The sequence below is a fragment of the Primulina tabacum genome, chromosome 6 (genome assembly GCF_025594145.1).
Source record: "Primulina tabacum isolate GXHZ01 chromosome 6, ASM2559414v2, whole genome shotgun sequence".
NCBI lineage: Eukaryota > Viridiplantae > Streptophyta > Magnoliopsida > Lamiales > Gesneriaceae > Primulina > Primulina tabacum.
In genome coordinates this window covers 8,760,831-8,832,919 of record NC_134555.1, presented here as the reverse complement: position 1 = coordinate 8,832,919, position 72,089 = coordinate 8,760,831, and the positions used below count along the sequence as shown (strand labels likewise).

The window sequence follows — 72,089 nt, the reverse complement described above, 5'->3', positions numbered from 1 at the left end:
GTTTAGAATTATTGCATATGGATTTATTTGGTCCAATCCCTATCATAAGCTTAGGGGGAATGAAGTATACACTTATTGTTGTTGATGACTTTTCTAGACTTACTTGGGTGATATTTCTTGCTGGAAAAGATCAAACCAGTAGCCTCCTGATCAAGCTTCTGAAAAAGATTTAAAATGAAAAATCAGTTTCTATCATCAAAATCAGAAATGATCGGGGTACTGAATTTACTAACAAGATTCTTGAGTTATATTTGGATTAACAGGGTATTCATCATGAATATTCAGCTGCCAGAACGCCTCAACAAAATGGAGTAGCTGAGAGGAGAAACAAAACTCTTAAAGAAGCTGCTAGAACAATGCTATCAGATGCAGACATCTCTCAGCGCTTCTGGGTAGAAGTAATCAATACAGCGTATTTCACACAAAACAGAACCATGATCAACAAGAAACACAATCAGACTCCATTTGAGTTATGGAAAAGGAGCAAGCCGAATGTTTCTTATTTTCATGTCTTTGGTTGCAAATGTTTTGTGCACAATAATGGTAAAAATCATTTGTCTGCAATTGATTCAAAATCAGATGCTTGATTATTTCTTGAATATTCAGCAGTAAGCAAAGCATTCAGAATTTTCAATAATAGAACTCTTAATGTTGAAGAATCTATTCATGTTGTTTTTGATGAAGATAGCAGTGCTCCTGGAATTTCTAACGTGTCAAATCTAAGTAACAAATTAGACACGATTCATCTGGAACTAGATAGTGAAGATGATGCAGAACCAAGTGTCAAAGAATCTCAAAATCAAGAACCAGACATTCCTCTGGTAGAACCAGTTGTTCAGATAGAGGACATACCAGAACCAGAAGTTGACATTCCAGAACCTGCTACTGCTTTAGCTGGGCATGATTCGAATCCATCAAACCAGGAAGAAATTTCTTTAAACCCTTTTGTCTGGAGAAAATCTCACCCTCCATCTTTGGTTATTGGTAATCTAGTAGCTCCACTAAGAACCAGAAGGCAAATGATTAATGAATATATGCATGCTGCTTTTCTCTCTCAGGATGAACCAAAGAAGATTGAAGAAGCTCTTCTGGATCCCAGTTGGATTGAAGCTATGCAAGAAGAGCTGAATCAATTTAAAAGAAATGAAGTTTGGTTTCTTGTACCTAGACCATCTCATCAAGCTGTTATTGGAACCCGGTGGGTATTTAGAAACAAGCTAAATGAAGAAGGTACTGTAGTCAGAAATAAAGCAAGACTGGTGGCTCAAGGTTACAGACAAGAAGAAGGAATAGACTATGATGAGACCTATGCACCAGTAGCAAGGCTTAAACCTATCAGAATATTCTTAGCCTTTGCTACTTATAAAAAATTCAAAGTTTATCATATGGATGTTAAAAGCGCCTTCCTAAATGGTCTATTGCAAGAAGAGGTCTACGTTGAACAACCTCCAGGTTTTATTGATCATTTTTTACCGCATCATTTATTTAAATTACACAAAGCCCTGCATGGTTTAAAACATGTACCTCGAGCTTGGTATGACACGCTCTCACAATTTTTTGTCAATCATGATTTTACTATCGGGAAGTAGACAAGACCTTGTTCACTTTAGTAAGAATAAGCACATTCTTTTAGTACAGATTTATGTTGATGACATTATCTTTGTGTCAACTAACCCCAAATTGTGTGCAAAGTTTTCTAAATTAATGCAGGAACAATTTGAAATGAGCATGATTGGAGAATTGACATTCTTACTAGGAGTGCAGATCAAACAACTTGATACTGGAATCTTCACAAATCAGGCTAAGTACACTAAGGAACTACTGAAAAATTTTGGCATGGAAAAATGCTCTGCTGCTTCCACTCCAATGAGCTCATCTACTAAACTTGATAAGGATGAAAATGAAATTTCAGTATAGGTAACTCAGTATCGTGGTCTAATTGGTTCTTTGTTGTACCTTACTGCCAGTAGACCTGATATTATGTTTGCTGTTTGTATTTGTGCTAGATTTCAATCTAACCCTAAGCAATCACATTATATTGCTGTTAAACGTATTCTGAAATAATTAAAGGGTACTCAAAATGTCGGCCTATGGTATCATAATGATTCTTCTTTCAATCTTATTGGATATTCAGATGCTGACTATGCAGGTTGCAAATCGGATAGAAAAAGCACAAGTGATTTTTGTCAATTTCTTGGTGAAAGGTTGATCTCCTGGTTCAGTAAAAAGCAGACTTCCATAGCTACATCTAGTGCAGAAGCAGAATACCTTGCTGCTGGAATCTGCTGCTCTCAAATACCGTGGATGCAATAACAACTCAAGGACTATAGGAGTTCAAACTTCTGAATCACCTATATTCTGTGACAATACCAGTGCTATAACAATTAAGCACAATCCAGTACTTCATTCCAGAATGAAGCACATTGACATCAGACATCATTTTATTAGAGATCATGTGCAGAAGAAGGACATTTGTCTGGAATATGTTTCTACTGATCAACAAGCAGCATATATCTTTACTAAGCCTTTGCCAGAAAATAAGTTTTTTTATTTTCGTAATGTTCTTGGTTTAATTGATTTGTCTTAATTACTGTTTACTATCTTCCGTTTTTCTTTTATGCAGTAAGTAAAAGCAGTAGATAAACAAAAGATATGACTAAATAGAATATTTCATTCATAAAACCAGATGCGTTACATTTCCTAAGCTATTACAATTGTTGATATCAGCAATACTGAGACTCTCAGCATGAACCTAACTAGAAGCTATTGGAATCACCCCCTTCTCTTTTTGTGGTCATGGTCAAGGAATTTCTTCCAAGTCTTCATCTCTTGGAAAAGGATATCTTCAAACATCATCTTACAAGAAGCTAGAAGTTGCCTTTGAAAATCATCTGCTGAATCTGTCTCTGGAGAAGACTCCGAGAGAATGCTTGCACGATCCATTTGATTTGATTTGATAAATGTGTTAATGACTTAGTTTGTGCGTGTGTGCAGGTATTTATATTAAGCCTCGGGGAAGCTAAAGAGCCACTTGAATGTTCATCTCATGTACGAATATCCAGATTCATCTGTCTTTCCTTCGGATCTCGAATCTTCGCTTTTAAAATTTATTTATTATTTGCATTTATTCAGGGGAAATAATTTTTATTGTGATTGATATTTCCGTGACATGTCATAAGCAGAAGAAGATTTGTCTTTTCGATAAAATAATGTGTTTACTGGTCTTTATAAAGGTGTTGGATATATTTCAGAACTTTATGACCTCCAGTAGATATTATCATAAGACGACAAATCTACTTCTGATTTTCTTTAATAACCACTTGGAAAGCCCGCCTCTTTCATTATATTTTAAAATTTTGGCGTACCTGACACTCAACTTTTAACTTTTCAAAAATTCAACCGCAAACATACTGACACGTGTCCTTATGTTTTCACTGACGGCTGTACATTTTGTATATTAACCGCCTCTTCCTTCTCATTTCATCTTTTACGATTTTAGACTATTGCATACTAGCTACTGCTTTCTCTCGCATTCATCTCTACTACAGAATCTACTTCGAATTCATTTTATTTGCAGAAATGGCTGGAGCTTATACACTAAATGCTTACCAAATCAACTTTGCATCAGTTCTGACAATCAAAGATGTTCAAGACCATTGAAAAATCTGGTCTTAGAAGATTTCTGTAAGTACCTGCTATCATATAAGAGACTACCCTCCTGGACTTCTATGTGAAAGCAACCGTCGAGGATGGGAAAATCATTTATTCCCAGGGAGGTGCATCCATCTCCATCGATGCTGCACTTTTGGGATCGACTTTCTTTCTCCATTCTCAGGTACCTCTGACTTTTCTGATATTTCTAAGGAGCAGATGTCTACTGCCCTTACCTCCTTCTCAGATTCTGGAGATGAACTCTCTCCCTCTTGCTTCAAGAAGTTTCTTAAGATGGAATATCAAGTGCCTGCCGACATCGTGGCAAAGGCACTTTTGGTCAAAGCTGGTACTTTGATAAGATGACAAAAGAAAAAGTTCATGTGATGGTAGCTATCACTTCTGATATTAAAATAGACTGGAGTCGATTTTTGTTCAGAATCATGAAGGACATGATTGTAAGGAATGGTACTGGTTTTACTGTTCAGATCAGCATGATGTTGAAGGATGCTGGTTTTCCTCTTATTTCTGAACAGGATGGTTCATCTGTTACTATGGCCGATGCTGATAATGTACTTGCTCTAAGGCCTAAGCCAACTGTGACTGAATTTTTTGCCCTGAAAAAGGAGATTGGCGACACTCAGACTGAGGCTCAAGGACCTCAAAAGAAAATTAACAGGAAAAGAGTGGTTGTTTCTACTGATTCAGATAAAACAGTATCTGAGGAATCTGCTGCTCCAACCAAAGCCTCACTCCCAGCCACCCCAAGCAAGAAGAAAGCCCGCACAACCCTCCGCCTCAAGAAAACAGAAGATGTAAACATTGTCCCTCTGAGACAAGTGTTTCCTGAAGCTATATCAACCAAACAAGAATCTCTCCCCATCTCCAAACCAGTAGCCATCTCTACTGCAACCACCTCAACTTCTGTTCCGACTTTCAGACCCACGTCTGGAGTCGTTATTAGAGAATCCACTGCAGGGTCTTCTGCCTTTATAACCGTGCTGACTGCCTCTCTTTCAGATAAAGGCAATGGAAAAATTGTTGTAGAACCGCAAAATCATGGCGCCAAGTCATCTGTTCTCACTATTATTGATATTCATATGGAGGAAATTGAAAATTTTGCCAGTTAAGGCATGACTTTCTTTGATGATTGGCTGAAAGTCAGAATTTTCCACTCAATCCTCATTTGAAAACACCAGGTGTTTATGCGAAAATGGTGAAGAATGAAAAGATGGTCTTTGACTCTGCCAAGACCGAAAATGTGATCGAGGCAATGAACAGAAGAAGCTATATTCTCGAGCAGCTGAAATGCCAGAAGTTGGAATCTGTTTTAAAGACTCTTAAGTCTAATTTTGACTTTATGATTCTCACTGCTGCTCAAGATCAGAATGTGATCCAAATTTTGACTGATCAACTGACATTGATGAATGAGCAACTTCTTGCTCAAGAAAAGGCCTTTGGAGAGCCTGTGCAGTACCAAGTAGGCTTCATTCCAGACTTTCTTCAGAATAAGCCAGTTGAGGAAAGGACCACAGCTCCATCAGAAGCTAAGGTCCTACTCAATCCTCATCTTTGGTTTCTGTTCGTGAATTGGATTCATTTGATGAAGTCATTCAATCTATTGTTCTTGCTGCTTCTACTGCACCAGAAATAGCTCAGGCTAATGATGTGGTCCAACCAAAAGCTCAACCAGCAGACCAACCAATGGCAGAATCAGATGCTGCTCCATCTCAATCACTGCCAAATCTGGAGATATTTTCTGCTGAACATCAAGCGGAAATGGAAGCTATTTTGAATATTCCATCTGAATCCGTTCCAGCCGCTGAGCAATTGGAAACCACTGAAGCTGCTCAACTAGAAGAGAGTGCAGCTCCAGAACAATCAACTGCTGTTGGAAGAACTTCTGAAGAATAGACTACTGCTCTATCTACTGCTCCACCAGAAGATGCCCCTTCTACTGTTTTGGTTATCCCTCCTTCAAGATCACCTGCTCATATTGCTCAACTTGAAGAGATCAGACAGCGTATGCTCGAAAGAACACCGTCCCCAGCAGAAGTAATGTTTGATCTTGAATTCGATATAGATATTCTGAGAAGAAATCTTGATAATCTGTAAGAGATTGTTAAGCAGTTGTCTTTTGAACATGGTGGTGAAGTTAGTGCCACCAGATTCTTCCAAGACCGCATCTCAAAAGAAGTCTCTCGCATGGCAGAATCATTGGCCAAACTGCATGTAGAAACCAGCCTTTTCAAACAAAATGTTGTCTCAAGTCATGCCAACATCTTGCTTGGACAGACCGACATCATTAAAACTGTCTCTGATCCTGATTCAGCTATTCAATCAGTCTCCACCAAAGTTGAAGCTATGGACTCGAAACTTGAAACTATTGATGCCAAGATTGAGTCTCAATCTCAATCTATTCATGATCTAAATGAATGAGTTTCGAATCAAGCACCATTTCTGAAGATGCTGAATAATGGCATTCTTACTCATACTGGCCGAGTGGATGACTTACTCACTCGAGTTCAAGCCAATGATGCCAAAAAGGGGGAAGCAGAGGGCAGGTCAGAAGAAGGCAGGTCAGAAGAAGGCAGATCTGGAGGTCATCATGCAGAATCTTCCTACAAGAATCAAGATCCTCAAGATGACGAAACGATGTTCAGAGACATCGGCACTGATGATTAAACTCTTTTGAATTATGTTTTACTACTTATTTTCTTATCGATTATTTTTCTATTAATTGCTATCTGCTTATTATTATAATTTATGTTTATTAACTTCTAGGTTTTGGCATCACCACAAAGGGAGAAATTGTTAGACTTAATTTAATTGTGGTGATGAGAATCAAAACCAGTAGATCCTGATAGTTATAATCAGAAGACAATATAAAAGCAGAAGCTCTTGTATCGCATTAACAAAAGCAGTACTCAAAACGCCTTAGAAAATCAGAAGCAACACTTAGCTTTAAAAGCAGAACTTAGCTTAAGCAGAAGTAACTTAACGTCTTTACTTGATCGTTACAATCTTAAATATTACCGTTCCTTTACCTAGTACTAGCATTAATTGCACCATTAATGTTGTACAGAGACATTTAACGCTCCTTACTAGTTTTGGTATGAAACAGAAGCTTTCTGCAGGACCTTTTTTAGGTATTAAAGCTGATCTTACTCAGGAGTCACAGAAGATGTTTTTGATTATAGACGTTGGACTCAAAGTTTTATATATATATAGAGGTCAATCTTTTATATTAAAATAACGTTATTATCATTATCAACGCAACGATTATTCCAACATAAGTTTTGAGCTATCATCAACTACTTATCTTCAAGCTCAACATATAGAAAAGCAGCACACACTTCATTATCTATATCTGATTTTCTGAGATCACTTTGTGCTGACTGTTTCGTAAATATTTTCAAGCTAAACACTTTACTATATTTTTTTGAGAAAAGTTTGTAATCTGGAAAAGAGTCTTTTCCACAACTTTGTTGTATTCGTTTTACCGAGTTGTGTAACTAAGAGTTTCAGTAGGCTAAGGGTAAGTCCTACTGAAGTGGGTGTGTACAAGTGTTGTACTGTAATATCCAAAGTCTTTTAGTGATACATTCTGGAAACAGAAGAATGAGAGACGTAGAAAATTTTATCTTCGAACTTCCAGAAACAACCACTGTTCAACTGCCTACTGTTTTATTATTTCTTATCGTACTCCATTGGACCGTTTTCGCACTTATTATTGTGATCTGCTGGACTTACATTCGAAAAAGAGCAGATACAATCTCTAACAGGATTCTAGCACCTTTTGCAAAAATCATCCAACAAAGGAAAGAGTTTATTCACCCCCTCTAAACTCCATATCGATCCCCAACACTTGACATGATGAGAACTTTCCCCAAATAAATCATTTTTCTCAGGCATGTGTTTTGTAATTGGGGCGGGTAGAACTATCAAAATGTCTAATATTTGTGGTATTTTCTTCATCACCCCATGAATTTAAATTCAATTGTCGTGTTCTATTCAAATCCCATGCAACATCAACTCTTGAGGGAACCGTGATATGATGATCCCAAACCCGTGGATAAAATCCCATTGTCGTGTTCTATTCATCCTCCATGCATAGTCTTCTTCGGTGTGAGCCGTGATATGGTGATCCCAAGGACCACTGTCGATCCTAGAATATGTCTGAGTTGACTGTTCATCGACGTGATACATAGAAGGTCCCCTTGATTTAAACTTACTGTTCCCAAACCTTGCGTTATTACCGGCATAACTGCATCAAAATCGTAATCAGTTACGTTTTCCAACACTGATGATGAATCAACATATAAGTACATGCAATCCAGTGTGGGCAAATCAAACATAAATTGTAGACTATCATCATATGTGATATAAACATGCTCTTCGATGTAACGAGACAACGAGCTATAAGAATATTTCGTTGAAAATTTCATGCAGAATTTTGATAGATCGATCTCCAGCATGCGATGCACATAATTCACCAGTTGGGAAAATGCAATAGACCGTGGGATTTTCATGGGCCTGATCGCGGGGATAATATATCCAACCTTATCATCTTCAATAATGACATAACCACCTACGTAGAGTAACGCTCTCACAGTATCTATGTCTAGAGCGAACACTAAGATATAATGTCATATAATCATAAAAAAATTTAATCATGAGTTTATTACACTTATATTAAAATATATATGTTATACTGGATTAAATCAAGAATCACTTAAAAAATAATTATTATTTAATTAAAATATATATTGTCAAATCAATTTAATTACAAAATATATTTAATAAAACCGATGTTTGTATTTATAATAATAAAAATATGTTATGATTGAAATTAAAAAATTAAGATTTTGAACTTGTGTAATTATAATTTCTAGTGATATTAATTTTTTATATTAATTATTTTAACAATTAAAAATATCAATAAATTTTTAAACAAAATAAAACATAATAAACGGACAAAAAAAATCTAATTTACAATGTAAAGTTATATTTTGTAAATTTGTTTTTTACATAACCACATAATAAAATTTGACTCTAAAATTTAATTTAATTTAATTATTTAAATAAAATTTTATTTAATTTAATTCAAAATTTATCATCGGATAAAATATGTTAATTAGAATTATTAATTCTTATATTACTTTGCATTAACATAAACATAATTAGAATATTATAGATTATATTAACATGACAGAAGTTATAGCGTAACTATACACTATTTAATACTAAACACTTACAATTTTTTTAAACAAACATAATAAAATACTTTATAATTCCATTAGTATTAAGTACACTAATATTAATTCATTCTCATATTTAAATAATATAATTATATTTAAAACACTAATCTTGAAAAATATTTCCAAATATCACAAGTTTATATTTATTAAATTTCTTATTTGTATTTCTATTATTATTTTAATAACGTTATTAATATTAAAAATGTTGAGGATCGGGTTGAGTTTAGAAAGGGGGGTTGAATAAACTCAACGGCAAACTTAATCGATTTTTCGGAATGATGTGCTAGAGTCCTGTTAAAGATACTAGCAGATTCTTGTTCAAGTTTAAAGACCAGCAGATCACAAGATAATGTGCGGAAACGATCTGTTGGTTAGTAGGTAAAAATAGTGAAACAGAAAAACAGTAGATGACACAAGGTTTGTTTCTGGAAGTTCGAAGATGAATCTTCTACGTCTCCCCTTCTTCTGTTTCCAGAAGGTATCACTAAAAGACTTTGGTGAATACAATACAACAGTTGTACACACCCACTTCAACAGGACTTACCCTTCGCCTATCGAAACTCTTAGTTTTACAACTCAACTTCTTGAATGATCTTAAGTTCTGGAAAAGACTCTTTTCCAGTTACAAATTCTTCTATCAATGAAATAGTGAAGTGAATAGCTTGAGAAGATATAACGAAAATAGCTAGCACAATATGATCTCAATGATCAAGAGTATGCAATGAAGCGTGTGCTGCTTTTTCAGTGTTGAGCTTTTGGGATGACTGAAAGTTCTAGCGATGCTCAAATGATATTATATGATTTAGATTCGTTTCACTTCTCTCTCTTGAAAAGTGCTTCGTCTCCATATATATAGACTTTATCCAACGTTAAAATCTGAACGGCTCTTTTTGACTTTTCAGTGGTTCAGCTTTATTGCCGAAAATGGACCCTGCAGAATACATTAAAGCAATCAGTCTCAGTTCATACTAAAAATGGTAAACCGTCTTAAATGTTTTCGTACAACATTTAATGGCATTTAATGAAGCAATAAATGCTAGTATCACGTTAATAGATCAACGGTAATATTCAAAGACTTTGAGATACGCAAAATTCTGTTAGTGTATATTTCGAGTTTTGTATCCCTTCTAGTTATGATTTTAGCTAAGAAACAGTACTTGACAAGTGCTGCTATTGGTCTTTAGCTCGATACAAGTGCTTCTGTTTTTCTGCTATTTTACATCTACTGGTTCTGTACTAAGCCATCATCTACTGGTTTTTACTAGCATCTCCACTTTTACTAGCATCTCCACAACAAATTTAAGTCTAACAATTTCCCCCTTTGTGGTGATGCCAAAACCTATATGTTCCTTAGACGTTAAGATGAATAGATAAATCAGATTACGAAGCAGATAAAAACAATTATTATCCAGAAAAATCACGTAAAGCACAAATTAGTTAAGACAAGAAAATAAAACAATTTTTTTCCAATATCTCTGAAAGTAGCTTCATCTGGATTTTGATCCCTTCCAGAAGAATGAGGTCTGCTGCTACTCGCTCCAGTTCTATCTTCTTCCCCCTTTTTGGCATCATCGGCAATGACCTTAGCAATTAAGTAATCCATTTGCCCAGATAAGTTGTGAATGCCATTAGTCAACTTCTCCAGATATGGAGCCTGATTAGAAACTCGATCATTTAGAGCGGTGAGAGATTGAGATTGAGAATCGATCTTGGCATCCATTAGGTCCATGGTGGTGGAGATTGAGCGAAAAAGGCCATCATGCTCGGTGAGCCGGGTAAGTATGTCAGATTGAGCAATCATGAGCTGACTGGAACTTCTGGATATAGCTTGTCGAAAAACAATGGTTTCAACATTCATTTTATGCACAGATTCCGCCGTTTTATGTATTTCCTTGGACATACGGTCTCGGAAAAACTGAGCACCACTGATTTCTACGGCATTCTCACGAGATAGCCACTTGACTATATCAGAAAGATTTTGTAGCTCCTTTTGTAGATTATCAATCTGAAACTCTAAATCAAATGGTTCCACAACTGGTGAAGGGGTTCTTGCAAGCAATCGTTGCTTAATGTCTTCCATTCTGGCGATGCGCTCAGGAGACTGCAGAGAAGGAATAATAAGAGCAGTAGATTGTGCAACTTCTGCTTGAGTGATAACAGCTGGTTCTGGTTCAGCAGAAGGTCCTTCTGAAGCAGTAGATTGATCTGTTGGCCTTTCTTCTGGTTGCTGCAAATCAGCAGCAGGTTCAGGTATGGCTTGTGGCTCAACAGTAGATGGTGAAGTATGCAACAAAGTTGCCATTTCAGCTTGGTGAGCTTCTGAAAAATGCTCAAGTGCTGGAAGAGACGATGAAGCAGTAGTTATAACAGTAGCACTGGCAGCAGCAGTTGCAGTAGCAGTAGCAGATTCTGGAATGGATTGGACTGGAGGATGATCAGCAGAGGTAGAAGTAACGGGCATTGTGTCATCCTGTGCTGCTTGAGTCTGCACAATCGATTCGATCACCTCATCAACCGATGCCAGATCATGAACAGAAATCAGAGAGGATGATTGAGTAGGAACTTCTTGAGGTGCAGGAGTACTAGAGACCTTGACTTCAGAAGAAGCTTTGGCCGGTTCCTCAACTGACCGAGTCTTCAAAATGGTGGGGACAGTGGTGACACTGAATTTTGGAGGCTGAGAAAAAGCCTTCTCCTTAGTAACAATTTGCTCAGATAGAACTGTCAGCTGCTCCGACAAAATTTGAATGACATTCTGATCATGAAAAGCAGTAGGACCAGTAGAGTCAAAATTTGACTTCAACGTTGTTAGAATAGTGTCTATCTTCTGTTGTTTGATTTTATCCAGAATGTAGCTTCTGCGATTGATGGCTTCTATCACATTTTGTGTGTTGGCAGCAGCAAAAACCTTTTTCTCATTTTTCACAGTTTGAGTATAAACACCAGTAGTTTTCAAAAAAGTGATTGGATGGTAGACTCTTACCTTGAGCCAATAGTCAAAGAATTTTATGTCTTCTCTGATTGAATTATCAATTTCTTCCAGATGAAGATCAATTGCTGTTTGAATGGTTGATGTTGCCACCGGTGACTGGGACAACTCAGTAATATTTTCTTTCCCTTTTTCAGAAGTAGCAGGGACTACTGGTTTAAAAGCAGAAGAACCAGTAGCAGATTCTCTAATGACCAGACCAGAAGTTGGTCTGAAACTTGGAGCAGTTGAAGGCCCTGATTCAACGGCTTTAGCTTTGTTGGATGGGACAACTGGTGGAAAAACTTGTCGAAGAGGAACATTCTCTAATTCAGCAAGAGCTGCTATTTTCTTGATGCAGATGGTGGTGCGAGGCTTCTTCTTGGATGGGGTGGGAGGCAGTGAAGCTTGTTGAGTGGGTGCTGCTGATTCTCCAGATTCCGTTTTGTCAGAATCAGACAAAACCACAGCTCTTTTTCTTTTGATTTTCTTCTGACCCTCAGTCTGAGATTCCCCAATCTCCTTCTTTATGGCCACAAATTCACCAACTGTTGGCTTTGGCCTTAAGGCAAGCACATTATCAGCATAAGTCATGGTGACCGAAGAGCCATCCTCTTCTGTTGTGCCAGGAAAGCCAGCATCTTTCAACATCTTACTGATTTGCACAGCAAATCCAGTACCTTTCCTTAGAATCATATCCTTCATAATTCGAAACAGAAAGCGACTCCAATCCACTTTCTTTTCTGAAGTGATGGCCACCATCACTTGAACCTTTTCTTTGGTCAGTTTGTCGAATGTTCTATCCTTAACCAACAAGGCTTTTGCCACGATATCAGCGAGTACCTGGTACTCAATTTTCAGTAGCTTTTTGAAGCAAGAGGGTGAAAGTTCTTCTCCAGTGGCTGAAAAATTTGTCAAGGCGATGGACATGTCTTCCTTCGAAATGTCCGAGAGCTCGGAAAAAAAGGCCAGAAATCGGTAGGAAGAAAGTGGAACCCAGAAGTGCAGCATCAATAGAGATCGATGCATCTCCCTGTGTATAGGTAATCTTGCCTTCCACAACTTCTGCTTTGGCATAGAAATCCAGAAGAACAGACTTGTAGATAACAGCAGACGATTCCAAGAATATTCGAAGCCCAGACTTTTCCAATGATTTGAATATCTTGACAAGATTCTCATCCTTAATGGTGAGAACAGAAGCAAAATTCACCTGATAAGCATTCAACGTATATGCTGCGGCCATTTCTAAATTTGAAAGAGAATAGAAGTATGTTAGCAGTAGATGCGAAAAAGCAGTAGAGACAAGGAAATAATCTGAGTTCGTAAAGCGTAGTTAAAAAAAATGAACGGTTAAAGCAAAATGTACAGCCGTCAGTGAACATAGGGACACGTGTCGATATGTTAGAAGAGAGAGAGGCAAAAGTGTCAGTTACTCTACTCATTTTAAAATATTTTAAAAATTGGCGGGCTGTCCGAGGCGGTTGCTAAATAAACAGAAGCTGATTTGTCATTTTATGATAATATCTACTGGAAGTGGATAAGATGCTGAAACAAATGCAGCACTTCAACAACTTCTGGTAGGTATACTGTTTTATCGAAAGGACAAATCAGTTTCTAATATAAATGCCATAAAGATGTTCCCCCTCAATTAATGCAGTAGTAATGGTTATTACATACTAAACGACTCTTAGCAATCTTTCAATTTAAACCGTTGAATTTGAACAGTCGCAAGGATCCATATCTCCTTTGAATATCACTATAAATACCTGCAAGGGTTAAACAAGGTTAAGTAAACATAAAAATCAAATGAAAGAAGAGGTAACAACTGATCCGGAAGCAGAAGCAAGAATGTTCAGAAGACAGCTTGTTGCGATTTCTAAGAAGATGTTGAAAAAAGTCGTTCTGCACATAATGATCCTTGGATCATACTCCTGGAGTTGTAATATTAACAATCAAAAAGATTGTTTGCTTTCATTGAGATTGATATGTAGCATCGATCCCTTCCAGAAGCATGCTAATGCAATAAGAGAGTGCTGGTGGATCGATAATGCTAATATCATCTATAATGCCCTGTAAAGTATCTGATTATACATTAGTGCTGACAAGACCCAAGCTTGCTAGATTCTTTGTAAGACCTAAGCTTGCTGAATTCTTTTCGAAAAAGACTCTCCTTCTTCTGCTGAAGTACTTTGCAAAAATACTACAAGCTGCTAATATTACTGAAGACATAAGCTTGATTAGTCCTAGAATTTCAGAAGACGTTTCAATTGTCTTGAGATTTCTGTAACTTTCGCTTTGTTTAATGTATTGGAAAATTTCTAATAAAATTTCAGTTGAAGTACTTGATGTTCCTTTATTTCTTTCTGCAAACAACTCAATGTCAGAAGAATAAAATGAATAAATGATTAAGTTCAGAAGGAAGTAAGTCGTCTTATGATAGCTTCTACTGGAAACTGAAGAAAGCCTTGTTTTGTTAATGAGACAAAATACCTTCTGCATCTGACACAAAATCACAGAAGATCAGAATAAAGTTCTACCTAAATTAGTGCAATTATTAAATGAAAATACTTGGTAACTGAACCGATGATAGCTTGATATGGGATGTTTCATATATATATCTACTGTAGTCAAGACTTTCTCGAGCTTTGGTGCCTGATTTTCATCTATAAATATGAACATGGGGTAAACCAGATAATCGTTCTTTAAGAGAAATGGCAAGAGATAATAGTCCTGATTTGGCTGATGAGTTTATGAGGGAGGTGACCGCTGCAAGAAAGAAAGCAATAGAAGACAAAGTGCTGAAGAAGACACTTGCTACCTGGACTAAAATCCAGGAGCTTAAGTCCTCCTTCGAGAGTGGGCGAGCATCTTCCACCAAGGAGTTGTTAATGATGAAGAAATATTATCGACGTCTCCATAGTGCTGATAGTGCAGACGTCGTCTCTGATGATGGCGTCTACCTTCTCATGCTCTTAAAGGAGCAAAAGACTCTGAAAAAGATTGCTTTTTCAGAGGAGTTTCTACGTACCTCTACTGGAGAGCTAACCACTTGGTTGGCATTCTGGAATGTTTACGTTAAAACAGAAGTGAGAAATGTACGCCCCCGCTTCTATTATTTTTAATGAAATTTTATGTCTACTGATTATCTCTATCGTTCAGCTTTTACCTTCTGCAAAATTAAAAACTGAATAATCACAGAGGAAAAGTTAAGCCATAATATCAGATGATGATAAATAATCAAGTTAATTCTATTAATCCAAGTGTATTTCGAAAGTAAGAAAACTTATTCTCAGGCAGAGATTTTGTAAAAATGTCTGCTGCTTGCTGATCAGTAGGAATGTATTCCAGACGAATGTTTTTCTTTTGCACATGATCTCTGATAAAATGATGTCTGATATCAATGTGCTTAGTTCTGGAATGGAGTACTGGATTATGTGATATAGCAATTGCACTGGTATTATCACAAAATATTGGTGATTCAGAGGCTTGAACTCCATAGTCTTTGAGTTGTAGCTGTATCCAAAGTATTTGAGAACAACAGCTTCCAGCAGCAAGATATTTAGCTTCTGCAGTAGACGTGGCTATGGAAGTATGCTTTTTGCTAAACCAGGAGATCAACCTATCACCAAGAAATTGACAAAAACCACTTGTGCTTTTTCTATCCAGTTTACATCCTGCATAATCAGCATCTGAGTATCCAATAAGATTAAACGACGAGTCCTTGGGATACCAGAGGCCTACATTTTGAGTACCCTTAAGATATTTTAAAATTCTTTTACCAGCTATGTAATGTGATTGTTTAGGGTTTGATTGAAATCTAGCACAAATGCAAACAGCAAACATGATATCTGGTCTACTGGCAGTAAGGTATAACAATGAACCAATCAAACCACGATACTGAGTTACCTCTACTGAAATTCCCCCTTCATCTTTATCAAGTTTAGTAGATGAGCTCATAGGAGTGGAAGCAGCAGAACATGTTTCCATCCCAAACTTTTTCAGTAGTTCCTTTGTATACTTAGTTTGGTTTATGAAGATTCCAATATCAAGTTGCTTGATTTGAAGTCCTAAGAAAAATGTTAATTCTCCCATCATGCTCATCTCGAACTGGTCCTGCATTAACTTAGCAAACTTTGCACATAATTTGGGGTTAGTTGACCCAAATATGATATCATCAACATAAATCTGAACTAACAATATGTGTTTGTTTTTGGCTAAGGTAAACAAAGTCTTATCTACAGTACCAACGGTGAAACCATGATTAATGAGAAATTGTGAAAGTGTGTCGTACCAAGCCCTAGGTGCTTGTTTCAGACCATACAATGCTTTATATAATTTAAAAACATGATTTGGTAACAAATGATTAGAAAAACCTGGAGGCTGTTCAACATAGACTTCCTCTTGTAATAGACCATTAAGAAACGCAATCTTTACATCCATTTGATATACTTTGAAGTTTTTGAAGGCAGCAAAGGCTAAGAATATTCTGATAGCTTCGAGCCTAGCTACTGGTGCAAAGGTTTCATCATAGTCTATTCCTTCTTCTTGTCTGAATCCTTGTGCAACCAGTCTTGCTTTGTTTCTTACAACTGTTCCTTCCTCATTTTGTTTGTTTCTGAATACCCACCGAGTTCCAATGACAGCTTGGTGAGAAGGTCTAGGTAATAGAAACCAAACTTTATTCCTCTCAAATTGATTCAGCTCTTCTTGCATAGCTTTTATCCAACTGGGATCCAGAAGAGCTTCTTCAATCTTCTTTGGTTCATCTTGAGAAATAAAAGCAGCATGCATGTATTCATTTATCATATGTCTTCTAGTCCTTAGTGGAGCTGCTGGATTTCCAATTACCAAAGATGGAGGATGAGATTTTCTCCAAATAAAAAGATTTAGATTGTCTTCATATAAGGCAGTAGATTGTTTTGGAGTATCGACTGCTGGTTCTGGAATGTCAGCTGCTGGTTCTGGAGTATCAGCTGCTGGTTCTGGAGTATCAGCTGCTGGTTCTGGAATGTGAATGTCTGGTTCTGGATTTTGAATATCCTTGACACTTGCTTCTGCGTCATCTTCACTGTCTAATTCCAGATAAACCCTGTCTAATCTTTTACTTAAATTAGATATGTTAGTAATCTCAGGAACACTGCTGTCTTCATCAAAGACAACATGAATAGATTCTTCAACATTAAGAGTTTTATTATTGAAAATTCTAAAAGCCTTACTAACTGCTGAATATCCAAGAAATAAACCAGTGTCAGATTTTGAATCAAAAGCAGCTAAATGATTTTTGCCATTATTGTGCACAAAGCATCTACAACCGAAAACATGAAAGTAAGATACTTTCGGTTTACTTCCTTTCCATATTTCATACGGAGTCTGATTGTTTCTCTTGTTGATCATCGTTCTGTTTTGTGTGTAGCAAGCTGTATTAATAGCTTCTGCCCAGAAGCGCTGAGAGATGTCTGCATCTGCTAGCATTGTTCTAGCAGCTTCTTTAAGTGTTCTATTTCTCCTCTCAGCTACTCCATTTTGTTGAGGCGTCCTGGCAGTTGAATATTCATGATGAATGCCCTGTTCATCTAGATATATCTCAAGAATCTTGTTAGTAAATTCAGTACCTCGATCACTTCTGATTCTAATGACAGAAAATGATTTTTCATTTTGAATCTTTTTCAGAAGTTTAATCAGGAGGTTACTGGTTTGATCTTTTCCAGCAAGAAAAATTACCCAAGTAAATCTAGAGAAATCATCAACAACAACAAGGGTGTATCTCATTCCCCCTAAGATTATGATAGGGATTGGACCAAATAAGTCCATATGTAATAATTCTAAACATCTCGAGGATGATTTGCTGCCTTTATTTTTGAAGCTAGATCTTACTTGCTTACCAAGTTGACATGCAGAACATACATGATTCTTAAGAAATTTTATGTCTGGCAATCCGTCGACTAAGTTCTGCTTTTTGAGATTGTTGATAGACTTGAAATTCAGATGATTCAATCTCTTGTGCCACAGCCAGTGTTTATCACTTAGAGATGCAACTAAACATGTAGGAGCAATGATATGATCAATGTTCCATGAAATTTTCTAGGTGTTGCCTTTTCTAACTCCGGTTAGAACAGTAAAGTCATCAGCATTTTTAACTGTGCAAGTGTGCTTCTGGAATGCTACTGAAAATTCATTATCACATAATTGACTAATACTGATCAAGTTATAACAAAGATTTTCAACTAAGAGCACATCCTTAATAGTGATGTTACCATGGATAATCTTACCCTTACCCATGGTTTTACCTTTTGAGTTATCCCCAAAGGTTATCTCTGGTCCAGCACAACTTACTACTTCTGATAGTAGACTTTTCTGTCCAGTCATATGTCTTGAACATCCACTGTCCAAATACCATGTTGAGCTACTGATCTTGGTTTTCTTCACATGTTCCTGCAAGCACAAATTTTAGTATATGGTACCCAATCTATTTGGGTCCAAGCCTTATTAGTCCCTTTGGAACCCACATTTGTACAATTTTTATACTTCGGGTATCCATGGAGGCGTGTGCAACAGAGGGTCTGTTGTTTCTAACATTGTGCATCTTAGTATGTTGTTCTTCCCTTCTGTTTCTGTTGTCTAGCATGTATCTCTTCTGAACAGGTCTAGAATTGTAGTACTGGTAGTTTTTAACCTTTATAGGAGGTTGTCTTCCTGAGTTGAATCTTCTTCTGATTCTAGAACTCTGGTCAACTTTTTCCTTAGATTCAACATAACCCAGACCATAATGCATCCTTTTGTTCATCTGATTTACATTCCTTTCTACTGAAGCAGTAGGTACTTCTGGTTTCTGTACCACACTGGATTTCACAAAGTGAATATACTTCCCTTTGCACATATCCAGTTTTGGCTTAGTATTCGTTTCAGAAGTGCCTTCATTATTACAAAATCCGAGACCACTCCTGTCTCCAGATTGTTTTTGTAATTCTTGCATCTTTTCCAGTGAAATAGAGGACTTGTTCCAAACATTTACCAGTAGTGATAACTTCTGGTTTTCAGAAAGCATCTTCTGGTATTCTGCTTTTGCTCTTTCATTCTCCGTTTTTAATTTACTCATCTCAACTTGTAAATCATTACAGCTGTCTACTTGCAAGCAAGTTAACTTACTGTTCTGATCTTTTAAGTCCTGATTTTCGATCTTAACTTCCTCGAATGATTGAGAAAGTCTAGAATACTCTTCTACCATGTCGTGTAATGCTTTGACTAACTCAGTGTGTGTAAATTCATCAGAATCAAAGTCAAATACCTCTCCATATATCGAGGTTGAATCAGTATTTGCCATCAGACATTTGATCTCATCTTCATCACTTTCACTTGAATGGCTTTCAGAATCAAAAGATTCAGAACTTGAGTCTGCCCATTTGGACTTGCTTTCTTCTGCAATCATTGCCTTTCTGTCTCTTCTGATCTTTTTATCATTGCGTTTGACACCCTTCTTCTTCTGGTCATCCTTCTTTGGTTTTGGACAATCAGCAATAAAATGTCCAACTTTTCCACAGTTAAAGCATGCCATATCACTAGGTGATGATTCTTTTTGAAATTGCGGTTGGGACTTTGAAATGTTCTATGATTCTTTCTCATGAATCTGGAAAACTTCTTAACAAATAATGACATTGCGTCATTGCTTATTTGTTCAGCACTTCTCTCAGAAGTGTTCTCTAAAGCAGTAGCAGAAGATGAGCTTGAAGCAACTGTAGTAGTAGAGTTAACAGTAGCTGCGAGAGCTTTGGTTGGTGGATTTGCTAAGGGCTCTTCTCCACTTGGAACTTCAAGTTCAAACTCATATGCCTTTAAATCCGAGAACAAGTCGTGTAGTTCTAACTTGTTGAGATCCTTTGAAGCTCTCATTGCCATTGTTTTGACGTCCCATTCTCTGGGTAGGCCTCTCATTACCTTTAATGCAATTTCTCTATTGCCAAAGTCTTTCCCAAGAGCTGAGAGTTCATTGACGAGGCTGCTGAATCGTTCATCAAATTCATTCATAGTTTCTTCAGCCCTCATCTTCATATTCTCAAACTTCTGCATGGCTACAGACAGTTTGTTTTCCTTTGTTTCTTCGTTTCCTTCACAGATCTGAATTAATTTTTCCCAGATTTCCTTGGCAGTATGACACATCTTGATTTTGCTGAAGGTATTTTTGTCGAGTGTCTTGTATAAAATGTCCTTCGCAACGTTGTCAAGATTTGCTTTCTTCTTGTCCTCACTTGTTCATTCATATCTTGGTTTTTCAAGCATCTGAGGTGCACCTTCGGTGATAGCAATAGCTGGATTTGGCTTTAAGATCTTTAATGGACCATCTGTGATGACATACCACATGTCATCATCTTGAGCCGCAAGATGAGCGTGCATTCTGATTTTCCAATCATCGAAATCTTCTTTTGAGAACATTGGAACTTTGCTGAAATGAGCCATGTCTATTAAATATTTTTCAGAACAAGAATAACTCTGCTCTGATACCACTTGTTGAGGATCGGGTTGAGTTTAGAAGGGGGGTTGAATAAACTCAATGGCAAACTTAACCGATTTTTCGGAATGATGTGCTAGAGTCCTATTAAAGATACTAGCAGATTCTTGTTCAAGTTTAAAGACCAGCAGATCACAAGATAATGTGCGGAAACGATCTGTTGGTTAGTAGGTGAACAATAGTGAAACAGAAAAACAGTAGATGGCACAAGGTTTGTTTCTGGAAGTTCGAAGATGAATCTTCTACGTCTCCCCTTCTTCTGTTTCCAGAAGGTATCACTAAAAGACTTTGGTGAATACAATACAACAGTTGTACACACCCACTTCAACAGGACTTACCCTTCGCCTATCGAAACTCTTAGTTTTACAACTCAACTTCTTGAATGATCTTAAGTTCTGGCAAAGACTCTTTTCCAGTTACAAATTCTTCTATCAATGAAATAGTGAAGTGAATAGCTTGAGAAGATATAACGAAAATAGCTAGCACAATATGATCTCAATGATCAAGAGTATGCAATGAAGCGTGTGCTGCTTTTTCAGTGTTGAGCTTTTGGGATGACTGAAAGTTCTAGCGATGCTCAAATGATATTATTTGATTTAGATTCGTTTCACTTCTCTCTCTTGAAAAGTGCTTCGTCTCCATATATATAGACTTTATCCAACGTTAAAATCTGAACGGCTCTTTTTGACTTTTCAGTGGTTCAGCTTTATTGCCGAAAATGGACCCTGCAGAATACATTAAAGCAATCAGTCTCAGTTCATACTAAAAATGGTAAACCGTCTTAAATGTTTTCGTACAACATTTAATGGCATTTAATGAAGCAATAAATGCTAGTATCACGTTAATAGATCAACGGTAATATTTAAAGACTTTGAGATACGCAAAATTCTGTTAGTGTATATTTCGAGTTTTGTATCCCTTCTAGTTATGATTTTAGCTAAGAACAGTACTTGACAAGTGCTGCTACTGGTCTTTAGCTCGATACAAGTGCTTCTGTTTTTCTGCTATTTTACATCTACTGGTTTTGTACTAAGCCAGCATCTACTAGGTTTTTACTAGCATCTCCACTTTTACTAGCATCTCCACAACAAATTTAAGTCTAATAAAAAATATAATATTTAACAAAATTATACTTATTCATATAATGCAAGTGAACAAAATTATAATTATATTAATACAATATAAATAATACAATTAAAATATACAAATTACATAAATTACCTTTTCAAATGTGGTTGTACGAAATTTATAATAAAATCAACGAACAATGTTAATACCTGAAATAAATGACAAAAATTATCTGAAATATTATACAAAACAAAATATTTTCAATACAGAAAGAAAAAAACAAAGTACCTTACACGTAACAATATTATCTCTTAATATATAATTATAATATTATCAACACAATAAAAATATTACCTCTTGAGACCTCTTTGAATAACATTATCAACAATGTTAATACCTGAAATAAAAGACTTCTTATTAACATTACGTGTTAATACATTACGTTTGAACATTCACAACAACGTTATACTTTCGAATTCAGAGTGAGACTCGGCACAATTTATAAGCAAGAAGAGAGTCACGAATTCTTAGAATCCGTGACAAACTGCCACGGACTATGAAATGCGTGACTTTATTTATTTTTGTTAAAAAAATTTGAATCCGAGAATTTGAGTCACGAATTGCACTACTTTTACAACTCTATCGATTTTGCAATATTTAATTTTTTTATTTATATTATTAAAAAAAAAACCCGTACAACTCCAATGTGAAGATACAACTCGAGAAGAGAAACAAATCGCATTAAATATGGGAAAAAAGAAAAAAATAGTGCGCGAGAAACATTTCTGTCACAAAACTAGATTTCCAATATCTTTCAGCTAATTTTATTTCATAAAAAAATTAAAAATAAAAATAAAAATAAAAATAAAATAATAGATGTATCTTAGCAGACAGATTTAATATTATTATTAGAAAATTATATATTAAGGCTCAGTCAACCAAGTAATTAATATAATTAATAAAAACAAACAAAATTCGTCCGTGATTTCTTCGGGACGTATATAATTCCTTTGGCTATGCTTTAGTCAACAAATCTCAACAACCTAGCCCTACTATTATAAATAGTTCAAAATTATATTGTTGTATTTAAAAGTATTTAGATTTTTTAAAAAAACAAAAAAATGATGTTCTCTTTGATTTTTATAATTTAAAAAATAATTAAAATGGTCAACGCAAGGTCAGTGAATGACTTTTAAGGAATCAAAGGCACTACACTGAATTCAATTAATTTAAGAATTCAACCCTCGGATTAATTTGATTTACTACTTAATTCGTGTGTGTGTGTGTGTCTATATATATATATATATATATATATATATATGTATGTATATATATATTCAGAATTCTTGTTTTATACGATTAATTTAATAAAATCTCAATTACAGTTTTAAAAATTACAAATTTTCGTTGAGATAGAACAAATGAATAATGATGCGAATCAGTTTACAGTCAAAGGGTTAAGAGTATTCGATTGAGCTAAAATAAAAATGAGTAGATCTCTTGTGAGACGATCTCACGAATCTTTATTTATGATATGTGTCAACCATATCGATATTCACAATAAAATGTAATACTCTTAGCATAAAAAGTAATACTTTTTTCATGGATGACCCAAATAAGAGACTCGTATCACAAAATACGACCCGTGAGACCGTCTCACACAAGTTTTTGTCAATAAAAATTCACTGATTTGTTTGCAAAAAGGGTCATTTCAAACATGAAATTACATTAGTGATGCTGGTTTTTATACAAGTCAACTGACTACAACATTTGAACTGCTTAATAATCTACAGCAACCATGGTTTGCCGAAACGGGATTGGAACGGCCGTTCCGGAATCGAAACGCTACCTACCTTGACGGAGTTCCGGTGTTTGGAGGTATATGATGTGGGTCGGCGTTCCATGCATGAAGAACGGCAATTTAACGGGAAAACGGAACGGGCCAAGCTTGGAACGGAACCGGAACGCAATTCGCGACGGTTATGTTAAGAACTATCGCTAGTAGCGACGGTTTTATGTATGTAGCGACAGTTTTATTAAACCCGTCGCCGATAAAACCGTCGGCGACGGTTTAATTAAAACCGTCGCTAAATTTAGCGACGGTTTTAAATCCGAATCAGCGACGGATTTAATAATGCACGTATCTTTGCTTTCTAGTACAAATAATGCAATTGTAGGTCCTATTGCACGTCGTCTCTTTGCTTTGTAGTACAAATAATGCAATTTTGAGCACATGCATTGTTTGGATAAAACCGTCGCCAAATTAAATTTCTTATTTACATCAAATAATCTATTTAAATGATATTTATTTTAATTTTTATATTTGTAAATATTTTCCAAAATTTTTAATTTTTATATATTTATAATATTTTTTTAAATACCCGTTCCGCGACAGTTCCGCGAAATTTCATTGTAACTGGAACGGTAGCATCCGTTCCGATCTCCGCGACCGCGACAGCGAACCATGACTGCAACAGAATCATCAAATTTCAGTTCCAACGACTTTGTAAGCATATATAGTCCACAAATCTAACAAGGTCATCAGGACTACAAATATGAGAACCCAAAAAGTCGGAAAGATTAAATCGACCTTTTTCCAGTAAGGTTCGTTTAAGATTATCATTCATGTTACAATGGTCGAATACTGTTTCATAAGTTCCCCCCAGATCATTGCAAAACTCAATAAACATTTGATACTCAATATACGGTTTCCCTAAAATGTAACGGTAGACGTTGATTTTCCCATGTGTCCACCGATTTCATGTTCAAAGCAATTTCTTGGATACTTTTCAGATTGGAAAGAATAGTCTGAGTCATTTGAGATGAATTCCAGTGCATATCTCCACCGTCGCTTGTTATTTGGTGAAGTAAGATCAGATTGGCAAAGGCAAACCGAATCATGAAGATGAAAAATCGTTAAAATCCATTCCTACAAGGAAATACAACTCCATCTAGGATAACTTATCACAGTAAAATCACTGCTAAATATTAAAATTTATTCCAAATTATGACGCACAAACAATTTCAAGAAATTACTACAAACAGAGACCACACTTCTGGAGTCAAATAAGTGGTGCGTTAGAAACACCCAAAAAAAGTAGAAAAATGATGTAGTCAGGTATTGATTGAATTACTACAAATTAAAATGTGTTTGTCGGTGCATGCTTTTTGAATTTTAATGTGTTAATGTGGTATAATTGGTTTTTCTATCAATAATGACGATAAATTGCATGCATGGAATGCAAGCATTTATGGTTGTTGCACTTGTATTCTTATCGTGTGATGTCCTTAATATCTTAAAGATTAGTGCACACAGTGATTGAAACTTTTCAAGAATTGATTCTCATAGGCTGAGAAAAATAAAATGCATACCTGCATTAGCTGCAAGATTTTTCTGGAACAACCCTTCAAAATCATCACATATGTCCTTGATATCTTCAATGTATCACCTAGCCTCGCGATATTCCCTCAAAAGCAAATCCCACTGAAGAGAGGAGATACCATAAGAGCAGTGAATCCTAATGCATTATAATAAAACACTTTAATTTTTGTCTGAATAGTTGTTTCGATAATGTCCATACCACCCAAGACATGTTGTAGGGATTGACCCAATTGTGGTTAATTGATATCTTATCCTCCTCATAATCACAGAGATTGTTGGACATTAGCATCTAGCATACATAATCAGGTATGAATACAAGCTCTCTCAGTTGTATATCTCTATGTTCGGTGGCAGAAAGAAGTACGCAATGAGTTATGAAGTCTTATTAAGTCTTCAGAACATTCACATCAGATCCCATGATGTTGAAATTTACTCAATCACCAAAAACAAGAGCTATGCAATTAAATCCAATAGTAATCATTGCAAGCATCAGCAATGTTGATGGGATCGGTTGGGGCACCTTTGAGGGTGCTTCAAACATGATATTCTCAATGAGCTGCAATAGCTCGTTATCTAAAAATATAAACACAAATGAATTAGATCGAGTTTGATTTTATATCTAGCGGAAAATACTCGAAATAATCCTTCGTCAGTTTTAAAGCTTTTAACTTGTGTAAAGTGATTAACTGATATAAATGGACTAGTTCTTGCATATATCAGTTCAATTATGGTGATAATTGAACTGATAACAGCTCGAACTGATCAAATCAGTTTGAAAACGATAGTTAAACAGTTAAGCACATAAGATATGTTTATGGATGTTCGGAGACTTCAACTGCTCCTACGTCACCTCTTCTACCTCCTCGGGTAGGCTACACTAGAAGACATTGATTTATATAACATCTTGTAGAAACCCACTCAGCTTAGGACTTACTCTACTGTCTAACTGAACTCCTAGTCTAGACTGAAGGCAACACCTTCCAGCCAACACTTGTTTAACGTCTGTGTGTCAAAGACTACATTCAAAAGTTTTACGTCTTTGTGTAAAACTCACTCAACTGATCTTTTAAGCTCTACTATCTGATATATGTGAGTGATAGTGTGTGAGAACTGAACAATGAATACACCGAGAAGGTGTTCTCACGCACTGAGGGAAAAGAGCTTCTATACTAAGCTGATAACACGTTGAAGTGTTCCCTCACAATTGGGCTAATTACTTCTTATAAGCTGATAAGGCTTTTTGATTGCCCTTCTTCTTTACTCACTCTTATTGTTCTATATTTTTCACTAAGCTTCATCTTCTATTTATAGGTGCAAGTTTGATCGTACAGTGAGACTCAATTATTGTATTCGTTCCTTGATATTTGTCTTGTACTTTCCGATAACCATTCTGGAACGTTTTGGCTTTAAACACTGATGCAACGTCTATTATTGTCCTTTGACTTGACAATTGCTTTTGTACCTTTGTGCACAGCTGGATTCTATTGAATAAGCTGCACAGTTGGATTCCATTGAATAAGCTTGTCGTGTTCTGCAACTGATTGGTACTAACCGATGCTCTGAACTGGTCATCTGAACTGGTCTTCAGTTGAGCTGGTGAAATCAGTTGACTCGTCAGTTGAACTGATTTCACTCTTTCAGTTGAACTGGTCAGCTGGGCTCTTCATCAGTTGAACTCTTCATCAGCTGGCCAGGCTTCTGAAGGTCTTCTGCTGAACCACCTATCAGCTGGACAATAAGTTGAACTGTTTTACGATTCATCAGTTGAACTGGTTCAGTTCGATTAATCAGTTGGTACTTTCAGTTTGCATTCTTCGATAGCTTCAGTTACATTCAGCTAACTGCACACTTACTTAAGTTCATTAGTAACAAAATAACAAGTTTTGTTAACATCAAAATCAAGATGTTCCAACAAATGTCAACCTACAATATCCATATATCCCTGTTTGTGCACCTTATGTGCAGAACACAATTCTTACATCATGGCGCAAGATCCAAAGACTATAGCACTTGATAATATAACTATACATGATTATCCTATGTTAGTTTCTGTGTAACACAGTTTTGGATCCTTAAAATTAGGAAAATTGATTATTCTAGTATATTTCAAAGTCATGATTTTAAAAATGGCCTTCTTTATTACACATTTTGCATTATGTCTTATTTAATTAAAAAATCCTAAAATACATTTTTTCTATGAACACACATGTTCCATTTTCGTGATTCATTTGTTTAATTATCTATTATTTCTCTTTAAGAGAGTATTTAACATTTGTTCTGTTTTATTTAATTTATAATATATTAAATTTTTTAATACTACTTATTTATATTAATAAACATATTTTAATAAAATTATGAATTGTTAGTTTGAATTAGTGCATACGAAACCACCAAGGTTATAATATTTTAATTACGATTGTTGCTCATCTAAAATAATATAAACAAAATTACCAATCACAATGATTATGAAACGTAATAATTACATCAATGTGAGTTTACACAAATATAAACAAAAAATCTGATGGTCTCAATTAAATCTCTACTTTATTCCATGCTAACAATTTATGAGTATGCACAAAAAACCTTCAAAAAAATAAAATGCATAAAAATGATACTCGACAAAAGAATTATCTCAAATTATCACCACTCTATGTCCAAATGTATGGAATTCATAAAATTATTTGAGAAATTGCGAAAATCAAATAAAGAGTTTGAGATGAAGAAATTGATGGTGAATAGAGTTTAAATGATAGGGGATATCTATGTAATTTGATATGATAAAAAGACTATTTTAGTAAATTAGTTTAACTGAAGACTAAAATTGATTATAGTAATTTGTGAAGTTTATTTAAAAAAATCTCCCTTAAAATTATGAAGGAAGCACAAAATTTTGTTTGAATGTCTGTAACCTTCATTTCTTAGTTAAAAATTTAGAAGAATAACATTTAGGAAAAGAAACATAAAGCTCATTTCAATATTTTGTAAACTATGTGGGAAATGAAGAATATAGAAAATAGAGTCAATGTACAAATCATACCAAATTATGAACTTGATGATACCAGCCACTGGGGACAAAGATGATCTGTAATGCCGGGATTTTATTTATTGTAATCGGAGATTAATTTGAAATGATTTATGGATTAATTGATGTAAATATATATGGAATGGATTAGGCCGGGAAAGACGCAAAAATATGTGCGAGGGAGTTGCTATTCGCGCATATGCGCGACCTAGTGCGCACACATGCGCGATTCGGGCAGAAGACCCCACGCATATGCGCGGCATGAGGGCGCGCATATGCGCGAGGTGTCCAGTAGCCAAGGAGCTATAACAGAACATTGCGCGCACATGCGCGACGTGAGCCGTGCACATGCGCGAGGTAGGCAGAGAGTTGGGCGCACATGCACGGGATGGAGGCGCGCATATGCGCGAGTTGTAATGCACCGAGACAATAGGTCTCGCGCATATGCGCGGGGCTTGGGCGCGCATATGCGCGAGTCATGCAGAATGAAAAAGTGCCACTTGCCCCTTACATTCAACGTGTATATATATATATGTACAAGAGTCTTCAAATTCTTCAGAACAGGTAAAGGAAGAACCGAGAAGGATTGGGGAGATTTTTCAAGTCTTAATCGTAGAATTCAATTCGCGAGAAATCCGTCCGTTCGAATTGTAATCCGACTTCGGTATTCTGTTCCTAGCGACGACAGCTACAACGGGACGTAAGTTTTATTGAATTCTGATATCGTTTGAGATTATGATATTGGGGGAATTATGATTTGACTGATATATTGTGTCCTGGATATACTACTCAGTATATAATTGAAGTCAGATCGAAGAACATACTGTGTATGTATTTGTTATTATTTTTGGAGTCGATTTGGTTGAGATTTGATATCAAATTTGTATTGTTATCGAGTATGAGTTACAGGAATTGATATCTTTTGATTTATATTGCGTGGTATATTTATATGGTACCATTATGCCGTTAAAACCGAATTCCATTAGGTTCTGATTTTATCTGATATTGATTATGAGCCATATTATTATATCTGTGATGTTGAAATTGACAGGGTTATCGAGGCTGTATTATCATGCCGTCGAAACATCAGTGAATTGATATTGATCAGATTCAGTATTGATTGAGATTGTATTATGGTGTCGTGATATCGATCAGATTATGTCTTGAATTGAGTTACACATTAATACAGTATATTCGATATTGTTATTGCCAGATTGATATAGATAGGCAGTGAGTCCAAGACTTCGACAGAGTCAGACTATAGATGGACAGAGCTGAGTTTGAGACTTCGTCTTCATTAGATCGAGAAGAGAAAGGTATAAGTCAATGTGGTACCGGGAGATCGACTCGAGTATAGTATGATATACTTAAGTTTCCCTAAATCACATACTTCTTATTATTATGTTCATTGATTTGACTGGATATGCTTGTTCTATGAATGTATAGAAAGCAGGTATTAGTCGAGTGATCTTGTGACAGAAGTACCTGATAGTGGCGGGATCGCCACGGGCACATTGCACGATGTCACAAGATAGTAAATTGGCGAAAAGTGCCAATGTCTATCACATATAGGGCACTGGACGATTGGCAAACGATGTGGATAGAATTGGAGTTTCTTCTATTACTGGTGATCGATACCATATCAATGTGGATAGAATTGGAGTTTCTTCTATTACTGGTGATTGATATGGAATGCAAACGTCTGGAAATCGGGATCCCTAGACTAGGATTGAGTCTAGTCTGAGTTTAAGAGTTACGGATATTGATTCATTGATTGATGTTGATTTATGTTCCTGATTATGGTACATGTTTAGAGTAAGGGTTATTGTTGATATTAATTCATGTTTCGGATTATGATACATGCTACGAATATTTGATTCATGTTCTGATTTTGATACATGTTATGAATATCTGTTATATGCTTTTATATTGTTTATATGATTGCATGTATACATGATTTATACTGGGAATGTAATTCTCACCGGAGTTATCCGGCTGTTGTCTTGTTTGTATGTGTGCATGACAACAGGTGGGACAGGATCAGGGTCAAGAAGAGAACAAGGCTGGACTAGATAGCGTGGAGATCCGAGCTCAGAAATAAATTAGTAGTCAGCACTGATATGTAGTTGAACCTAGTTGGATTATTGTAGACAATACAGGACTTGTATGTTTATATTTAATATGTAATTCAGATTGATTTACATAACGTTTCCGCTTTGTATTTTAAAAAAAAATTAGACCCTGTTTATTATAATTGATTGATTAATTCTAAGAACAATTAAAAAACTTTAATTAACGTCCGGGTCCCCACAACAGGTGGTATCAGAGCTTTAGGTTCCAGAACAATAGGTTCTAGAACTGTAGGTTCTTGAGACTGAGATAGAAGCTAGTGAGCGGGGTAGAATGTGTTTTATTTCCTTGCATGTGATTGCTAGCATGTGATTTATTATAATGTTGAATTACATTGTATATGTTAATATTGCAGTATGTTTTACTGTTTTGGAATATACATGTTACCTGAATATCTGAGTTGATTTGGTAATGTGTATTATTTGAAAATGGATCAGAACCAATTCTTGATCAGAGGTAAGCTGATCAGAAAAAGGGCTGAGATGGATTTATCTCATGTGATTGCTAACTCTTGTGATTATCAGATATACCTCCGAGAAGAATTCGAGAATTGGGTAGTACTTAGAGTAATCAGATGGATGTGTCAGAAACTCCGATGGAAACAATGATGACGAGGTTTCAGTCGTTTCAACCGTCGATTCTGAAGGGTACTGAGACACCAGTCGATTGTGAGAATTGGTTAGAGGATATAGAAATGCTATTTGAATTTCTGGGTTTCACAGATGATTGTAGAGTTAAACTGATTGGGCACCAGTTACGGGAAATCGCAAGGAGTTGGTGGCTGGTAACCAAAGAAGCTTTAGAACAGCGTGGTCTAGTGATTACGTGGAAAGTATTTAAAGTTGAATTCTATCAAAGATTCTTCCCCGTATCATATAGACAGGATAAAAGTGCAGAGTTTGCAAATCTGAGACAGGGTCAGTTGAATATTGATGAGTATTTGGCCCAGTTTTTCACCTTGCTACGTTTTGCCCCTCACGTGGCTAGAAATGATGCAGCTATGTTTGATCAGTTCATCCAGGGATTGAATCCAGAGATACGTACATTGGTGAATGTGAAACAACCGAATAACTTTGCTGATACTCTGAACAGAGCCAGAAGAGCAGAAATAGTTCTGATGAGACAAAAGGAAGCCTCGTATATTCTTCCAACACCGGAACCACTGCAACTACCTCCTCGAATCGAGATTGGTAGCAGCAGTAGTGAAAAGAAAGAACAGTTGAAAGCTCGAAAGAAGCAGTTCAAGAAGTTAGGGAGCAGTTTATCTAGCTCCAGTAGTTCTAGCCCAAGTTATACTGGAGTTTATTGTAGCACTTGTGGAGGAAGACATTCCACAGAGCAATGCCGAGGTGTGTCTGGAAGTTGCCACATTTGTCGTCAGCCAGGACATTTTGCTAGATTATGTACACTGAGAGATTTCCGAAGATCTCAAGGAGCAGAATCATCTGGTTATGGTGACCGAGGAGCAGACCCAGGATGCACTTGATGGTATAATGACAGGTAATTGTTCTTTTGCGATTAGTTTGCATATGTATTGATAAATACTAAGGCATGCTCTACGATTATTTTTGAATGAATTGTATTGATAGATGCTTGATCTGTTGGGTCTGTATGTACTGTAGTATTGATTTCTTTATCTTTTGGGGGAAGATTGACATCAGTGAATTCTGTAAATATCGTATACTGCAGTGAAGTGAGAATGAGATTGAGTTATACTGTGTTGTACTTGTGTTGTCTGATTTTGACTGCATTATTGATATTGATGTGTTGACAAGTACAGAACTATTATAGATTCTTACCAGGAGATGGTAAGATTCGGACCTGAAATGGCCGAAGAATGAATGATGTAAGGTAAGGATTCTCGATTTTGAATTCCTTTGATGTCAGTATTATTTATGATTCGATGAATTTCGAAAGGAATGGAGTTATTCCTTATGCATTCAGTTGATTACTGAAATTGGGCATACCATGAGCTGAATTGCTAGTAGCAGGAGAATGCTAAAGTCTTTCCAGATAAGATTCCGGGTTTGCCTTATATCAGAGAGAGTGAATTCCGCCTTGAATTGATACCAGGTATTGGTTTTATTTTAGAAGTCCGTATAGAATGATACTGATTGATTTGAAAGAATTGAAATATCAGTTAGAAGATTTACTGATCGAAAATTACATCTGATTGTGTGTTTCTCTGTAAAGTACTTCAGTCCAGATTATGGGTTGATGAATCCGGTATTCAGAGGTATTCTGATGATTTTATGCCAGTTTATCTATGATATTTTGTGATATACTCGTGGCATATGACTGACTAAATTGAATACCTTGTATTGAATGATCTGATAACTGAAATTGGTGTATACAGAAATTGTTCAGATAAGAGTTTTGACTGAAACAGATTGTATTTGTGGGATGTAATATCCGATTATAGTATACCGATTGATCTTGACACAGTTGAGGCCGTGATCAGTGACTGAGGACGACACCGATGGCAGAAAAGTTAGAAATTCATATTTGTCTGCGGTTAGCAAATTATGATATGTGACTGTTGTTGTGAAATTGCTTGAGAATTGTTATTGTTCTAAAACAGTATTAAAGACAGATTATATTGTTTGGGGGACATTAAATCCGAAGATGATATAGCAGTTGATCTAAACAACGTCGAAGATGTGATACAGATTATTGGGAACCGTTGAGAGTATATACAGTTCAAGCCGAATTAGAGCTAAACTCGCGAATTAAAGCAGTTCAGAAGTTTGATCAGAATGTTCAGAACTCGGTTTCGATAATCAGAACAGGGTATTGATCAGAATATCAGGTAGGTGATACTGTATTGTATGTGAATAACCGACTTGTTTGTGCCGAATATTTCGAATCTGAAACGACAGGTATGATCAGAAATGCGCCATCTTTAATTCAACATTTATTCTGATGATAGAAAAATGCAGACTGACTTGAACTGACTGATGTTAGGAAAACAGATGAAATCAGTTGTAACAGAATTTGTACTGATTGCCGACAGGGGAAAACAGGAGATTGGTTATATCGATTATCGATTCTTGAATAGAAATGGGAGTGCATTTCTATGGATTGTGTGACGACATTACTGAAATCTGGATAAGATTGTGCTATGATGTAATTATGATTAACAGATTGCTTGAATCTGCCTATATGATGTTGTACAGGATGACGTACAGATACGAACAGACGACTGAGATTTATGTCAGAAAAAAGGGATCAGATTATATTGAATGCCAAAATTGATTATATCATACCATGATTTGGATTGATTTTGTACTTTTGGCAGAATATACAACAAGATCTTTCACCTATCGTTTATAAATCGACAGATAGTTGGAGCAACTATCCTGAAACTGGAGGATATCCAGGAACTGTAGTGCTGGATTTTAGCACTAGTTGAGACGATGTGTTGTCACTTTGTGAATGAATGTACGACAATAGCTATCATATGAGTATTGAAATAGCTTCAGTCCAGGTATCGTACAGTGAGGACGGTAGATTTCCTTCGTATGAGAATAATATCTCCGAGATGCCTGAGATTGGATCGGATGGAATCAGAGATATGAAAAAGAAATTGAAACTGATTCAGAGGAAAATGAAGACAGCTCAGAATAAATAGACTGAATATGTCAACGTCGGATGATGACTGTTGATATTTAAAACTGGAAAAATTGAATGTAACCTTGACTGGGAGTACCAAATTTGATAATAGAGGATAATATTGATTTGTTATGAGTCGGTAATTGGTATATACGGATGTTGTATAGCCAATGTTCTGAGATCGATTCTATCAGAATTACTTCAAGTTGTATTATGAGATTATACTTCTTGCATTAATATTCCAGAGTGGAGTTAGAGATTCAGGAAAGAAGAATAAGCCAGAATGAAGACTATTCTGCTGTTGAACATACAATAAAGTCGTCAGGGTATCAAAGAAGACTATTCCGTTTGTGAAAGTTCAATGGAGGCGTTATGATACTGAAGAAACTATTTGGGAAACAAAATCTGATATGAGACTGAAATTTCAGAATTGTTGCGTTGCAATGAGTTTTCTGATTAACCTCTATTATACATTTCTTTTTTTATCTGATTTGATTGCCTGTGATTTCGGGGACGAAATCGAATCTTAGGGGGGGGAGAAATGTAATGCCGAGATTTTATTTATTGTAATCGGAGATTAATCTGAAATGATTTATGGATTAATTGATGTAAATATAGATGGAATGGATTAGGCCGGGAAAGACGCGAAAATATGTGCGAGGGAGGTGCTATTCGCGCATATGCGCGACCTAGTGCGCACACATGCGTGATTCGGGCAGAAGACCCCGCGCATATGCGCGGTGTGAGGGCGCGCATATGCGCGAGGTGTCCAGTAGCCAAGGAGCTATAACAGAACATTGCGCGCACATGCGCGACGTGAGCCGCGCACATGCGCGAGGTAGGCAGAGAGTTGGGCGCACATGCGCGGGATGGAGGCGCGCATATGCGCGAGTTGTAATGCACCGAGACAATAGGTCTCGCGCATATGCGCGGGGCTTGGGCGCGCATATGCGCGAGTCATGCAGAATGAAAAAGTGCCACTTGCCCCTTACATTCAACGTGTATATATATATATGTACAAGAGTCTTCAAATTCTTCAGAATAGGGAAAGGAAGAACCGAGAAGGATTGGGGAGATTTTTCAAGTCTTAATCGTAAAATTCAATTCGCGAGAAATCCGTCCGTTCGAATTGTAATCCGACTTCGGTATCGTGTTCCTAGCGACGACAGCTACAACGGGATGTAAGTTTTATTGAATTCTGATATCGTTTGAGATTATGATATTGGGGGAATTATGATTTGACTGATATATTGTGTCCTGGATATACTACTCAGTATATAATTGAAGTCAGATCGAAGAACATACTATGTATGTATTTGTTATGATTTTCGGAGTCGATTTGGTTGAGATTTGATATCAAATTTGTATTGTTATCGAGTATGAGTTACATGAATTGATATCTGTTGATTTATATTGCGTGGTATATTTATATGGTACCGTTATGCCGTTGAAACCGAATTCGATTAGGTTCTAATTTTATCTGATATTGATTATGAGCCGTATTATTATATCTGTGATGTTGAAATTGACGGGGTTATCGAGGTTGTATTATCATGCCGTCGAAACATCAGTGAATTGATATTGATCAGATTCAGTATTGATTGAGATTGTATTATGGTGTCGTGATATCGATCAGATTATGTCTTGAATTGAGTTACACATTAATACAGTATATTCGATATTGTTATTGCCAGATTGATATAGATAGGCAGTGAGTCCAGGACTTCGACAGAGTCAGACTGAAGATGGACAGAGCTGAGTTTGAGACTTCGTCTTCGTCAGACCGAGAAGAGAAATATATAAGTCAATGTGGTACCGGGAGATCGACTCGAGTATAGTATGATATACTTGAGTTTCCCTAAATCACATACTTCTTATTATTATGTTCATTGATTTGACTGGATATGCTTGTTCTATGAATGTATAGAAAACAGGTATTAGTCGAGTGATCTTGTGACAGAAGTACCTGACAGTGGCGGGATCGCCACTGGCACATTGCACGATGTCACAAGATAGTAAATTGGCGAAAGTGCCAATGTCTATCACAGTATAGGGCACTGGACGATTGGCAAACGATGTGGATAGAATTTGAGTTTCTTCTATTACTGGTGATCGATACCCTATCAATGTGGATAAAATTGGAGTTTTTTCTATTACTGGTGATTGATATGGAATGCAAACGTCTGGAAATCGGGATCCCTAGACTAGGATTGAGTCTAGTCTGAGTTTAAGAGTTACGAATATTGATTCATTGATTGATGTTGATTTATGTTCCTGATTATGGTACATGTTTAGAGTAAGGGTTATTGTTGATATTAATTCATGTTTCGGATTATGATACATGCTACGAATATTTGATTCATGTTCTGATTTTGATACATGTTATGAATATCTGTTATATGCTTTTATATTATTTATATGATTGCATGTATACATGATTTATATTGGGAATGTAATTCTCACCGGAGTTATCCGGCTGTTGTCTTGTTTGTATGTGTGCATGACAACAGGTGGGACATGATCAGGGTCAAGAAGAGAACAAGGCTGGACTAGATAGCGTGGAGATCCGGGCTCATAAATAAATTAGGAGTCAGCACTGATATGTAGTTGAACCTAGTTGGATTATTGTAGACAATACAGAACTTGTATCTTTATATTTAATAATAATATGTAATTCAGATTGATTTACATAACGTTTCCGCTTTGTATTTTAAAAAAAAAAAATTTAGACCATGTTTATTATAATTGATTGATTAATTCTAAGAACGATTAAAAAAACTTTAATTAACGTCCGGGTCCCCACATGATCTCATTATGTTCTTGGGTTTTTTATTATTAATTTAAAAATAAAAAAAATATAAGCACGGATTAAAGTAATTTTGCAAAATTATTTTATTTTAAATTATTTTCGAAATATTTTTTTATTTTTAAATTAATAATAAAAAACCCAAGAACATAGATCATCTTTGTCCTCAGTGAATGGTATCATCAAGTTCATAATTTGAGCACGGATTAGAATGAGGTGGAGCATTAACCGTGCTTACAAAGCACGGATGCTCCACCTCACTCCACTATAATATATTATATTATTGTATTTTTATGTTGTGATTGAAATTCAATTAATAATAATAGCTTAAATAGAAAATAAACAATGTAAATTTAGGTATAGAATGAAAATATTATAATTCAGCGTAAATTTTATCGATACTATATGCTAAAGTTAAACCTCTTATTCGTGTATTAATAAAAGACTACTATTTTTATTCTCCTTAATTTTCTCCCTTCAATCCTCTCATATCTCTAATATTTCAATCATCCAACCAAATAATACAAAATATTTAATAATTACCATATATTATAAATTTTTATATTTTTTATTCGAATTAAATTAATTATTAAAAATTATAATAAATAATAATAATATATTTATAAATATACTTTCACGCAATGCGTGTGAGTTGGATGTTAGTTTGTTAATATCCAACATCGGCCCGTCTTCAACAACAGGCCATCACACAGATAACTTTCAGATGGATGATAGTGGAGAGGTATTGTACGTATATATTTTTGGTTCAAAGCTGATTCATGAGAACTTCACAAAAGATCACTAATTTCAAAAAATATGTACGTACAATATCTCTCCACTATCATCCATCTGAAAGTTATATGTGTGATGACTTGTTGTTGAAGACGGGCCGGTATTGGATATTTCACAAACTAACATCCAACTCACAGCATTGCGTGAAAGTATATTTATAAATATATTATTATTTATTATAATTTTTAATAATTAATTTATTTCGAATGAAAAATATATAAAATAAATATTAATAATATATGGTAATTATTAAATATTTTGTATTATTTGGTTGGGTGATTGAAAAATTAGATATATGAGAGGATTGAAGGGAGAAAATTAAGGAGAATAAAAATAGTAGTCTTTTATTAATACACCAATAAGATGTTTAACTTTAGCATATAGTATCGATAAAACTTACGCTGAATTATAATATTTTCATTCTATTCCTAAATTTACATTGTTTATTTTTTATTTAAGCTATTATTTATTAATTGAATTTCAATCACAACATAAAAATACAATAATATAATATAATATATTATAATAATATAAAGTTGGTGGGATATCACTGTAAACTTTTTGACTTTTGTAACCATGTTACTATTTGCTTTAATAAAGCATTGCACTGTTTATAACTTTAGTTGGAATCCGGGGTTTGATGTCCGGCTCTTCCTTCTATAAATAGGTAGCTTTGTGTTATTAGAAGAACACGGTCGAGTTTGCTTTCTTCTATTCTCTCTCTGTAAACATCATCTCTGCATAAATAAAAGCTTCAAGTTTTTTGATTACAACTTTGCAAGTTTATATTGTTTTTATTTTCTGTTCTTATTTACTATTTTAATTTTTAAAAACACTCGTGCTAAATTATTACTTTACTATGACATGATCTATATTTATTTGTAACTTGGAATTAAATTGAGATAATAAAAGATTTATTTAAATTTTAGAATTTAATGTAATATAAGGGTTTACTGGTTAGAACATAAGGTAAAAAAGATGAACCAGGAAATGGTAAACACAAGGTTCGAGTTTAACCACGAAATTATAAATTAATATTGTAGCCATTCAGCCTGCTTAGCCGAGAAATGGCTTTTAAGGTGTTTATGGGTGATTTTTATGAATTTATGTTTCAATGGGATCTCGGTAAAATCCTCTTTTGTTTAATTTCTTTGGTATATCTTTAATAAATCTTTTTATGTTTTGTAAAAAGTTCCAAATAAGAATCTTATATTCATTATTATTCCGGAATTTAAATGTCTCCTTTCTTAGCTCAGTTTGAGTTGAAAATGGTATATAGGCTGGAAACCAATAACCTCCATGTGTGCGAAAACCACTAAAGAAAAATTTGGTAAAACAGCGCCACGTATCAGATTCAATTTTATCCAAGCCTCAGATGGTATCAGAGCCATGTAAATAGTTTGGTTAATAATTTAGCACTTTTATTCAATGAATATTTTTGGAATGAAAGAAACTGTTCAAAACAATTTAAATGAAAAATATGATTTACCTGAAAATTTAGATTTGTTGAATAAGTGAACTATTCCTAAAATAGAATCAAAAATGATTTATAAATTAAGAACATTTGAAAGAATTAGTTTCAAACAGATAATTAAAACTACAGAATCTTCGGTACCTTTCATAATGAAGAAATGATTATTAGATTATTAAATAATGAAGATATTTTACCTTATAGGAAAAATTATAGATTTATTCATATATGTTTAATTCAAATTGCCTTTAGACCTTTAACTTTAGAAGGTTTACCAGAAAACTTTATAGCAGCTTTAAGATATGGTAGGAAATTTAAATTGGAAACAATCTCTAATGGGAATAATTCAATCCAGTCTGGCACATGGTCCAGTATATTTTGATATTTATCCTAATTTATCTTTATCGATGTCTGACATAAATATATTAGATTCTTTAACATTAAATGTTAAAACACATGGTTATAATTATACTATTGGAATAGAAGTAATATGTATCTGTTATTGTATTTATTATAAACCATTATTTACCCTAAATCTTATGTGTAAAAGAATAGATAAAAAATTAAATGAAACTATTCTAATAGAAAGTAATTTTAATAGATCTAATATTACAACTCGTAGATCTATAGAATAAGAAGAAATTGAATTTTCAGAAAACTGGATAATTGAACAAGCTGTTCCTAGAAATCCTATAATAAATAAAGATTTACAACAAGTTATAAAAAATAATGAAGGATCTGTTCAAATACAGTTTAATAATGAACAAAGAAGATCATTACCATCTTCTGTTTATACTAGATCAAGATCTAGTCATTCTTTTAGTTCACATCTAGATTATATAGTGGATATACCACAAATTTCTAGAGCTTCTACTTCTCAAATCAGAGAAGAAATAGAATCTTTTGTTGAGAATAATATAGAAGATTTAATTATAAATCAAAACAATATAGTTCATAAAAGCAATTTTCAAAAGGTTAGATAAACTGATACAGTTTCAGAAATGAATTTTAGTATTTAATGAATAAAGAATTAAAAATTGATTTTACCAAAGGATCTCATGCTAGAGCGAAGATTAATTCAGAATTTTATCTACCCAAATGAGAATCTTTCAGAGATTGATATTTTAAAAGTTTCTCTGAAGAAGAATTTGAATATATTGTTTCAGAATTTTATAAATATTGTGAAAACCAAAATAAATTAATCTATTTTGTTCCTTGGTTTTTAAAATATTTATTATAGATGATATTTCTAAACTAGAAAGAAATTATAAACTTTCCTCAGGACAGATTCAAAAATCTGTTTATCCTCCTCAACAATCTTTTATAATAGAAAAAATAATAAAATATTAAATTTTACTGCTTTTTCAAAATTATTTGATAATGATATGTTACAAATAACTGTTAAATATATAAATCAGATAATTGAAAAACAGAATTATACAAATTTATATCTGACGATAATAGGAGAAGAAATAAATTCTCTTAAAGATTGTATTGATAAAATCATTTTAGCTATCAATCAAATTAAACCAGATGTTCATATACAGTCTAAAGAAGAATCTAATATTGTCTCTATTGCTATTTCTTCTATATAATCCCCTTCAGAGATAAAAAAATTTTAAATTTAAATATTCTATTTCTGATATAGAAAAAATTATTAGAAGAAAAATCTAAAAATCTTAATTTAAATACTCTTAATGAAGAGTTTGAAAATATTAATAATAATTCTGATGAAGAAATAAATAAAATCAAATGGGCAGATAAACTTACTCAAACCAAATATTATTATGATAGATCCACTCCTATGGATGTTCTTTTTGAAGAACAAGAATATATTTTCTCTAATATTTGTAATGGGAAAAGTATTTATGAGTGGAAATATTGATGGTTTTAGTGATAAACAAATCTATAATACAGCTCACAAAATGCTTATGTAAAGCAGTGTGTGTAAGACTTCAGGTAATACTGATAAAAATATTGCTAAAATGATTATAGCAAGTTTTACTGGTCAACTTAAAAGTTGGTGGGATAATTATTTAAATCAATATCATAAAGATGAGATTCTTAATTAAATTAAAATTGAGAAACAAATTCAAATAGAAAATTCAGTTTATTCTCTTATTATAACAATGATTGAACATTTTACGGTAGATTCACAGATAATGGTGAACAAATTTGTACTTTATTAAGTAATCTAAACTGTAAAACACTTACTGATTTTAAATGGTATAAAGATACATTTTTATCTCGTATTTATGAAATACCCTGTAATAATAGTTTATGGAAAGCTAAATTTATTGATGGATTACATTTTCTATTTGCTGAAAGAATAAGAAAAGTTTTAAGGAAATATGATATTTATATTCCATATGAAAATTATACTTATGGTAAATTAATAAGTATTTGTATACAAGAGGGTTTAGCTCTCTGTAATGAATTAAAATTAAATAATCAAATTAAAAGACAGAATTTACTTGAGAAAAAACAATTAGGTAAATTTTGTGATCAATTTGGTATGGATTTACCTAATAAAGGTAAGAAAAAAAATTAAAGATAAAGACAAAAAACTTTATAGAAAGAAAAGACATATGTCTGATAGACAAAAAGATAGAAAAATGAAAAGAAAAGAAAGTCGTGAATCACGGAAAGCATAAAGGTATAGAGAAAAAAATAAATTAATTATTTGTAGAAAATGTAAAAAGCCAGGACATTGTGCTAATCAATGTTGGGCTACAAATAAAATTAATAATTTAGAAATTGATGAAAATCTTAAAGAAACATTATTTAAAATAATAATGAATTCAAATAATAATTTTAATAGTGAGTCTGATACTTTATCAGAATCATTTGAATCAGAAAAAATTCTAGGTAATGAATCAGATACTTCAGATCCAGAAGAATGTAATAACTGTATAAAAGAAAAATCTTGTATAAATCATATAGATGATAATAATGATAAAAATGATGATTTTTATAAACTTATGTCTCAATTTCAAGATTTAAATATAAATTTTTTAACAAATAATAATATTTTAGAATTTTTTAAAATGATTAAGGATCCAATATTAAAATCCACAATTATAAATCAAATGGATAATAATGCTTCAACTAGTAATAATAATATTCTTGTTAAACAAGAACAAGCTTATTCCATGAAAGAAGTAAAAAATCTTCTACAACAAAAATATAGTAAACAAAATTCAGTTACTATACATGATTTAGTTAAAGAAATAGATAATCTTAAGGAGCAAAAATTTTACAACACAATAATTATAGTTTAAATTATCGTATTTCAACTATTGAAAATAATAATAATAATTCAATTTATAATTCTGAAAGTTTTGATAATACTCAAGATATTTCATTTACTGATTCAAATTAAAAACATTTATCTATTTTAAGCATGATTATATCTCAAAAATGATATATCAATATTACTCTATTAATTGAAAATTTTTATAAGAAAAATTTCATTGACATGATTGATAGTGTTGCATATTTAAATGTTATACAGGAAGGATTAATTCCTACAAAATATTTTCATAAAATACTCATTCTCTTTCTCATGCTGGAGGAAAACCTTTATAAATAAATTATAATTACCAAAAGTATATATTTGCAAAGATAAAAACTGTATTCTAACCAGTTTTTTATTAGCAAAAGACAGTTCTAGCCAACTTATACTTGGACTTCCTTTTATTTATCAAATTTATCATTTAACTCATGTTGATGAAACAAGTATTATAGGAACTTTTCAAGGTAATCCTATTTCTTTTAAGTTTATAATTAAACATGTTCATAGAATTCTGAATGAATTACAAGAAAAGATAGAAAGAAAAACTTTTCAAATTAATTCTTTAAAATAAGAAGTAAAAATTCTAACTATGGATGACAAATTACAAAATTCTAAATCACAGGAAAAAATCAAAATTATTTATAATAAATTTTCATTAGAAATATGTAATGATCTTCCAAATGCTTTTTTGAAACGTAAGAAGCATATTATTTCTCTTCCATATGAAGAGGATTTTGATGAAAAGAATATTCCGACCAAGGCTCGTCCTTGTCAAATGAATTCTGAATATTTAGAATTATGTAAAAATGAAATTCATTCTTTACTAGAAAAAGGTTTAATAAAATCTTCCCAATCACCTTGGTTATGTACTGCTTTTTATGTTAATAAACATTCTGAGCAGGAAAGACGTATTCCTAGGCTAGTTATAAATTATAAACCTCTTAATAAGTTCTAAGATGGATTAGGCATCCTATTCCTAATAAAAAAGATATACTAGATAGACTTGTAAATACAATTATATTTTCAAAATTTGATTTAAAATCAGGATTTTGACAAATACAAATTAAAGATTCTGATAGATATAAAACTACTTTTAATGTTCCAATAGGACATTATGAATGGACAGTAATGCCATTTGACTTAAAAAATGCCCCTTCAAAATTTCAACAAATTATGAATGATATTTTTTATTCCTACAATTTTATAATTGTTTATATAGATGATATTTTAGTATTTTCAAATGATATTGAAACACATTTTAAAGATTTAGATATGTTTAAAAATATTGTCATCCAAAATGGCCTCGTAATATCAAAATCTAAAATGATTTTGTTTCAAACTAATATTAGATTTCTTTGTCATATGATTGAAAAAGGAAAAATAATTCCTATACAAAGAAGTATTGAATTTAGTTCAAAATTTTCTGATATTATAACTAATAAAACTCAGTTACAAAGATTTTTAGGAAGTTTAAATTATATTTCTCCTGTATTAAAAATCTAAATGAGGACTCTGCTATCTTATATGATAGATTAAAGAAAAATCATTTACCTGGTTTGAAAAACATAATATAGCTATTAAAAATATTAAAGAGAAAGTTAAAAATATTCCTTATCTTATGCTTGCAAATCCCAAAGGGATAAAATAGTTGAAACTGAAGCTTCAGATATAGGTTTGAGGAATCTTAAAACTGATAGATCCTCAAACAAAACAGTAATATCTTATTAGATTTTATTCTGAAAAATGAAATAATTCATAGAAAAATTATTCTACAGTAGCAAAAGAAATTCTAGCTATTGTAAGATGTATTTTAAAATTTCAAAATAATTTATATAATCAAAAGTTTATTATAAAAAATGATTGTAAATCCGAAAAATTTATGTTTATGAAAGATTTTAAACATGATGTTTCTAAACAAATGTTTGAAAGATGGCAGGCTCATTTAGCTCATTTTGATTTTGATATCATTTATAAAAAAGGTGAAGATAATCAATCACTTACCAGATTTTTTAACTCGTGAATATTTATCTCAATGATCTTAATTATAGATATGAGCTCTCGAGGTAGAGGAGATTTCTCTTATAGAGGAAGATGTGGTAGGAGAAAATCCCCTAATATTATTGTCCAGCATGGTAAACAAAGGCTAATAGCCCGGAACATATCTAGTTCATCAGCCAGTAATACTGAGCAAAATGAGTTATACAATGAATTTCAAGAATTCTTGTAACAAAAACAGAGAAATAATACAGATTCTCCGTCTCAAGCATCATATGCTAATATCATTAAAGATGATGAAGGTAATTCAGCTCTTTATATAGAGACAAAATATAAAGATTTAATTCTTCTCATAGAAGAAAAAAATATCAAATGGGAAAAAACTACATGGACTATCATGGAAAGATATCTTACCCATACATCATATGTATATGGTTCTTATAAACAAAGAGAATTTTATGAAAATCTTCTATTATCAACAAAAAATGTTGAAATAACTCACTTTTATAGTAATAGTCAGCAGAAAAGAAGTTATAACTTCACAAAGTTTATTATCAAAAAGATTATATCTATTGAAGAATGTGATATATCTCCTTGTGTTGAGAGTTTTAATAAAACTCTATTTTATGATAATGAAAAAAGAAAGCATACATGGTTTTTAAAAATCTGTGAAAATATTTTTCATTATCCAATTCCTAATTGGTTTTTAACATGGCTGAAAATATTTGGTCCATCAGCAAAAATTTTGCCAGAGGTTTTCATAAAACCAATGAATACTTGGTTAAATGTTTCCCTAAGTATTAAAAATTATTTTTCAGAACACTGGATTGACGGCAAAACTTTTATATGTCTATTTTTTATGGAATTTGGAATTCCATGAATCTGTAGATGGCAACCAGAATTCGGTTACACTCATGAAGGCATTCTTTGCCTATGGAGAGTCAGTTTCACAAAATTTTGGGACAAATTATTAAGAGATGATCCAGATACTGGCAAGATTTATGGCTATGAAACTCTTCAACAGATGGAGGAGAAAATTTCTTTATATCAGAAAGATTTTAATAATAAACAAGAAAAAGAGAAAGATTCTATGAGTCCATTCAAGATTCTGACCCAGAAATATTCTTAGATTTATTCAAAAGAAAAAATGACTGAAGTATGCATTGAAGAAATGAAGAAGGATCTTTATAAGAACATCGGATGTTCTGATTCCAAATCGGACAAATCAATGGCTTCCGAATCAAGAGAGAATCAATTCATTCATCTCATGCAAATGCAAGATGCAAAAGACCCAGATGAAGATATTCCTAATTTTTCTCATATCAGTGAAATTTTTGAAAATTTAAAAAATTCAATAAAGGATAATATCAAAGATGATTAGGATATTCATCTTTAATAAAGTTGGTGGGATATCACAAGTTGGTGGAATATCACTGTAGACTTTTTGACTTTTGTAACCATATTACTATTTGCTTTAATAAAGCATTGCACTAATTATAATTTTAGTTGGAATCTGGGGTTTGATGTGCGGCTCTTCCTTCAATAAATAGGTAGCTTTGTGTTCTCAGAAGAACACGGTCGAGTTTGCTTTCCTCTATTCTCTATCTGTAAACAACCCTTCTGTATAAATAAAAGCTTCAAATTTTATGATTAGAACTTTGTAAATTTATAATGTTTTTATTTTCTGTTCTTATTTACTGTTTTAATTTTTATATTTCATAAATTAGCCTAAATGATAAGCTAAAACACTCGTGCTAAATTATTACCTTACTATGATACCAATTTAATTTATTAGTATAAATTCACTTTAATTTAATAGTACAAACAAATAACCACCTGTATTCAGGAAAAATAAGTCTTCAAACCTTCAGCTTTAAGCAGCTTGCTGTGAGCTTTGTTTCTCGAAGGCCTTTAAGGCGATAATAATCTTATTCAGAAAAGTTTAGATAAGATTAAAAATCTAAATAAGAAATAATGGTTTTTAAGTTGTTTAAGCCCAAAACAACAAACTCTATATTCTTTAAGATATACCGAATGGGTTGAAGAAACTAAATTAAATTTAGATTTTTTCAAATGGATGAAAAAAATATATTTTCCCGCAAGAAATAAAATATTTCGAAAAAGATGAGTCTTTTATAAATACTCTTGAATCAACATATAAATTATATATTCATGAAACTGGAGAAGAACCTTTTGAAATTCATCCTCCATTCACTACTTTACAAATTAAAAAGAGTGATAAAGAGATTTACGCTGCTCCTATAAAATCTGAATTAGGAAATGGTAATTTTGACCATATAATTCAGCAAAATAATTTTACTAATCTTACTTTACATTCTTTAAGAAATCAAACTACTAGAATAGAAGATATTTTAGCAAAATCTAAACAAAAACTTCTAGTGGTGAAAGTTCATGAATTTTAATGATAAAACCTTCTCCTAATCTTAAATAAGAGAAATTTCTTTTAAGTTCCAAAAAGGATGAAGATTTTATGGAAGGTCTAATAGACAAATTACAAAAAATCAATATAAAAGAAAAGTGTTCTATTTCGGTAATTTCCAAAGCTGAACAACTTGAAAACTTTTCAAGTTTGTCGGAGGATGAAATGCAAATTAATAAAATGCATAATGTATCAATTGTAAAACTTTTTTATAAAAAAAAGCAACACCAATTGATCTTCAAATAGAAGAAAAGAAAGATTACGTTCAGTTTAATAGAGAAGCCATTACTGAATGGAATATAGATGGAAAATCTGAATATCAGATAAAAACTGTTATTAAACAAATGTTAATATACTTTTCTGCCGCAAAAATAAAAGGTAATAATCATAGGCAAATTGCTCAAGCCGTTATTGCTGGTTTTACTGGCCAACTTCAAGGTTGGTGGGATTTTTATCTTTCAAAAGATGCAAAGAATAAAATCCTTAACTCATCTATAATTGATCTTAATGGAAGAGAAGAGTCAGATGCGGTTAATACACTTATTTATACTATTCTATCTAATTTTATTGGAGCTAATGAGCTTCAATTAGATATATCTCAAGAACAATTAATGAACTTGAGATGTCCAACACTATCTGAATTCCGATGGTATAAAGATGTTTTTATGATGAAAGTTTTATTTCTGGACCTCCAGTTCTTTTCGCTGAAAAAGTTAAAAACAGATTAAAATCTAAATCTCCAACAAACTCTATAGATTGGAGTTTACTTATCGAGATATATCCGCCGAAATAACTGCAGAAGGAATAACTCTTTGCAATGATATCAAGTTAAAAAGACAACTTGATATGCAAAAAGAAGAAAATCAAAATAATATCGGTGATTTTTGTGAACAAATTGGTTTTCAGCCAAAACAATGTCCTAAAGAGAATAAGAAAAGAAAAAGATTTCTTTTTAAAAAGAAAAAACATTATGTAAAAGATAAAAATAAATCTAAAAAATATTTTAAGGAAAGTTCTAAATAGACTATAAAAAATAATGATTCAAATAAAGTGCCAGTATGCTGGAAATGTGGAAAAATTGGACATAAAGCTAATAAGTGTTATGTCAAGAAAAAGAATAATAATCTCAATATAAATAATGATTTAAAAGAATTATGAATAAATATTCTTCTTAATAAAGAAGAAATCTAAAGCCGAAAGATTTATATATTAACATTATTGATGAAGAAATATCTGAATACTCTAATAGTAGTTCAGATAATGATTCTGAAATATCAGAAAATAAAATCTGTTATCCAAATTGTGATTGTGACACATGTCTCATAAATTTTATGGGATTAGAAATAAATGTTATATCAAATGAAAAAACTTTCATTTTAGATCTTATAAATCAACTAAAACATCATATAGAAAAAAAAGCTATAGAACATTATCTAAATATGGCAAATCATAAGCCTACTAAACTTGTACAAAACACGGTACAAGAAAATGAATTATATTCTTATAATAAAATATTATAAAAAGCAAAACAAAAAAAAAAAAAGAACCCACTATCTCCGAATTAAAAGGAGAAATAGATCAGATAAAATATTTAAAAGAAAGAGTAAATATTCTTAGTATTAATAACAATCATAGTTGGGATAAAGATTCCATTTCTGACGAAGAAGAAGATGAAATGTATTTTACCCGAATACAATAATAAAATAAATCAAATGATATGGGTCAATAAAATTGATCAAATTATTCTCAAAAGTGGTACTCAAAAGTAACACTTATTGTTAATAAAAAATTTAAAATTACTATTGAAGTACTTTTAGATACATGAGCTGATGTAAATTGCATCAGTGAAGGAATTGTTCCTTCTAAATACTATAAAAAAACTACTAAATTCATAACAGCTGCTAATAAGCAACTTCTTATAGTTAATTACAAATTTTCTGATGTGACAATATGTAATTCTGGAGTTTGTCTTAATGCTACTTTAATTCTTATTAAAAATATTTATACTCCTGTTATATTATGAACATTTCAAATGTTGTTTCCGATTAATAAAATTAATGAAAAAGGATTATATACCAATATTAAAGAAAATGATTTATTTTTCTCTTTCACAACTGTACCAGTATCAAAATCTATTAATATTTTACAAAAAATAGTATTCAATAAAGAAAATTTTGTTATTTCTTTAAAAGATGAAATTCTCTTTAAAAATATTAAAGAAAAAATAAATTCTGAAAAATTTCAAGAAAAAATAAAAATTATTTCAAAAATTATATTTATATAAATATGTGCAGAAGTTCCTAATGCCTTTTGGAATAGAAAAAAAAATCAAATAAGTTTAACTTACAGACAATTTTACTGAAGATAAAATTCCTACAAAAACAAGGCCTATTGCAATGGAGCCTAGACTTTTAAACTATTATAAAGAACAAATTAATAGTTTTCTTAAAAAAGAATTGATCAGACCAAGTCATAGTCCTTAAAGTTGTCCAGCATTTTATGTAGAAAATGCAGCATAGATAGAAAGAGGAACTCCTATACTTGTTATTAATTATAAAACGCTTAATAAAGCATTAAAATGGATAAAACATCCATTACCAAATAAAAGAGATATATTAAATAGATTATTTAAAGAAAAAATATTCTCTTCTTTTGATTTAAAATCAGGGTTTTATCAAATTCTTCTAAAAGAAGAGGATAAATATAAAACAGCTTTTACTGTACCATTTGGACATTACGAATGGAATGTAATGCAATTCGGATTAAAAAATATTCCAATGGAATTTCAAAATATAATGAATGAAATTTATAATTCATATATAGATTATATTATAGTCTATATAGATAATGTCCTTATTTATTCTGATAATATTGATCAGCATTTTAAACATCCTAATATATTTATTCAAGTCACTAAAAAAGCTGGTTTAGCAGTAAATCAGAAAAAAGTAAAACTTTTCCAAACCAAGATAAAATTCTTAGGACATTACATTGAAAATGGAATAATGATTCCTATAGAAAGAGCAATTGTTTTTGCTGACAAATTTCCTGATAAAATCACTGAAAAAAATCAATTACAAAGATTTCTTGGTAGTCTTAATTACATAGGAGATTTTTATAAAGATCTCGCTCAAGACTGTAAATTATTGTTTTAAAGGTTGAAGAAAAACCCTCAACCATAGATTAATAGTCATACTTTAGCAATACAAAAAATAAAAGAAAGAGTTAAAGAATTTCCTTGTTTATCTATTGCTAATCCAGAAGCATTCAAAATAGTTGAAACAGACGTCTCTGATAATGGATATGGAGGTAAACTTAAACAAAAAACAAATATTAAATCTAAAGAAATTCTTGTCAGATACACCTCTGGAAATTGGAATAATACACACAAGAATTATTCTACAATAAAGAAAGAAATTCTTTCAATTGTTAAATGTATTACAAAATTTGAAAGTGATCTTTTAAATAAGAAGTTTTTATTGAGAGTTGATTGCAAATCTGCCAAAGATATTCTTCTAAAAGACGTTAAAATAATAGCATCTAAACAAATATTTGCTAGATGGCAAGCTATATTAGCCTGTTTTGACTTTGATATCGAATATATCTCTGGAAAATCTAATTTTTTACCAGATTTTCTAACCAGATAATTTTTGCATGGATCAACCTTGGAAGACAATCCTAAAGAGGTCAGCAACAGGCAAAAAGCCAATGAATAAACCACCATTTAAAAAAGGCACAAATATTCCTCAACCTAATATGAATATTGAAGAAGAAAAATTTGATCCTATTAAAGAATTTGCTGAGGATCCTACTGCATATGATATTCATTATTATAATAATGCAATATTTGCATTAAAAGGATCTAAAGAATAATTAAAATATCCTTACTTATTTTCAGGATCTCTTAATTGCTGTCATGTAGATAAAGACTTAAAAGGTCTATCACCTATCCATATAGCTCAAAGCTATTTAATTAAAGATCTACAACCCATATTGGGAAGAAAAACCAGAGACTATTTTGAAACAATTTTAGTTGAAACTGGCTCTGTTGAAATTCAACATATGGATCGCAATCGCGATTTCGCCTTTTCTAAAATGATTATTAAGAAAATTATTCCAGCAGCTAATTGGGGATTACCTCTCGGCCAAGCTCGCCAATTGAACACTTTTCAGGCAATGCCGAATATGTTCAATTATCATGATTATATCATGGCCTGTGATACTATTCTTATATACGAGAATTCCCAACGAAAACATTCTTGGTGGATAAAATTCCAACTCGATCATATTAATCAGTTTATACTTGGTTTAAAACCTTCTTTTTTTCATGGGGGGTAATGTCCATCTATTATTCCTCGAAATGTTAAAAATATATGGACCAAATTCCAACAAGTCAATTCACAATTTGATGGATTAACAACTATGATCCAATTTGCTATCAATTATAATATTCCTTAGATAATCAGATGGGAATATGGGTTACAAGACCAAGCCAAAGAAAAATTGGAAATAAAATTTACTCCTACTATCTTGGTCAGGAAAATTTTAATAAAATGATGGGGAAAAGAAGACTTTTTTGCTGAGGGAAAAGTTTATGATCGGCAAGGAGTTATTGCCCTTGGACCAGCCAGAGAAACCATGAGAAATCTAAATAGAGATACGTCTACTCAGGCCACACTAATTAAAGAATTATTCCAACATTTGGACAAAGATACTATTACTTCCATGTTTACTGAAGTATTTGGTGAAAAATCTAATTTATCTACTCAAGCATCAACTTTTTCAAAAGGAAAAGAAAAATTTGAAGAAGATACACCAATGACAGATCAAGATGATCAAGAGCAGGATGCGCAAGACCCTTATGACGGAGACGATATATTTGCATTATTGAATGCATAAAAAATTGGGAAATGACCTGGATACCATGACCAAAAGCCTTTTGTATGAATTATTGATGTAATTTAAGATGGTTGTATCTTATCTGTTTGTATGAACGTGTCAAGTTTTTATTAGTGTGAGTACTGTAGATAATGGTTCTACTGTTTAATATTGTATTCTATTTAAGAAGTGGTTGCTCTTTGTGCTCCACACACTACGAACTACTCCTTCTTTCTTCTCTCTGAATAAGAATTTGATAATTCGCGCAATATCTCCAGAGTTCTAGTTTCATCCTTCTGCATTTAGAATTATGTAAGTATATGTCTTATGAATTTCATTAGATATATGATCCACCGTTTTATTATATGATGCCTTCTGCCAATTATCTAGTAAAATTAAAAAAGAAGATTAAATTAACGAAAACTCGAATTAAAGTTCTTCAAAATCAATTAAAAGATCCAGAGATCAATCCTGTTTATAAACATTGGTTTACATATCCAAATTTGGAAAGATCTAAACTCGCCTTAAAGGCCTTCGAGAAACAAAGTTCACAGCTAGCTGCTTAAAGCTGAAGGTTTGAAGACTTATTTTTCCTGAATACAGGTGGTTATTTGTTTGTACTATTAAATTAAAGTGAATTTGTACTAATAAATTAAATTGGTATCATAGTAAGGTAATAATTTAGCACGAGTGTTTTAGCCTATCATTTAGGTTAATTTATGAAATATAAAAATTAAAACAGTAAATAAGAACAGAAAATAAAAACAATATAAACTTACAAAGTTGTAATCATAAAACTTGAAGCTTTTTTTTATGCAGAAGGGTTGTTTACAGAGAGAGAATAGAGGAAAGCAAACTCGACCATGTTCTTCTAAGAACACAAAGCTACCTATTTATAGAAAGAAGAGCCGGACATCAAACCCCAGATTCCAACTAAAATTATAATTAGTGCAATGCCTTATTAAATCAAATAGTAACATGGTTACAAAAGTCAAAAAGTCTACAGTGATATTCCACCAACTTGTGATATCCCACCAACTTTATTAAAGATGAATATCCTAATCATCTTTAATATTATCCTTCATTGAATTTTTTAAATTTTCAAAAATTTCAACTGATATGAGAAAAATTAGGAATATCTTCCTCTGGATCTTGTGCATCTTGCATTTGCATGAGATGAATGAATTGATTCTCTCTTGATTCGGAAGCCATTGATTTGTCCGATTTGGAATCAGAACATCCGATGGTCTTATAAAGATCCTTCTTCATTTCTTCAATGTATACTTCAATCATTTTTTCTTTTGAATAAATCTCAGAATATTTCTAGGTCAGAATCTTGAATGGACTCATAGAATCTTTCTCTTTTTCTTGTTTATTATTAAAATCTTTTTGATATAAAGAAATTTTCTCCTCCATCTATTGAAGAGTTTCATAGCCATAAAGCTTGCCAGTAACTGGATTATCTCTTAATAATTTGTCCCAAAATTTTGTGAAACTGACTCTCCATAGGCAAATAATGCCTTCATCAGTGTAACCGAATTCTGGTCGCCATCTCCAGATCCATGGAATTCCAAATTCCATAAAAAATAGGCATAAAGTCTTGCCGTCAATCCAGTGTTCTGAAAAATAATTTTTAATACTTAGGGAAACATTTAACCAAGTATTCATTGGTTTTATGAAAACCTCTGACAAAATTTTTGCTGATGGACCAAATATTTTCAACCATGTTAAAAACCAATTAGGAATTGGATAATGAAAAATATTTTCACAGATTTTTAAAAACCATGTATGCTTTCTTTTTTCATTATCATAAAATAGAGTTTTATTAAAACTCTCAACATAATCCCAAAAATTGAATTTAAAACTCATTTGATGGCTTTGAGAATAAAAATCATTTTCAACTAATGGAGATATATCACATTCTTCAATAGATATAATCTTTTTTATAATAAACTTTGTGAAGTTATAACTTCTTTTCTGCTGACTATTACTATAAAATGAGTTATTTCAACACTTTTTTGTTGATAATAGAAGATTTTCATAAAATCTTCTTTGTTTATAAGAACCATATACTTATGATGTATTGGTCAGATATCTTTCAATGATAGTCCATGTAGTTTTTTCCCATTTGATATCTTTTTCTTCTATGAGAAGAATTAAATCTTTATATTTTGTCTCTATATAAAGAGCTGAATCACCTTCATCATCTTTAATGATATTAGCATATGATGCTTGAGACAGAGAATCTGTATTATTTCTCTGTTTTTGTTTCAAGAATTCTTGAAATTCATTGTATAACTCATTTTGCTCAGTATTACTGGTTGATGAACTAGATATGTTCCGGGCTATTAGCCTTTGTTTACTATGCTGGACAATAATATTAGGGGGTTTTTTCCTACCACCTCTTCCTCTATAAGAGGAATCTCCTCTACCTCGAGAGCTCATATCTGTAATTAAGATCATTGAGATAAATATTCACGAGTTAAAAAATCTAATTGGTGATTATCTTCACCTTTTTTATAAATGATATCAAAATCAAAAGAGGCTAAATGAGCTTACCATCTTGCAAATATTTATTTAGAAACATCATGTTTAAAATCTTTCATAAACATAAATTTTTCATATTTACAATCAGTTTTTATAATAAACTTTTGATTATATAAATCATCTTGAAATTTTAAAATACATCTTAAAATAGCTAGAATTTCTTTTGCTACTGTAGAATAATTTTTCTGTGATTTATTCTATTTTCCATAACAAAATCTATAGTGAGCACGGATGCTCGTGTCCACGTGGAGAATCCGTGCTTTGTTTTGTAAGCACAGATGCTCGAGCATCTGTGCTTACAAAGCACGGATAATGCTCTACCCCACTTTAATCCATGCTTACGAAGCACAGATTAAACTAATTTTGCAAAATCATTTTATTTTAAATTATTTTTAAGATATTTTTTTAAAAAACCCTTCTGTTTTTGAATACACTCCATCCAGATTGCCTAGACTTGTGTATTACTAGTAACTGTAAATAACTTGTTTTCCGTTTAAAAGCACTTTGAAGAAGAAGATAACGTATTTGGATAATAAGTATACCTCATCAATTCCAGCGAACTTTGATTTGCAAACATCTTCAAAGATGTTATATACAGAAAACCTCATATTCCTGAATAAAAATGTAGTAGTATGAGTAGCCTTTCTAAGATTTGAAGGTCCAAATTGAGCCTACGAGAGGAAACAAGAGATTAAGAAATATGCTTATTGTTGGAAATTTTAATAAAATTTAGAGTTTGAATGAAAGTTATGACTCATGAATGTGGGAGTGTCTTTTGGCTCTCCACATTCTTGAGTTGGTTGTGGCTCATTATTGTGGAGTGTCTTTTGACTTTCCACATTCTTGAGTTATTTGAAAACCTTTTGGTTCTTTATATTCTTGAGTTAATGGGAAGATTAATTGAGTTAATTAATCTTCCATGACTCTTGGTGTGCATTTTGGGGCTTATATATAATGGGTTCATTTCCTCATTTCAAACACATGAAAATCTTTTCTCTTTAAAGTATTATCTTGTATTTCATATTGTTATCTTTTCATTTGGCCTCCGTTAAATCTCGGTGATAAAGTAAAGGTACGTTTTCAGTTCGCCGTAGTAGTGTCTCGTGCTAAGTCACTGCTGGTTGTTCCGTTGTATCCTGGAAAACAGACGTCTAAGATGATCCTCGAAGCACATACAGGAGGGGACGAATCTGTTTTAAGGAAACTGTACATGCTACATGCCTCAGTTTGGTTTTGTTTTCTTTTACACAATAGTCATACTGTAAACATCAAACTTGTTTCGATTATTGCTTTATCTTTACAAGTTCGTTTCTTGGCTACTGTTACAAGAAATACCTTTCATCATTTTTGTACACCAATTTATTGGTTCATACATTTGAATTTATATTGCAGTTTTTTGCATCAGATAAATGAGAAAAGATGATAGCTACTGCCCATTCATTTCCATTATTTCCCAAAATTTTCATCTTTTTTCCTTGATATTCAAGTAAAAAAAAATGGCAATTATGCGCTGCAACATTAAACTATAAGAAAATGCACTAATACCTGTCAAAAAAAAGGTGATGTTGCCCTGGAGAAAGAAAGTACCATTGTTTCCGGCCACACACATCTGCTGACCAACTGTATGACCTGAAAATATCAGCATGAAGCGGTGTTCATGTACCTGCACTTGCAATCAAAATTTTCACATCGTCTCTCGAAGTCTAACTGTGTATATTGACCTGAATCAATTTTCGACATGCATTCATCTGCGAATGAATCAGTGGTTTACAAAATGAGTTCATTCAGAACATTAACGCACCTTTTGCTCCCATATATACGAAACGGTAGTCAGAGCAACTAATTTCATCTCTTCCTCGTAAAGAGTCGGGATCACTATGTGATACTCACGGGAAATTTAGGGTCCGATCCACTCAAGCGTCACTAATCCAGACACGGGCTTCAAAATTACAATGGGCCTGAAATCACAAATAAGATCGTTAGGAGGGGGCCAGGAGGGTGTCCTGGCGTAGCTCCTCCGACGCTCAAGTTAGAGACTGAGGATATATGGGGGGAGCAGCTAAGGGCGCTGCTGAAAACAATATAGTGAATAGCTTAACTGAACAATCAAACCTGGTATTTATAGGAGGATACCTGGGTCCTTGATGGGCTTGTCTTCCATTTGGGCTAGGGATGAGCCAAGAGTAGTGGGCCCATCCATGTCTTCCATCTGGGCTAGGCCCATTCATGGGGTATCACCAGTCTCCCCCTCCCCTATAAATAGAGGCCACCTTCTCATTTCATTCTTACTTCTCCCACAAAAATTTCCGCTGAAATTCATTCACCAGCCCCTCCTTGCCCACGCTTTACCTGCGCGTTACCCTAGCGCCGCCTCACAACCACTCCACCGTCACTTTAGTCCGCCGCCCCGGCCACCACTGCGCGCCGTCCCACTCTCGCTCGAGCCATCGCACGCCTCGTCTTAGCCAGGCGCGCTTCGCCCGAGCCCTGCAGCGCGCCGTCCCACTCTCGCTCGAGCCATCGCACGCCTCGTCTTAGCCAGCGCGCGCTTCGCCCGAGCCCTGCAGCGCGCCTCGCGCAAGCCCAAGCCACGAGCTCACCCCTCGCCGAGCGCCCCTGCACGAGCGCACGCCCTCGCCCCTACACGCTCCACGCTCGCCGCTCGCCCCTGCCAGCTCCAAGCTCGCCCTAGCCCGAGCATCCAGCTCGCCCTCGCCCAAACGCACAGGTGCACGCTCGCCCACATTGTAAGCTCGCCGCCGAGACGCTCGCCGAGCCGCTCGCCTCTGCGCGCATACTCGCCCAGCAACACGCTCGCCCGGTGCGCTCCTCGCCCCGCACGAGTGCACGCTCGCCCCTCGCCGCTGCGTGCTCGCCCAGCGCGCACACTCGCCCGTCGAGCCGCTCGCCTCCGCGCGCATACTCGTCCAGCAGCACGCTCGCCCGGTGCGCTCCCCGTCCCGCACGAGTGCACGCTCGCCCCTCGCCGCTGCCTCGCCCCAGCCGAGCTCATCACTCCGCCAGGTGCTCGCCCGGCATCTTCTCGCTCCTGTCGCGCTCGCCCGAGCGCCTCGCCCCTTCCGCGCACATACCCTGCCACGAGCTCGCCCGGCCGCACGCTCGCCCCTGCCACGAGCTCGCCAAACCACACGCTCGCCCCTGCCACGAGCTCGCCAAACCACACGCTCGCCCCTGCCACGAGCTCACCCCGCCGTGCCACGCTCGCCCCTGCCACGAGCTCAACACTTGTTCATTCTTGCGGTCCTATCTTTCGAGTATTTTTCCGCGCCTTACCCGGGTCAGTTCTCTCCTTTACCTGTTTGATTATCCTTAATACTCATGTTTTCTTCCGATTCTGAGTTTAGTTACTCGAGTTGCTCTGAGAGATCTAGCGGGTCTAGCGAGTCTAGCCGGTCTAGCGAGTCTAGCCAGAGTAGGACTTCCCTAGCCGATCCTGATTTTACCATTGATCCTCCTAGAGGAGGAAGTCACCGCTCATAGTCGTCCGGGTAAGGAAGTTCGTCACGTGAACCAACAAATGAATATATCTGAAGCAGATAACCTATGGTACGGTCACTTGTCATCCCACATCCCTCCTGGTAGCGAGTCACAACTTAGGACTCTGTGGCACATTCCTTCCTCTCACCAGATCATCATTCCTGGCCCAAAGGACCGGCCCTATTTAGCCCCTAAGGGCTACTATACCTTCTTTCAGCATCATTTTGATGTTGGTCTCCGTTTCCCTTTGTGCGATTTCTTTCAAGAATTAAGCAAGTACTACCAGGTGCATTAAGGTTTACTCACGCCCAATGCTTTCCGTTTAATAAGTTGTTTCGCTGTGTTACTCAGGGCCTTAGACCTCCCTTTAAATTGCACCACCTTTTCCTACTTCTTAGTTTTGTCCAGGTCAAAAGATGGACCTTTCTATGTAACCTCCCGGTCTAGCCACAAACTGTTCGATGGGGCCCCCAGTCATGTGAAGGACTGGAAAAAATACTTCTTCTTTGTACAGCCACCCAAAGAATTGACTTGCTTTACCGATAGGTACCCTGTCTTCACTAAACCCAAACTTTCCAAGAGTTATAAGAAAGATGAGGAGTACCTGCAGATAATGAGTGTACTAGGAGATCGATGCTTTAACATTCCCAAACTTCTATCTGAGGATCTCCTATGTCATGCCGGGTTAAGTCCCGCTAAAATTAAGCTGAAGGAGAATGCTGGTAGATATTCTCATCTTTCCATACTTCTTGTTTTTCTTTTGTTTATTATGTTACTTGATAACATTCTTATTTGGTTCCTTGTCTCTGCTTGCAGGTACTAGAGTCATGAATGCCCTATTTCTCCATGAACTTTCCAAGATGAAGGCCGGGGGTTCCTCATCAGCACCCCAGAAGTCCGTTACCCCGGCAGTCACGATGGGCCCAAAGGGAGATTGTTCTGCTGCTGAGAAAAAGAAAACAGGTTCCTGTTCTACTACCGCGAAGAAGCCTGCTAGCTCCCCTACTGCTGCGAAGAAGAAGAAGGCAGGCTCCTCCTCCTCCGCCTCAAAGCGAGCCTCCTCGCCACCTCCTCGCGCCAAGTCCCCTCCTCCGTCTGGTAAGCAAAAGGCATCCACCGATCTTAACCCGTCAGCCCCTCAGCATGGCAAGCGCAAGGTTTCTGAGATTTCTGTCGTATCGGTCTCTTCTCCAGAGGGGTCCGAGCCCGATGAGGGGCCTCCCCTTGAATCGGCGGTGCATCCTCTATACACTTCGGATTCGGCCATCGTGGGGCGGGGTCCTACTCATCTGGCTCAGAAGATAATGTATCAGCTTCCTTCCGACGCTGATGCAGCGTTCATGAGTTCACTGGGGTGGTCAGACCTTCTCCGCCGGACATGCAGCAGTGTCACCGAGGTATACTTCTCCTTATAACCTTTAGATTGATGTTTAATATACATTTGATCTTCTTGTCGTCTTTTCACCATTGTCTACTTATGCAGGGCATGATGTACGTCGAGGAGTTGGCTGAGCGCGCTCACGCCGCTCGATCCGACTCTTGTCAAGAATTACGCGAGGGTCAGGCTCTCCGCAAACAACTCCAGGCTAATATTGATGAGATGAAAGTGTCGCATGCTGAGGAGCTTTCGGAGTCTCAAGCTCAATTGTCGGAGTCCCAGATCCAGTGCGGCGAGCTCTCAAAACAGAGGCAAAGGTCTCAGCGGCTGATAGAGGATCAAGCTAAAGAGATCCAGATGCTGAAGAAAGAATTAAAGAATTCACGGGCTGAGCTTAAAGACGCCAAGGCACGACATGTTGCAGAAGCCTCCTCCTTCAAAGAGGAATTTCTCAAATCCGAAGAATTTGTCGAGATCTGTGGCCCGAAAGCTTTTCACTACCTGAGGGTGGGTTTCGAGGGTGCAGTCGGCCTCTTCAAGGCTCAGAGCTATCCTCCGCCAGGCGCCACTACTGACTTCATGGACCTTGAGGGCTTCATATCGAGTCTCCCCCCTGATTCTTAGATTGAGCTCCTTTATTTATGTTATTTTCTGCATCGATTTACTTTCCATAGGATTATGCGACTTTTGCGATGTTTACATTTGGTTATTTCCTCTTGCGCACTTTTGACATATACGAACTCGTTTTTCACCACCTCCCCCCTCTAACTCCTCTGCTAGGTGACACCTTAGCAGGAAATTCAACATCATCACCCTCTAACTCCTCTGCTAGGCCATACCTTAGCAGGAAAATAAAAATCAACCCCCTCCACCCTCTGCTCCTCTACTTGGCGATGCCTTATAGGAAAATAAAATTTTCCCCCTCTGCTCCTTACTAGGCGATGCTTAGTAGGAAAATAAAATTTTCCCATGCCCTCTGCTCCTCTACTAGGCGATGCCTTAGTAGGAAAATAAAAATCTTCTCCGGCCCTCTGCTCCTCTACTAGGCGATGCCTTAGTAGAAAAATAAAAATCAACACAATCACCCTCTAACTCCTCTGCTAGATCATATCTTAGCAGGAAAATAGAAATTCACCACCTCCTCCCTCTAACTCCTCTGCTAGGCGACACCTTAGCAGGAAAATCAACATCATCACCCTCTATCTCCTCTGCTAGGCCATACCTTGGCAGGAAAATAAAAATCAACCCCCTCCACCCTCTGCTCCTCTACTAGGCGATGCCTTAGTAGGAAAATAAAATTTTCCCCTGCCCTCTGCTCCTCTACTAGGCGATGCCTTAGTAGGAAAATAAAAATCTTCTCCGGCCCTCTGCTCCTCTACTAGGCGATGCCTTAGTAGGAAAATAAAATTTTCTCCTGCCCTCTGCTCCTCTACTAGGCGATGCCATAGTAGGAAAACTAAAATTTTCTCCTGCCCTCTGCTCCTCTACTAGGCGATGCCATAGTAGGAAAATAAAAATCAACACCATCATAATATAACAACATTCATAAATTCGAAAAGAAGAACTTGGTTTTATTGAATTCCAATGGATTACATAAGAAAGTTCAGAAAGTAAAATACATCGACGACAGAATCAAGAATAATATTTCCTAAGGTGATAAGCATTCTAAGACCTCTTCAAAGCTTTGCCTTGCGCATTCTCTTAGTAATAGGCTCCAGAGCTCAGCCTCTCAATCACTTTGAAAGGACCCTCCCACTTTGGGTCCAGTTTTCCTCTCTGCTCTTCTTGCACCTTCCTCAAAACCAAGTCACCCACCTGAAAGTTCCTCTGCACGACTCTTCGATTATAAGACTGTGCAATGCGGTTCTTATAAGCTTCCAATTGAATGCTGGCCAGCCTCCCTTTTTCCTTCCAAAAGATCAAGGTCAGTAGCGCGTCTCGCACCATTGTCCTCGTCATAAAACATCACCCTTGCCGATTCCAACCCAATCTCAGCCGGGAGCACTGCTTCATTACCGTAGACCTAACTGAAAGGAGTTTCTTTGGTTCCCTCTCTCGGAGTGGTTAGGTATGCCCATAAGACACTTGGTAGCTCATCCACCCATTTGCCTTTGGCTTTGCCCAGTCGAACTTTCAGACCCTGTACCAGCGTCCGATTAGTCACCTCCGCCTGGCCATTACTCTGCGGGTAAGCTACAGAGGTAAAGACTTGTTGGATCTTCATCTCTTTACACCAAGCTTCGATTTTGTCCCCTTGAAACTGTCTCCCATTATCGGATATCAGCCTCCTAGGTACCCCGTACCTGCATACTATACTCTTCCACAAGAATTTCAGGACTTCGTTCTCAGTGATTGTGGCCAAAGGCTCTGCTTCCACCCACTTTGAAAAATAATCAACTGCTACCAGTAGGAATTTCTTTTGAGCTGGAGCTATAGGAAACGATCCCACAATATCCATTCCCCACTGGTCAAAAGGACATGCGGCCGTGACAGCTTTCATCATCGCGGCCGGCCGGTGATTCAAACGCGCATGACGTTGACAACTATCACAAGACATCACTAACTCTTGAGCATCATGCAGCACTGAGGGCCAAGAATAACAGGCGAGCAACACCTTCCTCGCCAATGCATATGCCCCCAAGTGATTTCCACAACATCCCTCATGAACTTCTCGGAGCACATAATCAGCCTCTTGGTAACTCAAACACCGAAGAAGCGGCCCTGCAAAAGATGTTCTAAACAACACTTCCCCAATCATTACATAACGCGAGCATTTCATCTTCAACTTACGAGCTTCGCGAGGGTTATCAAGAAGCTTTTCCTCTTTCAAATAATCGGTTATAGCGGTTCTCCAATCCCCTTCTTCTTGCTCAACTATAGGCGAACTCATGTGAGGTGTGAGTTCGACCTGAAAGACCACATCTCTAGTCTTCCAACTCCTCATTGTCCCAGCCATTTTGGCTAGAGTGTTTGCCTTCTCATTTTCTTTCCTGGGAATCTGTTCAAATGTAATCTCCGTGAATTTCTCTCTGACTCTGTCTACTTCTTGAGCATATTCAATAAGTTTCTCATCTTTCACATCATACATTCCCTTCATCTGCTGTGCTACCAACTGTGAGTCAGAAAAAACAAGTACCCGGGTAGCTCCCACGTTTTTGGCTGCTCGCAGTCCTGCCAACACAGCCTCATATTCTGCTTCATTGTTAGATGCTCGAAAATCCAATCTAACTGCCAACTTCACCTCCTCCCCAGCCGGCGAAATCAATACTACCCCCACCCCACTTCCATCCTTAGAAGATGAACCATCAACATATACTTTCCAAGGATCTTCATTTTCAAGATGCACGGTCTCAGCCATAAAATCGGTTAAGGCTTGTGCTTTAATAGATGTTCTCGACTCATACTGGATGTCATATTCCCCTAGCTCGGTAGTCCACTTGATCAAACGGCCAGACATATCCGAATGAGTTAGGATTCTGCCCAATGGACTGTTGGTGAACACCACAATCGGATGAGATAGGAAGTAGGGCCTCAAGCGTCTTGCTGTCATCACCAGAGCCAAAGCCAATTTTTCCAACCCGGAATATCGGATCTCTGCCCCTTTGAGTGCATGCGAAACATAGTACACCAGCTGTTGAACTGATCCATCTAGCTTGACAAGGACCGAACTCACGGCCCCTTCGGTGGCAGATAAATATACCCACAAAGGCTCACCCATTGCCGGTTTGGCCAGGACAGGAAGCTCGGCAAGGTACTCCTTCAATTCTGCGAAAGCCTTTTCGTAATCCGGACCCCACTAAATTTTTTTCGCCTTTCGTAAGGTCCGGAAGAAGGGTAAGCTCCTGTGGGCGGATCTCAAGATAAAACGTGCCAGAGCGGCAATCCTCCCTGTTAATTGCTGAAGATCTTTGGGCCCCTGGGGAGAGACCATATCTCGGATAGCTTGAACTTTCTCGGGGTTAGCCTCAATCCCCCTCTCTGTTACCATATAACCCAAAAACTTCCCACTCCTCACCCCGAAGATACACTTTTGAGGATTCAACTTCAGACCGTAGGATCTGAGGGTAGCAAAGGTTTCCAACAAATCCGGTATTCGCTGGGCTGAATCCTTAGAATTCACCATGATGTCATCCACATACACCTCGACATTCCTCCCCACCTGTTTAGAAAAGAATTTATCCATCAATCGCTGATACGTGGCTCCGGCGTTTTTGAGTCCAAAGGGCATGACCACGTAACAGAAAGTTCCTTCAGAGGTGATGAAACTCACTTTATCTTGGTCCTCCACAGCCAAGGGGATTTGATGATACCCCTGATAAGCGTCCAGCATGCACAAATATTGGTGTCCGGCCGTGGAGTCCACCAACTGATCTATCCGAGGCAGAGGATAACAATCTTTAGGACATGCCTTGTTGAGATCTCTGAAGTCCACACACATCCTCCATTTTCCCCGAACTCTTCGGAACAAGAACGACATTCGAGAGCCAAGTAGGAAACTGTACCTCCCGAATGTGCCCAGCACTGAGCAACTCTCCCACCTCCTTCTTTATAACCATATCTTTCTTGGGCCCGAAGTGTCTTTTCTTCTGCTTCACGGGACGAGAATTTGGTAAGATGTTTAATCGGTGTTCTGCTACATCTGGACTCGTCCCTGTGAGCTCTTGGGCTGACCAAGCGAACCCGCTGAGATTAGCCTGTAAACAAGTAATGAGTTTTTCCCTGACCTCTGGGTCAAGATCATAAGCTATTCTGAGCATTTTTTTATCGGGCCCCAATGTCATGATCTCCGGTTTTTCATCCATCACCTCTTGAACCTCTCTCCTTACCACGGGCAACCCGCTTCGCCCTCTTCTAATCATATTGACCTCCACACGCGCCCTCTTCCCCTCTCCTTTCACTATTCCTTCATAACATCGTCGGGCAAGTTTCTGGTCTCCACACAAGACTCCAACCTCCTTTCCCACAGGAAACTTCAACTTCTGATGATAGGTGGACGCTACAGCTCTGAAATCCTTTAGGGCTGGTCGCCCCAGAATTCCATTGTAAGCGGATGGGGTGTCCACCACAGTAAAGGTTGTCATCTTTGTTACCCGTCGAGGCTCATGTCCCAAGGATAGAGGAAGGACAATCTGACCGAGTGGAGGGATGGCATGTCCTGCGAATCCATACAGAGGAGTGGAGATTGGCTCAAACTCAAATCTTCCACCTTCATCTGATCCAAAGTGCTCTTGAACAGGATATTAACAGAGCTCCCATTATCAATAAAGATTCATGCCACATCGTAATTGACAACGGTGGCCGTCACCACCAAGGCATCGTTATGAGGAGCCACAATGCCTCGGAGGTCATCTGGTTCAAAACTGATGACAGGATCCTGGGGTAAGCCTCCACTCCTGGATATTTCAAAATTCTCCAACCTCCTCCCATGCGCCTTCCGCGCCCGCCCGGAATCCCCATCAGTAGCACCCCCCGAGATCATATGAATCATTCCCCTCGTCAGGTGGTTATCTTCATTCGCTCATCTCCTGGGTTCCAGGGGCTCCCGAGGGGCATTCTGACCTCGACCTTCTCTTCTTGGCTCCTCGATCCTTTGATTTATCCACGGAGGGCCTCGACCCCGTCTAGAGGATGGGCGAGATCTCAGTTCTATCCCGGACGAGGACCCTTCTTGTCTACCCCTCGACGGAGGCCGAGCACTGCTTTCAACCCTCTGTGACTTCTCCCCCCTCTCCCCTGACTCCCTCACCTCCATCACCTTATCCCGACTCCTATTCAGAGGAACATGTGATGAGAATTGTCCTCTACTTTTAGTTCTGTCCTTCTCTCTCTCCCCTGCACCCCTCTTCCTTCCCCCTCTCTCTGCTCCCTCCGCTCTACTTCCTCCCAGCTGATTCTCCATCCTTCTGTACCGTTGGGCATCTTCCAAGTTTACATATTTCTCAGCTCGAGCCAACAGATCATCATAGCTCGACGGAGGCTTTTTGACCAGCGACTTGAAAAACTCCCCTCCCCTCAGTCCTTGTGTAAAGGCACTTATCATGATGTCGGGGGTAGCCGCCGGTATCTCCAGCGCTGCACTGTTGAAGCGCTGGACAAATTCTCGCAAAGTTTCAGCCTCCTGCTGCTTCATCACAAACAAGCTCAGATAATTTTTCCGGCGCCTCTTGCTGCTGGAGTTGGGCTGCAGGGTATTAAACTATTGTTGGGCTGACCTCACCAACGTGCCCAGAAACACCCTGCACCTGACTCCATCTGAGTATTGATGCAACAACGCCGCATTTTCAAATCTCCCCAAGTGTTCCTCGGGGTCCGTATGTCCGTCGTACTCTCCAACGTTTGACTGTCGGAAATTCGGAGGAAGCCCTTCCTCCAATATGGCTAGTGAAAAAGAGCTTCCTCTCTTGGGTACCGGTGCCCTACTCCCTACCTGCTCCCTCAACCTCCGTATCTCCTTCCACATCTCCCCCATCTCACTAATCTCTCCACTTTGTATGGGTTGCGTCTCCTCCACCCTACTCTGGTGGACTTCAACATTTTCCTCATGCTCCTGACGAGGGGCCTGTTCCCCAGCACCCATGGACTCTTGGTTCCCTCCTCATGGCCTCATCCACTGTACGGGTGATGAATTGGCCCAACTGTTCCAGGGTCAAGTTTCCCACGTTCTCATTAGGACGGATTTGCTCAACCCTCGTCTCGTGACGGGGCTGCTCAGCTCTTGTCTCTTGACGAGGTTGTTCCTGTCTCGTCTCCAGACGCGGTTGTTCCTGTCTTGTCTCAACATGAGACTGTTCGGGTCCCCTCTGAGGACGCGATGATGCTGAGGTAGCTCTTCTACTTCCTCTTCCTGCCTACCATCTCTACGTCTCAACTCAAGTGTTTCTCACAGACGGCGCCAAGTGATACTCACGGGAAATTTAGGGTCCGATCCACGCAAGCGTCACTAATCCAGACACGGGCTTCAAAATTATCATGGGCCTGAAATCACAAATAAGACCGTTAGGAGGGGGCCAGGAGGGTGTCCTGGCGTAGCCCCTCCGACGCTCAAGTCAGAGACTGAGGATATATGGGGGGAGCAGCTAAGGGCGCTGCTGAAAACAATATAGTGAATAGCTTAACTGAACAATCAAACCTGGTATTTATAGGAGGATACCTGGGCCCTTGATGGGCTTGTCTTCCATTTGGGCTAGGGATGAGCCAAGAGTAGTGGGCCCATCCATGTCTTCCATATGGGCTAAGCCCATTCATGGGGTATCACTATGCATATTGTATTTATCAAGATACAAATTCAGCCAGTCATCACAGGAAAGAAGATGGAGTACTGTGGGCATTATACTCAGGGTACTCCTGCAAATGACTAAGAATTAAGTAAATTGGAATCTTTACCAGAGTTGAAGCTCATTCTGGCATATAGAGCAATCAAGTCCATCCAAATACCACCCCATAATTTCCTATTTGATCTCAAACCCGAAATTTATCTAGTCAGCTGGAGCTCAATTGAAGCTTGAAGATAGAACTATTTAGAGTAAAGTTTGGCCCTAACTACATTTTGAATTAGAGCTCATTTGTAGGTGGCCTAGTTTAAGATCAAGGTTAATCAAACTAAAAATAGATTCACGATTCAAGCTCGGTGAACTGATGTGTAAATTCTATAGCTATGTTTGATAGCCATGATAAGGGAATGATTATTAAATAATCATCCCTTATCTCATATTTAGTTCATTTTTAATTTAGCATGGAGGCTCTTGATTATGATTGAAAGCCCTCACTATTTATGTTATTTGTGTGATTAAGTATCTCTTCTCAAAGGTGTGATAATGTATAATTCTTGAATAGTGATAATGATAAATTAATAAAATATTTAAATTTTTATTATATTTTTTATAAATTAATTTAATATATTTTTATTATTTTCAATCATTTTAAAGAAAATAAATTATAATGCAAATCTATTTTAAATTAAATTTTTATAAATTTCTAATCTTGTTAGTTAATTCTTTTATGAAAATAAATATTTATTAAATTTTAATTTATTTTGTTTAATGATTACCGTAATATTTGCAAATATATTTCTAATAAATATATTTAAATTAATTTTAATAAATATAAATTATAATTATAAATATTTAATTATTATCAAATTATTTTAAAATATTTATAATTATTTTAAAAAACAATAATATTGTAAGTATTACTAAACTTTATTAACATTAACATTGCTATTTTAATTATTAAAGTAAATGCATATTTACAAATTTATTTATGATAAATATATTTAAATTAATTTTAATAAATGTAAATTATAATTTAAATATTTAATTATCTATCCAATTATTTTAAGAATATATATTTAATTAACACTTGGGACATTTTGGTCATTGTAATAAAATTTACAAAATTAATCCATCATTTTAAAATAATACCAAACACCATACTATTAATCCATATATATCATTTTTTAATCACTCTAATTACTAATCATTTACGTATCCCATCATACGTACCAAACGTACCAAACGGAACCTGTGTATATTCGTAAAAGGTTAACAAGTAGTGAAGTCCGCGGGGATCTGAAACATGTAATTCAGGGATGATAATTTCAGGTGCAAATAAAAATATTATTCCGACGAATGCACACCTTAACAAAATTCCAATCTTTCAAACATAATAGCGAATTACCATCAGCGATTCCATCATCGGAACCAGAAATCCGCTACCATCGGTCAATAAACTCAGAAACGAACATGTCCACCCTCTTTTGATCAGTAAATCCCTTCGCGCCACACTCGGCAACCTAGGAAAACACCACACCCAAATTCAGTTTTCCATAAATTCGTAACAAGTCGGCGTCGTAGAGTATGGTTTACCTGGACTTTGGAGGTACCGAATCGTGAGGAGAGGAATGTGAGATCGGGCTTTCCGTCGCCGGAGACCCATTCTTTGCAGGCCATTCAGTCATCGGTGAGCCCGGTGAGAATAACGGGCTGGTTTCTGGCCATGTAAAATTTGATAAATTCAGCGTAATTCAATAGTTTCCCGTCCACTCTCTCGACTTGCCCACCGATTTTCACACCCATTGCTGCTATGTCTGGAGTTGCTCCTGGGACCACCTTAATGGTTATGTAAAAAATGATTGCAAAAACTTGTGGAGACGGTCTCACGGATCGTATTTTATGAGACATATATCTTATTTGGGTCATCCATAAAAAGTATTACTTTTTTATTGTGAATATCGGTAGGGTTGAGCCGTCTCATACATAAAAATTCGTGAGACCGTCTCACAAAAGACCTACTCAAAATATAATAAATTTTATTTATTTTAAATTAAATAATATGCAAATGTAATAAATATTGAAAAAAGAAATGAAATAACTGAATAAACGTGTAGAGATTAAAATAAAAATTATTTAGCGATATTCCCCACTCTCTTTCTGTATCTTCCGTTTCTTACAAGTAGGATCCGAAGTATCGATCTTATTGAGTAGAATGCCTTATTAGCTACCGTGACATATATGTTGCGCTTGTTAAATTAATATTATTTATTGAGTTTATATAATGAAATTTTATTTTTAAAGTACTTTGTCTAGTGCTGTTATTCTAAATGTTATTCAATAACTTATACTTCTAATAGATATGAACAAAACAGAAATATTTAAATGTTAATAGATATTGTCTTTTTTAAAAAAAATTCGACTATATCTTTTGAATACAATTTTATATCATTTTTCAATAAAAATAAAATTTGATTACCCGTGATCCGATTGAAAAAATTATATTAAAAAAACCCTTAATAAAAAAAATCATAATAGTTACGGATTTGGTGGCTACATAATTTGAGGAATATTATGAGTTTAAAAAATAAAATCGATCAAGATAATGATTAAAAAATTACGATTTTGACCTCTTCGTCTTTTAATAAAAAAATAAATGTATATTTTTGTAAGTTATATCTTTAATTTGACATTTGTGTCACATTAACATATCATATAAATAAGTATAAGTACCTTAAGTTTAATATATAGTAGTAAATATAGCTACAATAATATTAGGATAAACTATGAAATGAACATGGAACAATTTAATATATTTATGATAAAGTAATGATTTTTTGGGGGAAAAAAAAAAGCTTTATAAATTTTAAAAAAATTTAATAGATGAACAATTGTTTCCGTTAGCTATGCCCCATGGCCCATGCTGTTATTTATCAAACCTGTCAATTCTGAATCATCTGTCGCAAGATTCTTATTCCTAACAGAATATCGGGGATATTGACTGTTCATTTTAAAGAATTCAGTTAATTTATTCGATATAATAAGATCATGTAAGAAATAGTAAGGGTAGCCAATGAATTTGTTAATACTTTTTAATATATAAATGTTTGATTATATATAATAAAAGACGAACAAATATAAAAGACGAACAAATATCTATGGAATTAATATAGTAATTTCACTGAAGATGTTGAGTAGATAGGGTGAGTTAGGTAAGTAATCTAATGAACAGAGAGGTGAGCCTTTCCTGTAAATATTTTTGACATGATGGGATGAGTATGGTCCTGACCTAATAGGATGAGTCTGGGTGTTCGGGCCTGATGGACTGAGTTTGACTTGGCCTGATAGGATAGGTCTGATTTGGCCTGATGAGATGGACCTGGGTGGTCTGGCCTGTGAGTACACTTGACAGGGTAGGATGAGCTCGGGTCAGACGATATCCACACACTCAACAAAAAAATGTCAAGGGGGCGCCAGAAGGGTTTTTGGCTTGACAACTCTGATGCTCAAGTCAGTACAAGATTTATTAATTATAAAGAGAATTTATTGAATGTAGTATAATGCAATATCTCATGTCCCAAATGAATGAGCAAACTTGGATATTATGAACATTGTTCCTGAATAGACATCTGACCACGCCCTGTCTTTTGACGGCTGCTCATGCCTTATCCTCTGACAACTGCTCATGTCATGTCCTTTGTCAGTAGGCATGACGACCCATGCCGTTTTGGTCTTGTCATGGTCACTGATTTTCAAGCTAAAGATTTCGAGAAATGGTGACACATCCTGTTGGGCCCATCTCCTTGCGAATGGCCCAAGTAGGAAATAACCCAATATAGGAAGATTTTTTTGGCGATTAAGTGAGATGAACCCTGGTCGGGGAAGATGAACCTTGGTTGGACGAGATGACCCTCGTCGAGTGACATGAAACTTGGTCAATGGATATAAACCCTGGTCGGGTTACCTGAACCCTGGTCAAGCGAGATGACCCTGGTGGGGTGACTTGAACCCTTGTCGAGGGAGATGAACCCTAGTCGGGTGATCTGAACACTGGTTGGGAAGATAAACCATAGTCAGGCGAGATGACCCTGGTTGGGTGTCCTGAACCCTGGTCGGGGAAGATGAAACCTAGTCGAGGAAGAAAACCCGAACCCTGGTTAGACGAGATGAACCCTGGTCAGGTGATCTGAACCCTAGTCGAGGTAGATGAACTCTAGTTAAATTCTACACGTACTCTATCTTGTTTCATGGGATCAACTTGAAATCCGGTTCTGCTTTGGTCCTCCCATCCTGCCTGAGTCTAAGGATGACCTGTGCTTTTCCAGGGCATCATTCACTATAATCATGTGCATTTAGGAAAAAGAAATGATGACTAATGATACCCTGCCCAGCTCTAATGATACCCTGGCTAGCTTCATGCCCCAGTAAGACCTAGACCAAGTTCTTAGGCTATATGAGAGGGCAACCGAGTTAATTTATGTTCGAAGATGGAGAGGATCAGAAAGTTTGTACGTCGAGATGAAGGGGCGAGTTCAGATATTTGAGGATCGAGTTCTAGGAGTTGGTGCTTTTGAGTCGATGCTATGGTAGTAGAGGTTGGGTCTGGGTACCCAATACAAACATTGTACTAAAGCAAAAGTTAATGTGGTTCACGATGTCTCGAAAAAAATTCTTAATCTCAGCCGAATTCAGAGCTGTGGCAAGCTCAGACATGAGTTGAGGAGTCTAATGACTGGAACGATAGTGGGCAGGTGCCAAACATTGCGAACTAAGCCCAAATAAGGGTACTTGTCTCGAGGGTAAAGGCTTTATCTAGATAATCAGGAGAAAGATTGAACGGTGTTATAGGGGTCGACCTAGTTTGTAATTATGGTCGTGTAAAGATGCACACGAATGAGCTAAAGTTTACATAACAAATCTAGATTTCTTATACCGTATTCAAGAGTATAGCTTTTAATGCAATATTTAATGAAGTATTTAATGAGGCATTTAAGGAAGGTATGGTATGATGTCTAGTCATGGTAGGTTTTCGAGTTCTACAATCAAGGTCATCATTACTTTTCTCATATAAAACTCAGGTTAATGCATTCATTCGATTCATTCAGTTCATATTTCATCATGTGTGCAATTATATATTGAGAGTTTTTTTCGTAAGCCTATTCTTGAATTGAGCGTAAGAGTGATCACGCAAGAAAACTCTTTTGGCGTATCATTCACGAGTTTGTTATTTGAGTGTGTTAGGAGTCTCTCTGCCAAGAATCCAATTCCAAGAGCTCAATCTTTAGATCCTAGTTGCTGTTAAAACTCATCTTTGGAAGCTCGATCATTCCATCTCGGGCACCCTCCACCAAGATACTCTTATATCGGGAATTTGCACCAACTCTACCAAATTTTCCCAAGCAACATTATTGGTACCACCTGTGGGAACCAGATCTAATCTAAGAAAAAAAAGGTTGTCACTTGAAGAACGGTTAATGGAAATCACATAAGGGAAACCTCTTATGCCACAAGTTGGAGATGAGAGGTGGTTTGGGAAATTTGACTTTTGATCAACTCACACAGTTTATGACATATGCGATCTTACAGGTGGTGGATGAGAAGATGAATGAGAAGGAACAATCTTATCATGAGGAGGAAATACCAAAGGATTCAGGGGGAAAGTGGGTGAGAAGGAGGAGGAAGATAACACAGAAGAAAGTGAAGCCTAGTGAACCATAACTGCGAGGGACATGAACCTGATGAAAGTAGATGAAGGAGCAGGTTAGAAGAATGAAGGAGGTGGTGTGTTGAACATTTCATGTTCGCAGTCTTGATTTTGATGATTAACAAAACTTGTTATTTTGTTTATAATAATTTACCTAAGTGCGCAGGAAGCTGGAACTGATCAGCTTCGAACTGATCAGTTAAACGCCAAACTGAAGCTTTCGAGAATGCCAACTGATTGCCCAAACTGAATCAATCCAAATGATGTATCAAAGAACAGTTCGACTGATTGATCAGTTGATAGGTGATTCAGCAGAAGACTTTCAAAAGCCCAGCCAGCTGATGAAGAGCTCAACTGATGGAAAGCCCAACTGACCAGTTCAACTGAATAAGTGAAACCAGTTCAGCTGACGAGCCAACT

The 72,089-nt window shown here is 35.6% G+C and overlaps 1 protein-coding gene and 1 long non-coding RNA gene across 2 annotated transcripts; one reads left to right on the top strand and one right to left on the bottom strand.

The window, feature by feature from the left end:
- Positions 1 to 23,924: 23,924 nt before the first annotated feature.
- On the bottom strand, positions 23,925 to 55,701 carry LOC142549106 (uncharacterized). Its single transcript, XR_012821062.1, has 6 exons — positions 55,623 to 55,701; positions 55,367 to 55,484; positions 54,364 to 54,433; positions 25,033 to 25,122; positions 24,824 to 24,935; positions 23,925 to 24,380 (listed from the first exon to the last, which is right to left on the bottom strand). It is a non-coding gene; the product is annotated as an uncharacterized LOC142549106 (long non-coding RNA).
- Positions 55,702 to 57,176: 1,475 nt separating this feature from the next.
- LOC142550008 (uncharacterized) lies at positions 57,177 to 59,321 on the top strand. Its single transcript, XM_075659252.1, has 2 exons — positions 57,177 to 58,716; positions 58,803 to 59,321. The coding sequence occupies exons 1-2, from the start codon at positions 58,036 to 58,038 to the stop codon at positions 59,319 to 59,321; spliced, it is 1,200 nt and encodes a 399-aa protein (XP_075515367.1). The 5' UTR covers positions 57,177 to 58,035.
- Positions 59,322 to 72,089: the final 12,768 nt, after the last annotated feature.

Excerpts from the sequence above, each read along its gene's own strand:
- LOC142550008 (XM_075659252.1), top strand. The coding sequence starts at position 58,036 with ATGCTGGTAGATATTCTCATCTTTCCATACTTCTTGTTTTTCTTTTGT. Across the intron at positions 58,717-58,802 it reads CATGCAGCAGTGTCACCGAG|GGCATGATGTACGTCGAGGA; the intron begins GTATACTTCTCC and ends CTACTTATGCAG.